The sequence below is a fragment of the Vidua macroura genome, chromosome 13 (assembly GCF_024509145.1).
Source record: "Vidua macroura isolate BioBank_ID:100142 chromosome 13, ASM2450914v1, whole genome shotgun sequence".
Taxonomy (NCBI): Eukaryota; Metazoa; Chordata; class Aves; order Passeriformes; family Viduidae; genus Vidua; species Vidua macroura.
The window spans coordinates 4048121-4119492 of NC_071583.1; the positions used below are offsets into that span (position 1 = coordinate 4048121).

Here is a 71372-nt window from a genome sequence, read left to right on the forward strand (position 1 = left end):
CGCCGGAGGTTCAGGAGACACCTGGCATTGTTGACAGAGCGCTGAACTTGAACGCCTCTCACTGTGACAGGGCAAGCCCAAATATTTTGGGAAGAGTCCTTGTTATGTTACGACAGGGGTTGGTAGCACTGATGCTGGGGACAGGTTTTGCTTTAATACAGAGCTGATTATGCTTCATTATTCGGGGAACAGCGTGAACTTGGGCAGGCAGGCTGCTGGGAGAAGGAGGATTGCACTTGGGCACTTCTTATTTGTAGGATGTACTGAAGGTCTTCCAAGAGATGCTGTCTCTCAGAAGAGATCAGGATAGGAGGCCCTGAAAGATCTTTTTCTGTGGGTGAGAAAGTGGAAGAAATAAAGCTTTTTTTCAAAATAATATAAATGTTTAATGTAGTCCCTACATGTAGACAAATACCTGGGGAAGAACTTGTATTAAAATACCTTTTTAATCATATTTTCTATCCCTCAAGGTGGTGTTTGCATCCTACAGTGTACATCTTCCCTCTTTGATTGGTTTCCTCTCCTGAAGTCAAGCTGCATCTTGGCAGTGCTTTGTGCATCTCCAGTGCTGCACGAGTGTCCAGCACGCGGTGTTTCATCGGTCATGGACTTTCAGCAAGATTGGATGTGTCGTGGAGTTTGCCAATTCACGTACGGCACGTAATTATATTCAGGAAGCAATAGGAATTAAATGACATTAATTCCCATGAATATTCATTTAAGAATCTCGACCAAATTCAGGCAGATTAATAGTCTAACGAAAATACAATGGCTATTCATTGCCCTCACAGGAAAAGGAAATATGTATTGGCTGGCAGCTCAGGCCAAATGGAAATGTGCTATAGAAAAGTTATCTCTGGGTGGCTTCTGGTAGAGTGGCGGCTGGAGGGACACCTCGAGGAGCAGAGAGGATTAGTGTGGGTACGGACATGGGGAGCTTTTCCCAACCATTAGGAACCCAGAGGAGTCTGGGGTGAATCCAAGACTCGTGTCTCTGCACTGCCCATGCAAATCCAAACCAACTCCGACTGCAGTGGAGCTTCTCTGGACTCACAGCAGAGCAAAATGTCATTTATTCTGTGCCTGACTCCCGCTGCCCTGTGCGTGGAGCCAGGCTGCAGCCTGCTCTGCCTGGATCGTGGTGCTGCGGGGCAGCACAGCCATTTCTTTCCCTTACAAGCAGCACCAAGCTGGCTGTGCTGCTGGCTGCCTGCTCTGCCACAGCTCAGCACCAGCACCAGCCCTCGGGGTGGCTGTGGGGCAGCCCTGTCCTGCCAGGCACCTCCTGGCACATGGAAGCTCAGATCTGTTCCAGCTTGTCCTCCCGGCACAGGCCAGGGCATGGCTTCTACTGTGGCCAGGGAAACTGGGGAAGTATAATAGCAAAAGCAGATGAAGGATGCAAATGCATTTGCAACTGAGGGATCAGAATTTGGTATGCTGGAAACCCCCCTCCCCAACAACAGTATTTCACTTAATTTCATTTCATTAAAAAAAAAAAATCTAGGTTTGGTTATAGCTCTCATTTGGGATAACTTTTCATTTAGTAAGACAAGCCAACTTGAGACCTTAGCTGTGTCCCATTATCTCTTTGTGGGACTTCCCCATTTGGAGAACAGATCCAGCTTCCACAAAAGCTGGTGTAAGTGCTGCCAGAGTATAGGATTTAGTGTCTAAGCTGAGGTTTGCACCTTTTAAAATTCCCCCTCATAGGCAAATTGACCTTTCCTGCCCTTGAAGTTCTCTGAGCAAAAGAAAAGTCCAGTTATTTTACCTTGCACGTGTGTACCATGTGATGAGTGGAGCTGCATTTTCTACTTTTTTGAAGGTTGTTTGTTGCCAGACTGATCTGACTTGCCCTGACTACACTGAAAACAAGGAAATGTGGAAAGCAGCAACCACCATCTTGCCAAGAAGGGGTTTTGCCTCAAGTTGCAGTATGAGCATACTCACAGGGCTGCTTCTGCTTGTGCTTATTTGAAACAAAAGTCAGATAATCATAAAACTAGGCTGTAAATCCAATGTACATTTCTCTTTATGTCCACCAACTTTTTGGGGCAGTACATGGTGTGTATCTCATCTTTTCATGTCTGATGTAAAAGGTAAAATAACAGCTGAGTACCCACATGGGCTTTGCACCTACGCAGGAGTGCCAAGTGGGCCAGGAACCCGCTGTGCAGCCTGGTGATGTGCTCTGCAAAGCCTCATAAACCAGTGACTAAGGCAGAAAGGACTCCAAGGCCTGGCTCCTGGGACATTGGAGGTGTGGCATTACAGTAGCTTGGAAAACATTCTGACTTTATAACAAGTAACACCTATAATTACAGAGGCGTCATCACCTTCATATTTTTATTTTTTTTTTTTTAGCTAACAAGCTGTACTTGTAGCCTGTGTACATCCCTGCCAAAATCTGCGAAGCATTTGCTCTTGGGATGGTTCTGCCGGTGGTGGGAATATCAAGCATCTTTCTCCAGGCACTTGTAAAACAATACAGCAGTAAACAATTCAAGCACAATTAGCAGCTACATAGGCAGAGGGGGAGGGAGAAGTCCCACCGCTGGTACTGTCTGTGGAATTAATCATGTTTTACAGAGTTGATATACTGGTTTGGATGTGTGAAGTTAAAAACAGGAGATGAAGAAGCAGCCAGTAAGTGTTTATTCGAGGATGAAATGTAAAATAAGTATTGTTTTGTAGCTGTAGAGAGGAAAGTGTTTAAAAAATGCTCTTTTTACAGGTTTAGCTCTGTTTTCTTCCTACTGAAGAAACAGATGAACTAAAAAATATAACAAGATTATGTTCACTTTTAAAGCTGGTGGTCCTGCCAGGTCACACAAACCCCGGTGTATCCTGCGGTACCGGGGCTGCAGAAGCGGGATGCTGAACGCTCCGCTCCCGGCTCTCGCCCGTCCCCGGTCCCGAGCGCTCCCCGCCGGTCTGAGCGCACCGCTCCGGCAGCGGCGCGAGGAGCATCACCTCCGCAAATATTTATTTGCAGCGATTTTCCGCTCTTAATTATTTAAAATATAATGAATTACGCATAAGTACCTCGCTATTAGGGTAATTCCAGGTCTTAATTGCTGCCAGAGCGGCTCCCGCCGTTGCGCCGGGAGGTGGCGCCGCGGGCCCGGCGCTGCTGCCGGAGCCGCCGGGGCCGGGCGGGGGACGGGGACCGGGCTCCGGGACTAGGGGAGAGGCTGGGCGCAGCGCGGAGCTCCCGCGGCCGCGGTTCGCCCCGCGGTAGCGCTCCTGACAGTGTGTGAAACCATCGCCCCCGGCCCCGGGTCCGTCCCGCGGGCAGCCACACGCGATCGCCCAAAAAACAGGGAGGGAAGAAAGGCGGGCGGGTCAAGGAAAAGAGTTTTTTCCCTGAACGAGTCGGTCGCTCGGTAACTTCGCGGCCGCCCGCTGGCTCCCGCCCGCAGCGCCGGGCAGGTCGCGCTCCATCCCCGCGGGGCGCCCGACGACCGACCCCCGTCCCGCCGGCGCCGCGGTGCTGCCGGCAGCGGGCCGGGGTCCCGGGCAGGGCAAGGGGCTGCCCGGCGGGGCCGCTCCCCTCGCCTGCTCCGGCCGCCGTCAAGGGAGCCCCCGCGCCGCCGGAGGTTCCAAATCCGCGAAGGCCGTCGGTGCTGCTAAAATTCGCGGTGCACGAGTGCCGGAGCCGCAGGGCTGGGGCAGCCGGGTGGTCCCGGCTCTGCCCCCTCTCGCGCTCTCCCCTCTCCTCGGTAACCCCGACGGCGCGGCCGGAGCGCTGCCGCTCCGCGCACCCGCCGAGATGCGGACCCACTTCCGCGGAGCGGCTCCGGGCGGGCACCCAGCCCGGTCCCCGGGACGGTCAGTCCCGCTCAGCGGCCGGTGCGCGCCGCTGCGCACCCGCGCAGTGTGTCTAAGCGGTGTTTGCGCCTACGGCGGCGGGCGCTGCGGGGGGAACGCAGGCAGCGCCCGCTTCGCCGCTCCGCGCAGGTAAGGCGGCTCCGCGGGTACCTGCGGAGGGCACTCCGGGGTCCCCCGCATGCCTCAGCTCCGCTGGCCTGATGCCCCGCTGCCTCCCGCGCGGCTGCGGAAAAGTTGGTAGGGGTGCGCAGCGCTGCGCCCCCGCCGACGGGGCGGCCCCGGCCCGGGCGCTGAGCTGTCCCTCGGGGTGCTGAGGGGTGCGCAGGGATGCGCAGCGCTGCGCACCGCGCTCCACCGCCACTTTCTCTTCCCCGTGGGGCCGCCCCGCCTCCCCCGGCCCGGCCCCCCCCGCCCCCCCGGCCGTCCTCCGCGGAGCTCCGCGCCTGCGGGGCTCTCGCCCTTCACCCCCTGCGCGCTTCACCCCCCGCTTGTATTATTTTATTTTTTTTTTTTATTATTATTTTTCCCTTGCGCCGAGCCTTGTTTACCCAGCAGGTGGATGTGACGTCAGAGACTGACAACAGCAAAAAATAACAACATCTCCCTCCGCGGGGGTGTCGTGGGCCGCCCCCGGCCCGCCCGCGCGGGGCTGCGCGGGGCGGGGAGGGGGCGCGGGGCGGCGCGGGGCGGGGGCGCGGCGGGGCGGCGTGCGGGGCCCGCGGGCGCGGCGCCGGGCGGAGGGCTCTATTGTTATTTACCGAGCGGCGGAGCACGCCGCCGCGCCGCCCGGGCTCGGCGTGCCGGAGGGACGGGAGGGAGGGACGGGACGGAGGCAGCCCCGCGCCGCTCCGCGCCGCCGCCCGCCCGCGCCGCGGCCGCGCCGTGCTGGGCAGCGGCAGGGCCGAGTCCTGCGGGTGAGTCCGGCGCCCCCCGACACTTTCCCCGCTCCTCCGGGGCTGTTGCACTTTTCCCCCCGCCGGCCCCACGTGCCCGGCCGCCCCTCCCCGACCGCCGCCGCGGTACCGGGGGGGGGGGGTGGAGGGATGTGGGGCGGCGTTGCGCGGATGCGGAGCCCCCTCCCCGCGCTGCGGGGCCGCCCGCACCCCCTCCCCGCCCACTTTGGAAACTTCCCCCCCGCCCCGCGCTGCGCGCACTCCCCGCCGTGGTGGGATGCGGCGCGTCCCGCCCCCCTCCCATCCCTATTCGTGCTTTCCGCGTGTTTTCCGCCGGGTCCTTCCGCGCCGCCGCGCAAGGGGCGCGTACGCCCCAACTTCGGCACTCGGAGCAAGAAGTTGCGGTGGGGCCGCGCCCCCCCCAGCCCCCCGCGCTGTGCCCGGCTGCCCGTTCCCCCCTTCCCGGGCACCTGTTGCGGCTTTACGCCCGCGCAGCCCCTTCCGCAGACGCGGAGCCCCGCGCCGCGCATCCGCCCCCACCGCGGGTCCCTGGGACGCGTTGCGCCCATCCCCCCCCATTTCTTGTTCTTCTTCTTTTTTTTTTTTTTTTTTTTTTTTTTTGAAACGAAGTGTTTGAATAAACACCCGCGCCTCCTCAGCTCAGCCCGGCGCAACTTCTCACTGCGCGGGTGCGGACCGCGCATCCTTCACGCGCGTGTGTGTGCGCACGTCCCCCTCCCGCGCAGCCCCGCGGTGCGGAGCCTCGGGACGGAGCCGCGGCTCGCTGCGCGCCGCGGAGCCGCCGCCGGTGCCCGGTAAGTAGGGCCGCCCCGCGCACCTGCCGGCCCGCGCTGCGCGGCCGCGTCCCCGGGCAGCGGAGGGGTGCGCGCTGCAGGCGGCCGAGCGGCGTGTCCGCGCCTCCCTCCTCCCCACCCCCGCCCCGCCGGTTTGTGGGTTTCTTTCTTTCCTGGAAAAAAAAAAAAAAAAAAGCAAAAAAAAAAAAAAAAAAACCAAAACAACAGAACCCCAAGCCAACCCAACGAGCGGGGCGCGGGCAGCTGCGCGGGCAGGGCTCCGCGGGGCGCAGCGCAGCCCCCTCCGCACAGCCCGGCAGCTATTAATGACCGGGCGGCCGCGGCGCGGAGAGCATCGCCGGGCGGGCTGCGGAGCGCCGCGCTTTCAGCGACTCTTCTGCTGCCACTTCGCTGTAATGATTTTAATTGCGTGTTTTTGCTTTGAGTGAACCAAGCCGAGCGAGATTACTTTTTTTTTGTTTTTCTTTTTCCCCCCGTCCTTTTCCCCCCTGGTTCCCTCTGAGCCTGGCAGCGGCGGCAGCGCGCAGCCCTCCCGTCCCTACCCGAGGCATCTGCCGCCTGCGAGCGCTCTCTGAGCCGCTTCTGTAGAGAAGCTGGAGCCCAACTTCTGTGCTCAGAAGTTCAAGGTTTCATTTTTAGTAACTGTTCTCGGAGTGAGTAATGGATGTGTACTGCTCGTAGCATGTCGTCTACACCATATAGCCTGCTGATTTCTGGGGTGCTGGATGGTTCTTAATATTAAAACAGTTCTCTAAACTGTGTTTCCTTTCCATACAGTTTTTCTAAACTTGGATTTTACCTGATTTGACCAAATGTTGGTCGCTAGTGACAGATGCTTAATCAGACAAAGTTGCAAGCATGTCATTGAAGAAACTTTTTTACCTGTGCTGTTGATCCACGGCTTACTTTAATATTTTGGAAAACAGGCATTTTGCTTGGTTTAGTATTATTTTTACAGTTTTTGTCACTGCTGAGAAGCTCTTACGTTTTGTAAGTTTGAGAGAGCCTGAAATAACGCAAGTTCCCAGAGAAGCGAGTGTGGGCAAGGAGGTACCGTGCATCTCGGCAGCTAGATTTGGGGGAAGACAGGGAAATCGGGGCTACTCGTTTCAGCTTCTCTCCTCTAAAGCTTTTCCCCTGCACATTTTGTTTGAGCTATCTCCCAACCATATTGAATGGACCAGGGCACTGGGGGAGGAAGCTCTCCACTAGTTACCATTCAAAAGGTGTCGGCTAAAATCTCATTGCAAAAAGGTATTGTAGCTTTAACATCTTGCATTGGCAGCATTCTTCCCCCTTAGTCTTTGGATTAGTCATTGTATGAGAGACAGGAAAAAAAAAAATCACTTTTTTTTTTTTTTTCTGGAAAAAGTAAAGTAAACAGCCTCCAACAAGTGAACCTTGACAACCCAGATTAAGGAAGGCAGGAGAGATCAAACAAAGCTGCTGCTGGGCTGTTGTCAGGAGCTGCCTCACTGAAAGCTCTGGACTATTCGATCAGGCAGCAAGGCTATATGTTCACTTATGCAGAAATGGACCATTACAAATGCTGATCTTTGTTGTGAAACCAAAGGATAACTCTGAGAAAAATAACTATTATTTCAAACAAGGCTTTCTGTTGCTTACGGTTCTGATTGCAAACTTAGTTTTCTGTGCATGGGCTGGGGTTTGGGGTTTGTTTGGTTTTTTTTTAAAGTGATGATGATTTGAAGTGCATTTTTATACTTTCAGAGTGACTTAGGATTTGATTATGTTTATGCTGTCTAGAGCTGCAGAGAAGAAGACATTAAAGTAGTGCAATGCAGAAAAAACAGAGTTCTGTGGAATTCAGCTTTTATTTCTGGATCGCTGAATTGTAAGGAAACGTGGATTTGTTTTTTTTCTCTCTGTGTGTAAGTTCTGTGTTGGTGTATAATAGAGGAGTTTGGTTCTGATTAAGCACTGTATATTGGATGACTGCATTCCTAGAGTTTGGAAAACTTGTAATACCTTTCCTTCAAACGTTTTGCCAAGAAGTCAGGATGGACCTTGGTTTAGATACGCCGGGATTTTTATAAGATTATATGTAATGTGTCTTCATGGCTGTATCACAGAGACTGTTACTGTGTAGTTTTTTAGTGGAAATACCAGTAAAGAGTATTAATAGACACTTGATTTTACTTCAGTAAGCAGTTAGCATTTAGGTACCAATTGAAATGAACCAGGGGAGTGAGGTTAGTTTTGTTGTGTGACAGTTTCACGTTTGTATTCAAACACTTGAACTCAAACTTTAAATATGTGTCCCTTTCATTCCTTTAAAGTATTCTAAAACAATGGAAATATTTATTAAAAAAAAATCGAAGTAAGAGGCTGTTACCTTAATGTATATTAATCAGGAGGCAGACCAAGTGCACATCTGCTGAAGAATTAAGAAATCCTAAATCTTTTTGCATAAGCATTTTTTTAATTAGCAGTGCAGATCTCACAATAAGGACTTTATACTTTCTGTAAGGTAAGGTTTCATAACTGTCCTGCATAACTTACTCTAAAGCCTGTAGATTTTTTTATGGTATATATTTTAAATAGACAATAAAAAGTATGTGCATTAAACATGCACATGTATGCTATTAAGCCATTTTGCGTAATGTGTAATGTGTTTTAACATCTATAAACATTTTCTGCTTAAATCAGTTCCACCAGTAACCGTAACACAGCTGGGTTTTGCCCTGGTAGGAGAAGGAGCAGGGAAGTTGAGCAGGGAATTGTGCATTGGACATTAGCGTGCAGCATACGCCGCAGTATGCGTTTCTCTTGGAGTGGATCACCTTTTTCCAGAGCTAAAATTCGCATTATCATCCTTGATGTGATATACTGTTAATATTTGTAGCTCCTGAATTACTCATGTTTCATAGCACTGTAAAAATTATGAAAAGGCTGGTAGTAAAAGGGCAAATACATGGAATGTATCTAGTGTTTAGTATTCGTACCTCTTGTGGTCATTTATATCGAGAGTTTGAACTGGATAACACAATTCCCTTTGTGAAATATCTGATGAGCATGTGTTTGTGTATCAAATGAAATAACATAATGCGCACACATATGTAGGATATGTATGTAAAATACAGTTATTTCGGCAAGGCTGTCCAGTTATTTATGGGCATAATGATACTTCTGTCATCTTAAATTTTCTCCAAGAAGCTTTAATAAATTTAAATAGATTATACGCTGTCAGAAAATAGTATAAATTTTGTTTACGATTCACTTGCTTTAAGGTACTTATACTAAAGAAGCTCATTTAACCCCAAGACTGAGGAGCATTAAGTGGTGAGAGGAGTCTGCTGAAGAGCTGCTGCTGCCCTTTGCTCTTGTGATAATCTTAAATTACTACAATTTAATTGCAACTTCAAGGCACTGAGCTGAAATATTTTTATGCAGCTGAGCCAGGGCTGAAGAAGGCTCGGTGGGGTTTTTGCAGGTAGCTGGGTGTCTTTTGGAAGTGCAGCGTTTGTTCAGGCCTCTCCTGCCCTTCCCAGCACATCCAGCATCGTGTGTGCAGGGACAGGGCGCCTGGGAGGGAGCTTTCCTGGGGGTTCCCACTGCTGAGGGAGCGGGATCAGGCCCTGCAGGGCTCGGGTGCACGAGGGTTTTGTTTGCTGTCTGTACTTAAGCTGAATTAAATAGCGCATTTTAATTATCCCTCAGATGAGCCTTGCTCTCAGGTTGCTTCCCAGAGCTTCTCCCTGCGAGCCTCTGCTGGGGAAGCAGGTGGGAAGGGGCTGCTGGCTGGAGGGGAAGCCCGGGGGTGGTCAGCAGTGTGGGGACACGGTGGCACCCTGCTCTGAACATGGCCCGTGGGCATGGTGTGGTCCCTGTGTCCCCAGGGGTGAGCTCAGGGTGCAGTTGGCTGCGCTGGGCCTGATCCAGAGTGTGCTGGCATCAGCTGGGGCTTCTGCTGATGTCGCTGCCTTTGGCTTTTGGTCTGTGCCACTAACTCCTATCACTGAAACTTTTTCTCCCCCTCCCTCCACGTCTAGTAGCGTGTTTTCACACCCGGCGAGCGCTTCGGCAGAGATGTGATACGCAGGAGAAGCCAGAAAGCATTTGCTAGGTGTAATTTAGAGACGCTGTGCACTAGGGATCAGCAGCATCTTTGAGACCGTTCTTAGAGGTCCTGGCAAGCAAACTTTATTCCAGTGCTTCGAAAGGTATGGCCAGACTGGGAGCCCTTAACGTTGTGCCACCGAGGACGCGCGTCAGCGCCGGCCGTGCTGAGGCACAGCTGTGTTCAAATCGTGAGTCTGATTGTTTTCCTGTTGGCCAGATCCTTGTGAAGCGTCTCGTTGCAAGAAGAGACGGAGAAGATCTTGTGGTTGCTAGAAGTGGTTGGTTTTGTGCTGACAGAAGTGCTGCTCGCAGCCTGCTCGCTGCGCGGTTCGATTCCCACAGCTCGCTGTGCTGGGAATTGCAGCTCCTGCAGGTAACAAGGTGATGCCAGTGTAGAGAGAGGGGGGGGAAAAAGCCAGCATGGAATAAACCATGCAGTCATTAGAGGAGAAACTTAATTGTGAGATAGCTGTAGTCTTTTACTTTAAAAATATATATTTTGTGCCGTAGAGGAATCGGTTGTACTGTTTTGCGGAGATCAGTTATTTGTTGATTGGGATTTCTGGAGTGGTTTAACATGTGCTCTTTTTCCTTACTCCAGCACTGGAGCTCCCAAGTCAGAAAAGCTGCTGGCTCTGCTCATGTGCAGCCTTCTCTGCAAATGTGCTCTAGGGTTTTGTCTTTCTGTACTTCTGGCACGGGTCTCTTCCATGCATGCAAGTGAGCAGGCTTATGTCTAATGGCTGTTTGGATGTGGCAAGTATCCAGAATAATCTTGATGACTTTTTGTTCCGCGTCATTCTGCAAACGAAGACGGGATTCTATGGAAAATGGGCAAGGAGAAGAGCATGGGCAAAATCAGTTTCTCTCTAAGAGGCACCTGAGGAGGACTAAATAATTTTTCTCCTCTCATTGACCCTCCTGGTGCTGTTTTTAAAGCATCTCCATTTTAGTGCCTTGAAATTGCAATTAAGTTGTAGTAATTTAAGATTATTGCAAGAGTGCAAAGGGCAGTAGAAGCTCTTTAGAAGTCTCATCTCAACACTTAATGCTCCTCAGTCAGGGGGTTAAATGAGTTTCCTCAATGTGAGTACTTAAAGTAACTAAATCGTAAACAAAATTTATACTATATTCTGACAACTAATAATCTATTTAAATTACATTAAAGTATGTGTGTGAAAATTTAATTAAAGGCAGAAATACTGTCAAGCCCTGTAAATATCTTGACAGATCTACTGAAATGGAACCCATATTGTAAAATATTTACATAGATCTGATAGGCTACAGTGTTTTTGGGAGTGCTATTCTGAAACGAATTGTGGGCTTTTTTTCCCTTCCAGTTTTCCGTTCAGTTGCAATGGTCTCGGGAAGCAAGATAAATAAATACCCAGAATGTTTTATTCGGATGATTCTCCCGTGTATCGTTTACTGCTAATGGTGCTGTCTGGACAATGCTTGTCGCTGGGGAGTGTTTTTATTAGGAGAACCTGTTCCTCAATAATTAATTTAATTCAGAGGCACTGAATTAAAAAAATGGGCACTGAAATGAAAAAAACTGGCACTGAAAACTGGGGCTCCGCAGCGTTCGCGGTGTGTCTGCGCTGGACATGCCGTCTGTGAATCAACTTTCTCCTGGGTGTGTGTCCCAGAGCATGGTGCTGCAGCATCTCCTGCACTGCTGTGACTCTCAGTTGAATTGATTTTTCAGGTAGAAAGAGCTTACAACCGTTTTTCCAAGGGTTTGAACTCTATATGGACGTGTTCCCCAAAGTGCACATGGGGCACAGCACCCTCTTGCTGGTGCATTTGCAGGCATATATGCTGTGGTATGTGGTCCAGGCTGTTTCTGAGATGAAGAATGTTTTGCCCCAGGTAAAACTAGGTCTGTCTGAAGCTTCAGCCAGACTTTGGCCCTTCTTAAAACCCACTGGCTGGAATTCTGCAGGTGGTTTTGCTGGGAAGGTGCAGCGTGAGCCACGCTTTCTCATCACCCCGTCATGGGTTGGAGCAAACTCCAGTTTATCCTGGCTGGAGTGTACACCCTGGAGCTGCAGGGTCGCAGGAGGAGGATTTGGGCATGGAGAGAGGGATGTGATGGGAGCGTGGTGCTGAGGAGCCCAGGCCAGGTGCTGGGCACTGAGCGCTGACAGCCCGACAGAAGGTGGCACAGTGTGGCAGGTTGGCTGCAGCCTCCAATGGCATCGTTAGTTTTCCCCTCTTCGCCAGACATTTCCTTTCATGTTGGATCTGAGTTTTAGCTGTACTTCCCGATCAGTCTTGTCATCTTGTTGCTAACAATTAGGGTCAAGTGTCTTTCCTTGGGCTCTCCGCAGTCTTCGTGTTGGTGTCCCTCCCCCAGCTCCCTGGCTAAGCTGTTTGTTCATTAATTAGTGGATGGGGCATATTAACACATCAGTAAACCGGAGTAGTCAGAGTTCCCGAGGCATCTTGGGAAGCCCTCTCCGGTTTTATGTGACCGGACATGCACTATTGCTGATTTAGATAGCGGAGCCGATGATGCCAAAGTGTTGTTAAGAGAGAGATAAATAGAGAGAGCCCAGCAGTAAGCAGAATGTCATGTCTCTATTAAAAAGCTTGTGATAAAGGAAGATAAAACGGTGAGGGGGGATTGCTGGAGTGTTCAGAGCAGCCACTAAACATCTGATCACAAAAATCGATGCTGAATTCCCTTTCCTGTACAACACTTGCCTGAAGAATTCTGTCTGAGCCTGGGTCTGGTTGCAGCGAGCAGTGGAGCCCTGAAAGGACTTTTGTTCTTGCCAGAACGATGGCTGGGGGTTCTCAGGGATTCAGGAGCTGTCTGAGCTGAGATTCAAACATCCCTCCCCGGTTCCTTTTGAAGTGGTGTTCCTGGGATGCTGATGAAGTTGTTCCAGGCTCACGCTGGGGCTTGTTGCTCTGTGCTGTCTCGTACCTGGATTTCCTGGGTGCCCAGGCCACCTGCCTTTCTGTCACTCTGGACGTCAGGCCTTGGCAGAATAACACGGAGGCAGATTTTTGTCTATTGGTTTTTTCCCTTGCCTGGGTGCAGGGGCTGCTCTGCGGAAGTGAATAAATGGAACTGATTCTAAAGAAACCAGCGGTCGCAGCAGACGGGAGAGGAGCGGGGTTAATTCTCCCAGTGCAGTAAAACGTTAAATCATCACAGCCTTGTTTGCTGAAAGGATGTTGATCATTCCATTAAGGAGGATTAAGTAATTAACTGATATTTCTTTAGGAACCCATGTCAGTTTTAAAAAGCATCTTCCTGGTGTCGCACAGTGAATGTGAAGTGTATGTTTTTCTGCTGCTGGAAAGCTGGGAGATGAGCATGAGTGAGACACCTCTTCCTAAGGATCTTCTGGGAATTCCAAGGGAGCAGAAATAGGGAGAGGGGTTTTCAACTAAAATGTGCTGTTCCAATAGATTTTTGATAGCAAGGTTGTATTTTATGGATTTTGTCCGGTGGGCCTGCTGTGAACTCATTTCAAGGGTATTCTGTTTGGGATTAAGAAGTTAAAATCTTCTTGAAGTGTTCCTTTTGGAGCTTGCATTTTTATTTTAATAATAGTTTTTATGTTGTAATAGTGAGCTCACTGACAGTGAGTCATGAACTCTGTCTTCCATGAACCTCATGACAAATCTCTGTTAGCCGCTCGGGCAGCTCGTCCAGCCCAGTTCCCACGTTTTATACTTGGGCTGGAAAGAAAAAATCCATTAAAATCAGTCTTGTAGATCCTCCTTTTCCTCCTGTGGAAGAAATCCCCTTAAAAGCAGTGCAGTGCAGGGGGCTGTGGGGCATCATGGAGTGTCCCCAGACACTGGGCTTGGAGCACATTGAAGCTGGGTCTGGCTGGGAAAGGCTGGCAGTGCAGTGGAGCATGTGCCTGGCCAGGGTTTTGATGTTGGCTGGTGCTCAGTCAGGTCAGAATTGTGTTTTGGGGACGATGCACAGGCATGTAGAGCAGCAGGCGGGCAGAGGAGGACAATGACAGTATTTTTTCACTGTTTCATTTTTGAAGGATCAGATTGAAGCCCCTGGATGAGAGGAGCAGGGGGCTGTGTGAGCGCTCCTGCATCCCGTGCTCCCAAGCTCACTGCCAGGGTTCGATCCATTTTTTGCCTCAGCAAATCACAGAATTTGGGATTAACCTCATCACATCGCTGCTGTTTCTTATATAATGGTCCCAACCTCTAATACTGCAGTTAGTGATACTGAAACTACACCCAAACTGAAATTTTCTGTGCAAGAGATGGATTCTGGCTGGCAAATAGCATAACCCAGTGGCACCAATTGTGTTAGTATTGATGCTTTCTGCTTTCATAGCAGCTCTCCTTCTCAAGCAGGGCTCCTTCAGACAGTACCATGCAAACTGTTGATCAGTCCACTGTAAATTATTCCTCCCCCTCGGGTCAATTTCATAAATAGTTGTATTTCCATAACACAGGCAGATTCAGTTTCAGTTATGTGGCCTGGGCTCTAAATACCCCTGTTGAAAGCATGGGAGCTCCCTTGGATGGACTTAGTTAAAACAAACAAACAAAACCCAAAATTAAAATAAAATCAGTTTGGTATATAATAAAGTCTTAGAATGTTCATGTGTGTAACACATAAGAAACTCTCTGGATGTTTGTGCAGAACATCATGGCCTGTACCTGCATTAGCAGATTTAGAAGAGAGATTTTTCTCAGTAAGTTTTGCAATAGTAATAATGTCTTAACAGCTTTAGTAATTAATTTTAATCGGAGAGTTGTCAGGGGCCCTATCCTGCTGTCATTGAATTAAATGAGTACTGGGAGAAGGTGGCTCTGAAATCGCTCGTAATAAATTGGTTTTGTTAGTTTTTAATGATATGCCTGTGCATGTGTGTTCAGATAATATATATTAAAGTTTGTAAAGCTCCTGAGTTGTAGGTTTGGAAAAGAGAAATTGTATTTTTCAGTGAAGAATTACGTGATACATAAAAGGCTTTGAAAGAGGAATGTCAGAAATATGCAGCAAAATTATTGTTTGTACAAGTATTTTAAAGTTTTTCTCCGGAGTTTTCTGAAGTCCAGCAGTGTGAAGAATGATGATCTTGCTCAGGAAACCTTTCTAATCCATCATTTTATTTACAGGATTTAACTGAGAATGGGAGAAACCCATCTTGGTATATTTCAGCTGATTTTTACCATGTTATCTGTTCTGATTTTTTTTTTCTTCACTTCTATAAAACCGGTATCTGCAGCATTCAAAAATACTATTTCATAGAAGTTAAAATGGAGCATTGCCTGTGAATTAAACTAAAATATCTTAAGCCTATCCAGTGTATTCCTGGCATTAAACAGTCAGAGAACGCTAAATATTTCCTATTTATTTTTCAGATTGGCTGGAGTATAGTCTTTCAGGAAAAGGGTCCTCAGCCAGTTGAAGGGGAAATCTGATTTTTCAGCAAGTGCTTTATATTTACTGAGGGATTCTGAGTGTGCAGAAGCATGCTGCATGGAAATGGAAATTTACTGTCTAGGACTTTTAGGGATTTTAATCGATGCCATTAGATAGAGGCACGCTCATGGAGAGGTAAACTAGTAAATCTGAACAAACTGAAAAATGGTAGCTATAGGTGTCTGGCTCTGTTATCAAACTTGCTGCCTAAGCCAGAGTTTATGCACTGTGATAATGCTAATGACCAGCAGGGCCAATGATGCATGACTGGAGGAAATCAGTGGTATAATCAGAAAAAGTTATCAGGTTTTTGTCATTAAATATTACTGATAAATAATACACTTCATTTTGAGTAGATAGGATGTGTTTAATTCTGATGTGGAGAGTTTCAATTTAATAAGGAGCATTGCTGAGTAAAATGATAATCTTTTCTAATTTAAAGGGGAAAATAAAAATGCATTTGTTTCAGCATAACCTCTTGGCAGCCACCATCCACTGCTGTTGTCTTCACTGGGGTCTGATAGTGAGGAATATTCACTTTGAGGAGGCTGCTTATAGCAAGATGTTTTATCTAAGTTACTACTTTGTGCAGAATTAATTACATGAGGCCAGAACCAAAGGGGTTCTGTTTAGTATAAACTAGGTAAAATCTTTCATTTTCTGCTTAAAAATGTGAGTGTTGCAGCAAATATAAACTCTGTGCTCCATGCAGTGATTCCCTACAGAGCAGTCTGCCTGTCCAGGCAGTAACAGGAGGGAAGGGATGAGGACAAAAGATAGAGATAAATTAGATCTCGTTTTGCAACTTATCTTTTAAGTCAGTGGGAGAACAAGGAAGAGAAGTAGAGCTTAAACTGAAGGAAGAGGGATATTAATAGTCTCTATAAAGGACAGTTTGCACCAGGAAAAAAGAAAAAAAATGTGCTTGGCTTTTTTTAGCAAAACAGGCTAACACCCAGAGTAAATCTGTGTCATTAACTGAAGCAGTGCGTGATTTTTAGAGCATCTCTGCTCCTCGTGTGCGCCAGTGCCTGCGGAGGCTCGTCCCTGGGCTGGAGGCAGATGTGGTGCAGCCTCTGCCCTGAGAAGGCTTCTCTTGCCAGCTGCAGAACCTCTGTCTGGGTCAGCCCATGGCCCTGTTTGAGCAGATACCACCAGTTTAGCCCAACGAGTGGCTTTGTAACAGGGCCAGGATCTTCCCACCGCCCCTTGGAGTCGTGCTCGAGCGCTGAATCTCAGCTCGAGTTTCCAGAATTAGATGGCACAGTGAGTAAACACAGCGTACTTGCCAGTTCTCACATCCTCTTTTGCAGCGAGTATTGCAGCAAATCCTGCAGGTTTGACTCATCTCTGAAGTTCTTCACTGATATGAAACAGATCTCGTCTGCCTCTCTCAAAAGAGCTGGGAATGTGGCCTCAGCTCCTGAGCTCACAGTCCTTCTGGACATGAACAGTTTGCTTGAGTTGGCCTCTCAGAAACTTGGGCAGTTCTGAGTAACTTTAGCTGGAGTTACGAGCCTGTATCTACTGGTAAAATTTGGCCTGCAGTTAATCCTTTATTGAAAGCTTCATGGAAATACTTCATTCTTGCTATGCACAAATATTTACATTCTGGTAGGAAGATTTCTTTTTCCCCTTCCATTTCTTTGTGTTTTTTTTTTTTTTTTTTTTTTTTGTGCTGGTTGATGCCGTAAGCACAAGGAAAGTATAACGCTTTGTTAGCTGACAAGTAATATTCAAGTTTCCATCTTACATTTATCATAGGTCCGAAAGAAAAAAAAAAGTCTGCCCGTATTGGAAGTATTTGTTGGATTGTAGTGAGCCATCCAGGGTGGGATGGAGATTCTGCTTAACACGTGGGTAAATCGGCAGGGGAAGGTCATACAGGGCAGAAAACTTTCCTGGGTAAATAGAAGAGGTGTCAGGTACAGCCCCTGTGTTAAGAACAGCACGTCTCAGTGTTTCTGTTCATCGGCGTTGAATCACCTCCGCATGTTTCAACCTCTGCCTGGTGGCTGCTCTCGGCAGATTGAGGAGGAGGACACATCGCTCACAATGGTCCACACGTGTGCCGTGACTCAGGCGCGCTCACAACTTCATGACACGCGTCAAATGAGAATTGTTTCCTTGCAGAGCCTTTGCCTCCTTTGTTTTTTCTCAGATGAAAGCTACTTTCAGTTTGACTGTTTGACAGCGCGCTTGGTGCCACAGAGAGCGAAGGCTTGGTTTGCTTTGCAGTTGAGTAGATTCAGACATCTCAGCTTCTCCCTGGGTGTGCTTCCCATTGCATCCCCTGTGCTTCAGCTGACCAGAGGTGAGGCTGCACAGGAAGCTGGACCAGTGGAAAACTAGCTTAAGCGGGAAAGAAATGTTTTCTGCCAGTTGAACATCCTCATTGGATTCTGGAGATCAGAGGAGGGTCTGAAGGGGTCAGGACCACCCCCTTGGCCACTTGATTGTGTTTGCTGTAACGTGAGACCTCTGCCAGAGGCTTTGTGTCTGGATGTGCTCTTCTCAGTCTGGACAGAGGATCTGCTGGTAGGACCACCCTGCCAAAGCTGTCAAGTGTGGGTTTCCTCTAATTGTTAATGTGATGCTGCTCCCTTAGTGCCAGGTACTGGAGTTGTTACTGTTCATGTCCTGGCATCATGTATTCTTTGGGTTTCCTTCTTCCCTGTGAGCTGTGGATGATGAGCTGGTCCAGAGGGTGGGAATTTGTGATGAGGGCACTGAGATACCCTGGTTACTGGCTGCTGTTGTTTCTTCTTGTTTTTATAATAACTTATCTGTGTGATAAGCAAACACAGCTGCACATAAAACTCAGATAAAGCTGTGCCCAGCCTGCCGTGCGCCTGTGGAGTCAGAGAGCCAGGCTGATAAGGAAAGAGGTGGCCAGAGCTCAGGAACAAGTTGACCCCAGAAAGGGTCTGTCCCATGCCCTGTGCTCACTGGGTGCTGTGCAGGATGGGTGTGTGTGGCATGGGGGTGTCTGGGGAGCGCGGGTGGCCGTGGTGGCTCTGGTGCAGGGACAGCCACAGGCAGTGTCACTGGCCGGGCTGCTGGTGAGCCCAGGTGTTGGTGTGCACTGGCATCCACTCAGGCTTCCAGTGGGGCTTTGAGTAAAGCTTTGAATACAGTTTATGTTTTTCCTGCTTTTGATATGGGTGCAGGTGCACATTAATAGGAAGTGGAAGTGGAGGAGCCCTGAGGGAGCCTTGCTCGAGCCATGCCGAGCAGGTACAGCCCACGAGTCTTATCACCTTGTGATAACCTGGCATGGTGGTGGCATGCCCGTGTCACGGGATTATGGGGCTGAGGTATGCTGCAGTTTGGCAGGGGCCTGGTCCCTCTGCCCTGCTGTGTGCTCAGGGTTGGTCTCCCTCCCCCTGTGGAGGCACCTTCTTGTCCCTGAGAGCTTCTCTTCCCTTGCTGTCCCTATGCTCCGATGCAGGTGGATCAGCAGAGTGTTTTGGGAGGGGTTGGCACCACAGAGCAGCACTGCAGGGTGTCCCTGACTGCCCCCAAGCCTTGCTGTGTGACCAGTGTCTGGTGATGAGGTGAGGTGGGCATTCTCCATGCCCCATCAGAGCCAATGGATAATTTTGGGGGAGGCTGGAGCGAGGAGAGTCCTCAGTGGTGCGAGGAGAGGCCGGGTGCCCACTGGCCAGGGCTGAGCCTGGGGCTTTCATTGTCAGTGGGGTCCTTGGGCACTGGTGGAGACTGGCTGTGCTGTGTCCAGGGAAGTGAGACCCAGCCCAGCCCGCAGCTGCCTGCCCTGGGGCCTCCCTGGTGTTGCACAAAGTCATTTGCCTTCTCCAGCTGACTTCAGCCTGTTCACTGCCTGTTTTGGCATTGCCTTGTTGAGGAATTGGAATGTGCAGTCTGTGAAGTGAGGCAGCAAAGTGTTAACCCTCACTTTTAATTATTATCTTTGTTTTTGGAAAGGAGTAGCAGCCAGAATAAAATATTTAGTAGGAATAAAATTATTTTGTTCCTGCTTGGCTTGTAGAGCAGGATATCCCCGGGATATCCCCGGGAGTGGCTCATGTGCAGGTCAGCAGAGCTGTGGTCCTGAACCCCTCCTGTCCTCACCCCCTCTCTTCACCGCGTGCTGAGGTTCCATATTCTTCATGAGCAATTACTGTGTGCTCCTAAATTACCCTCACCTTGCATTGGGGTTATTCACTGTTCATTCTTACGTGTCAACACCTCATCTGATTGGAACCTTAATTGCTCTGTGTGCTCCTGTATCTTCCCCTCACCTCCTGGACCAGAGGGAGGGTTTGTTGCAGGGAGAGTCCAAGCCAGTGTTCTCAGGGTATGGGCTCTGCCACTTCCCAGGCTGCACGTGCAATGAGTGCCTGGAAAAATGCCCCTCCAAGTCATGACAAATTAAGCGTTGCAGACAGATGCAGGGATGAAGCTCTGTGAGGAGATGTGCGACTTGGATCCAAGAGTTGTGAGATGTGCAAAGATGGAAAGGAAAGCAAACTACTCATCCAACACATGGAGGCTGTGGTGCTTGTGCCCCGGGGTGCTCCAGTGCAGCCATCCAAAGGCTGCTGAGATCTCTGTTGTCCCACCCATGTCCCTGTCACCATAGTGCTGCAGGAGCTAGGTGTGCCATTTTTGTTATTATCAAGGTAAGTAAGGTAAACCCCATTTTTCTCTAGCGTGGCAGAACTCTGTTTCTAAGTGAGCTCAGTTTAATTCAATTTTTCAAAGCAATGATAGTTAATTCGTAGATTTAGGATCACTAAAGCTGGAAAAGACCTCTAAGATCGTTGAGTCCAACCATTCATGGTACCCCATCAATAAATAAAGGGCTGCTTGGAAGCCCTGAGCATCCTGTGTGTGCCCCACTGTCCCTGTCAGGGCCTCCACGTGTGCTGCGTGCACTGAATCACATCTACTGCGTGAGTGGGAGTGTGCAGGAGGAGACCAAGACTTCTGAATGGCAGAAATTAGTCTGAGGAGGAGAAATTAATAGAAGGCAAATGAAGAATTCCTGCATTCACACAGCTCGTTATGCAGACCCATCATCATGGCAAAGAAATGGGAGGAACCTCTGTGGCCAATCGGGGTGTCCAACAGCAATAGTGTAGGATATGTCTTCCAGCCTGAATTGAAAAAAAGAAAAAAAATTAGGTAGTGGTTGATTGCCTCTTGGTTTTAAATAAGTGTAGTATTGAGTGCAAATTAAAAACAACCTTGAAACTGCACAGATTCATAAAACTGTACATTGGGATTTTAAAAATTACCTCCATTGGAAACCTGGAAGCATCTGTTACATAATTAATGCACTTAAAAATATATTCTATTTATGATTAATCCAGCACTGTAGTGTGTGCTAGTTAAATGCCTGGATCCCAGCGTGCAGTGCGAGGAAAGAAATGCAGTTGTAATCTATTTGATGGTTATGGGAAAGGACATTTGCTACAAATAAATACATTTTCCTTAGTCTTTTTATTTGTCAGGGCCAAGCTTATGTCTGTTGTGCTGAGTTGGTTGACTGGTAAATGTTTTTGAGATTTATGCTGATAATTTTGTAGATCTACTGGAAAAAATAACTCAAGAATAATTAGGGAGATTGACCATACAGTAATGTACTACATGGGTGACAACGTTGATGATCTTGGGTATGGTCTATACAATTAACAGTGCTAAGGCTTAGTACTGCAGAGCTCTTCAAACACTCTTGGAGTTACACAAATGCTGTAGGGGATGCACGTCTCTCCTTGCCAAAGTTACTGGATGCCTTGGGTCTCCTCTCCAGAGAAGTACTCCAAGCTGAGACCTCTGGGTGAGAGTGATGGAGCAGGCACAGCAAGCACAAGTATGACTTGACAAACCTCAGCCTGCACAGATTTTTTAATCAGAAAGGTTTTAGGGGCTCTGTAGACTTATTTTTTTTTTGGAGACTTTGAGTTGGCATCCAGCCATGGGGTCCTGGAGCAGTTTCTGGCATCTCACTTCCTCTGACAGATTTTTCTCTCTACCCTCAGTTTCTGTTCCCTTTTTTACTCTCACCCTTCATTGGACACTGTCTTGTCAGGTTGGTGCCAACTAAAATCCTTTTCTTCCATCTTACTTTCATTCCTGTCTGTAAAGCCTGCAAGCTGTTACAATGGCCCTTAGGTCTGCTGTATTCCAGAGTGGTGGTCCCACCTTGTGGAGTGCTGTGGGTGGCCATGGGTCCTGTGTTTCCCTGCCTGCCTCGGGCTGGCTGAGCATCCCAGGTGGAGCAGCAAGAGCTGCACGGTGCTGTGGAAGTCTGTTAAAAGCTGCTTTTCCAAATTTTTTTTTTTTTTTTTTTTTTTAAAGTGAACAATTGTGTGTGTTAGCTTAGGAAGGATTTTGAGATTGAGTGCTGAAGGTCCTGTGCTGTATGGCTGCTGGATTGTGAAGAGGGTCACCTGTGTTGAATCCACACGTGCCCTTGGGCGTCCCTGCCATCAGCAGCGTGGCACGGTGTGGATGGACATTGGCACCTCTACCTGTTGGGCTCTGCCCTCGTGCCCCAGCCCTGCGTGGAGACGAGGTAGTAGTGATGGGGAGGGGAGGACAGCTGTCTCCCATCTGCCTTTGGTGTCGCCGTGCCCAGCTGTGTGGTGTTTCTGTGCCATACCCAGTGTGGGTGCTGGAGGCTGCAGGGATGTGAGGGGTGTGCAGCTGCCTGGCTCTGCTCCGCCGCCCTCTTCTCCATCGCTGACACTGGCAGCCGGTTCCTAATGAACTCAGCTTTCCACTTACTGTTGGTTGTCTTGTTTCTGCACTTCAGAGTCCCTGATGCCCCTTCAAAATGTAACGAGGGAGGAGCGAGCCTGGTTTTGTGGGAGGCGGAGATGCTGAGAAGCCTTTACCTGTGGTCTGTGCCCTGGGCTCGTCCTCGCCATTAATCCCGATGGAAACGTTTCTTCTGACTTTTCCCACTGTATAATGCAAAGCCTTGTTATCTCTGCAGTACAAAAATGCACTCAGCATGGGCTTTTCCTTTAGTCCTGAGGAGAGATGGATGTTGAGATACGTGTGCATAGGCCGTATTTCAAGCAAATTAGGGCAAAAAAAAAAAAAAATTGATTACTATTGGTAACTTAATTTTCTGCAAACCAAAGAGCCCCAAAGAGAAACCCACTTCAAAAGCTCTTTGTTTCCTCCTTTTTTGTTGTTTTAACAAAGGCTACGTTCTAGCTGTATTTCAGTGGTCTCTGGTTTCAGCCACTTTCTTTGATACCAATTTGTGTGAAAGCAGTTGTCAGACAGAAGGAAATGATAAAATCTACGAATTAAGGCAAAGGATGAGAAGGGCAGTGGGTAGCATGAAATGGATAAGTGTTGGGATCTAACGAGCATTCCTGCAAGCAAACCTCAGTTCCTGTGCTTGTAATGGGCCAGGTTGGTGATGTTTGGCAAATTTAATGGATTGGGGTGGGTGGCTGATAAAAACAAAGAAGATTTTAGGGAAAAGAATCTGGTGACTACAATAGTGCATATTTATTTTTAGAGCTTGATTGCTTTTGAGTTGCTAGCATTAGAAAAACTTCTTAGCTCGCATTATACTGCAAATTTCTTTAATTTATTTTTAAAGTGGAAATTTTGCAAGCTGACGTTTTGCAGCATGCGTAGTACGCTTTTGGCTGACAGCATTGTCTGGCAAAAGAAATAACCAAATTATTATTCAGTCATGGGTTTTTAACAGCCGCAAAGCAAGTGGATGTTAACTAAATGATGCAATTTATTCCCTTCCTGCTTATTGCCAGCTTGCCTATTACAGAGAGACTGCCAGCTTTAAATAAGTGGTACCCAGATGGTAGTCGCATGACGCCCACTTGGTTACGGAGCCTAAGCAGGGAATAACTCGGCAGCCACTACAAGCTGTGGGTCAATTGAGGGGGAATGCCTGTTGCTTCACAGTTTTGCATATGTAAATCTGTTAATGTTATGTCAGTATTGTGCGGTCTAAACACAAGCATTGCCTTTCTCTGGGGCCCAGATGAACTTGGATCGCCGCCCAGTTAATGAGGAGCGGGCGTGCGGAGCGGCGCTCGGAGGCAGCGGCTGCCGCTCCCCGCTCGCCGTGAACCCGGGATGCTCCGCTCCAGCAGCGCTGCCCGGCCCGGAGCAAACAAACACCTCCTCTATTTTTAGCCCCGGCACGGAAGAGGGCTGGCTCGGCTTGGCTTGGCTTGGCCCGGCCTCCGCTGCTCGCTCTGTCTGCCGCGCTCCTGCGCTCGCCCTGCTCGGCTGCAGATGTGGCGCAGCCGCCTCCGAGGAGTCATGAACTGTGTCGTCTGCGCCCTTTAACAGCCAACATCTGCTGCGGCTGCCTGCTGCAAGCGGCGTGGAAACAATCCTGGGGAGAGCGCTCAAGTTTGGCCGCGCAGACGATTGCTTTATATTAATTGCAGCGAGATAGTTACTGTACGAGTCAGGTTTGAAGCCAATCCTTCTCCCCCCCCCGTCCCAACCCCGCCTTTTTTATTATTGTTTTAAAAGCAGTAGTTAAAATTGTTTGACATGGGAATGCTTTTTATTGTTGATCATTTCTGGTTCTGAAAAGTTTATTACAATGGGTGAAAACAACAACCAAAAAAACCCATAAAAAGCTGGGGCTGTAATATGCTTATAGGCTGAAAAAGTACCAATAGTGTTGATTTAACCAAAGAAAATGTTCCTGGAGGTATTGTAAATTTTATGTGCCAGATGAAAAGCATTAAGTGTGTTATTTTTCACGAAGGAAAAACATTCTGATTTTTAACCATTTTGTAAATTATATTAATGCTGTAATATGGGCCTGTTCCAGGAGTGCTCGCCCCATGAGCAGGTCTCATGGGGCATGGGTTGGGGGCCCTGCTTGGAGCAGGGCTGGCTACAGGGACTGGCCAGGCAGAAATCTTGTGTTTTCAGGCAAAACACTCTGTCTTTGTTTGCTTTTTGGGTTTTTTCCCCCCTCTCTTCTTTTTTTGGAAGTTGCAGACGAGACTTTTAAATGCAGCAAGAGTAAAATTTAGGGAGAAAATAAGCCGCTTTGGAATGTAGCGGAAAGCTGAGATGCTTCAGTATTTTATCTTTATTTTGCTAATTATTTGTCATGGAGATCGGAGTTGATTCCCTGAGATTTCTTTTAAGCCTCTTAAGATTAATTTTTTTTTTTGGCTAATGGTAATTTTCCTCCGCTTGATGCTCCCCAGCTAGAGCGTTACTGCTTAGCAGCACGGCTGGGGGAATAAGCTCAAGGTTCGGAACATGGACTAGCAAAGGGAAAAAGTGATGAGGAAAACCAGAGGGTCTGGAAGTGCTGTAGGGATTGCGTGCAGGGTTTATAATTTGGGGCGAGTCCGTCATCCCCATCGCTTGGGCTGGAATGGGAATTTGTACAGCAATTGTGCTTTTTGATGGAAAATTAGTTAGCAGTTGTTGAAGAGCCCGTAGCAAATCCTTACACAATAAAGGTAAATCAAGCTCAGCATTGGTTTATATGCGATTTTTTTCAGTTCCCTATATTAATGTGAGAGCTATAGCTTCCCCTACTGAAAACTTAATTAGGCAAACAGAATGCTATGTTAGCAGACACTTACAAACCCAATGTGCTCACAACTAGATTCAGATAAGTTAATAAGAGTTATATTAGGTGTTTCTAATGGTACTCTCCATTTTTTAAAATAAATGCTGGCTTTGGTAATAAGCCACCCACACCTTTTTGGGTAATAGTTTAATTGAAAGGCTTGATTGCGTCCATTGAGTCGCAGAGGATCCCTTCTGCTGTGTGCTGTGGTAATGCAGGTCTCTTTGAACCCTTTTTATTTGGGTGCCTGATGTAAAGCCCCCTTAGGAAAAAACTGGGATGAGGGAAGGAAACAATCTGTTGTGGAGTACACGCAGAAGAGCCAGCAGACAGGAGCAGAACAAATCTGCAGAGTTAGTGTGGGTGTAGGGGTGCGTGCGTGTTTGTGTGTAATGTATTTAAAATGCCAATAGCTTATGCCTTTTGAAGGCTCCAAATCATAGCTGTCATATTAGCTATACCATTTCCAAAATTAATGCCAGGAACAGACTGATACTGATGGTTCAAAAAAAGCATCATTATTCTGTGACACTTTTTTTTGGGCTTTTGACATCCTCAGTTAAAACAGGTGTGGTTTCCATGCAATGTTCCTCAAAAATTGTTTGCTGAAAGGATTTTGATTCCAAATTGAAGGTATTTTCTTAATTCTTTTTCCCTCCAAGAACCCAGACTAGCAAGGGGAGAGGGGGGGAGCCTTCTTACTTTCCTACTGATTTCAGCAAAAAGATTTTTTGACAAAGATCATTAATGTGAAGCCTGCAAATTTAAATTTGCTGTCAGAAATTTGAGACTTTGTTATTTCATAACTATTGCTACACCATGCCCTCCATGTCTTTGTGCTTCTGTCTACAGAGTGGGAATGGGAAAAGGTTGCCATGCTAAGAGACTGCTGGAGGATTTAAATATAATGCTTGTGAAATGCTGAGGTCATCTAATGTAGGGCGTTTTGCTAATAAAAAGGATCAATGTCTTCAGTCTGCTTCAACTTGACCTCTCAGTTGGTGTGATGCAGTGGGACTGAGGTGTTTCTTAGCAATGTTTTTTTTCCATTGTAGCAGAAGATGCCTGGTTTTGAGCCACCTAGCAGAATTGCCCATGGTTGCTGACTTAAAAACATTTATTGAGCATCAGTAAAGCAGCTTTTTTTTTTTTGTCACTGTGTTCCTACAGATCACGTCCACCTTAAAATTAATTTATGCTGATATTAACATGTGGCCAGTAAAAGTGTGTGTCTGTGTGGAGTATGTCAGCCTTTAAGAGAGCAGAGCCTGGTTGTCTGGTAAGGATAATCTTGCCAGAACAAAAAAAAATAACCTACAAAAAAAGGTGACAGTGAACGAAAGTGCTGTTAGTTTGTCAGCATTTTACACAAACCTTCCCTGCTAAGAAGTGCTCAGAGCACAGCTTGAGAGGTCCTTTCTGAAGCCGAGATGGTTTGGGGGATTCCCTCAGAGAAGATCAGATAAGATAGTAAGTGGAGGATTTGGGCAGAAAAGTGGTTTGGAATTGCAAATCAGTGGTTTGCCCATAAGTGCTTTGGGTTGGCTGTGGTGTCTTCTGATCATATATATATATATATATATATTTTTTTTTTTTTTCCCCCTCCAAAGATCTTGAGTATTTTTTCACCCATCTTTAAACTCTCTCAAAAGGGTCCCGATTTTCAAAGGCTGAAGATGGCTGCTCACTCCAGAGCTCTGCGGGCTGATGTGAAATCACTGCTTGTTCTCTCAAGGCTCCTGATCTCGGTCTCTGATAGAGCTCTTCACTTTCAACTGCTTCAGCACAATTCAGTGCTTTCTTGAACATTGTAGGAGGTTGAATAAATATGATTTCTACAGTATGTATGTATACATAGCTCTATGTATGTATATATAAAGCGATGAAACTTGGACATGCTGGGTGTTAAGCAACACGCCAAAAGCAACAGGAGGAAGCAATGTCAGAACAGGACTGAAATTTATCTGTTGCTCACTGGTGATCCCACAGCTGGGCGGGATCCAGCTGAGCAAACTGTGATGTGGTGACTCTTCTCTCTCATCCCACACAATGTACTTATATTGTAAAATATATATTCAAATATTTAGGAAGTTGGACATTCTTCCTGTAAGGACTGGAGGATGGTAGCTCTTGGCTCAAGCTCTCTAGGCCATGGCTATTTCTTTACTGATATGAACGTAAAGCCTTCATCTAGGAGGAAAAAAAAAAGATTTTACAAGTGTAGCAACTCTACCAACACCTGGCTGCACAGAGAGGTAAGTGGGGATGAGAGCTTTGTTGTTCTTACCTTTTTGCTCATCTTGGAAGAAGCAGGAGCAGAGGGGCTGGGTGGCACTGGGCTGTGTCCATCCCCCACTGATGGCACAGACAGGTCCCAGCTGCCTGGCACCTGCCTGGGCTCCAAGGGACTGGCTGTCCTGGGGGACACAGCAGGTCCCCACAGCAAAGGTGTTGAAGCTGCATAAAATGCTTTGTTTTGCTCAGATCTATGAGAGCCTGGTCTGATCACGCTGTCATCTTCATCTTGTCTTGGACTTGTGGCCCTTGGTGTGGTCTGCTGTGTCCTTCACCTTCACTGCTCTGCCTTCATGGAAGGCATTGTTTGAGCAGAGTTTGGGCTATGCTTTCTGCCTCAGGTAGCAGCAGGGTGGTTTTGCACCAGCATCCAGCTGCTCTGCTTGTCCTGCATCCCCAAAACACCTTCCACACCTACTGTCCTTTTTCTAGTGGCTTAAAACCCATGGCTTTGTTTCATCCGTGAGGCAGTCAAGTTATCTCCAATCTCAAGACTGAAGATACTGTTGGCATAACACAAGTATAATTACTGTGAGTATAATCAACAAGGATTACTGGATTGATTTCTCTCTCTTCTTTTTTTCTTCAGGTGTTTAAAAAACCCCAAACTTGCATAAGAGTGTGTAACTTGGTAGAGTTCCCCATTGCTGGAGGCACTTTCTGGGCTGGATCTCAGCTTCCCCTGGAAGATGTAGGAGCTTGCATGCCATCAGTCTGGATTGTGGGCACGGTGTTGCCAGACCATGGGCTCAACTAGAAGGGAAATTTGGCATGGATCAGGGTGTCTTGTCCACCAAGATGCTGCCCCAGCTGTGTGTGGTGTGCTGGTTGGGAGCTGCTGCTTCCCTTGGCACAGGGAGCAGAGGGAGCATTGACAGCTGGGAGGACACTGTGGAGCAGTGATAGTGATCTGGGGCTTGGGAGAGGGTTCTCTTCAATCCTCCCTCAGTTCTGACTTCAGTGCAGTTAAAAGCTGAAGAAGGTTTGGTCTCCTTGGTGATTTGGGTGAGGGTGGAAATGGCTTTTAATCTTTTTGGCTGGAGTCTCAAATGAAGGTACAACCTTCTCAGTGCACCTGGCAAAGAAACTTGTTTCTTACAGGTGTAGCTTTGGTTTCTGTCCTGCCTTCTCTTGCAAATGAGCATCCCTTTTTTCTTTTCTTTTACCATTCATAAGCCTCCTTTTGGAAATCCTCGTTGCCATCCAGGCACCTGCATTTCAAGTCTCTATCATGCAGATTCATTTTTCTCTTTAGCCATGTGCCATGCTGACAGGCCTCAGGCTAGAACATGCTTTTTATCTGTGAATACTTTCTCTTGTGCTTTCACTTGGAGTAGGTGAACTTTGAGGTGAAGGTGGGGGGCTGTGTCGTGCTGTTGGGAGCCAAGACCTGGGCTGCTGCCCCGCTTTGGAAGTCAGATTGTTCCAGACTTGTGACTTGGATTCAGGAGTACTAGAAGGTTCACAGGCCGTGAATGAAAGGAAGAGAGGCGTGGAGTCAGAAAAGGCCTGCTTGAAGAGTTCTGAGCTTAATTCCTATGTTTGCTTTCATTTATTGAAATGTCCAAATCTCAAGAGAAAGATTGAATTTTGGGGGTGGTGTCCTCATAAATCTGACTTACTTTTTTTTATGCTGGACAGAGGACCTGAACATCACAGGAATCCAGATGAGGAGCCTAAAAATCACAAGTTATGCACGCAGGGAGGTTGTATTAGAAGGATTTTTTTTGGAAATGCAGTCTTTTTGTTGAATCGTTTTGGCACAGGCTGTAATTCTTGCCATCTCCTGGACTGCCCCAGGAGCATGTTCATTAACTCCCACCATCTTCTACATTAGCATTGGCTTCTGTGCTTCATTTAGGTTTTCTTTAGAGCATTACATAAACAACTATCATGTAAATACAGGCGTTTGTAATGGTGGTTTTAAATTAAAAAGACTTTTGGATTCATGCAAGTAGACACATGCTTGCACAAAATAACTTTTGGCTTTCCCCTAACACTTTTCAGAATAATTTAAAGGAAGAAAAGATTTGCAAACAGTTGTAAAAGAGCCATAAAAAACTGTCAAATACCAGACCTTCAGCTAATTGTAAACTGTTTTGCTCTTGGAAGTCATACAACATTGATCTCATAGTTGCTTCATTAAGAAGGTGCTTCTCTGTAGCACAGGAGCTGCTTGCCTAGGTAGCCATGAGCAAAAATAGCAAGAGATGTTGGGCTTCTGCTATGAATGCCCAGTATAAACTAGAATAGCTCCAGGCAACTGAAGGATTCTGTACCAAAAAGGAAGGCAAGTGTTGCAGGGAGCTGAACAGGAAAAAAGCTGCAGAGCTGAAAGCTGCTTTTCTCTGCTCCCAACTGCTTCACCCTAGAAAAGGCACAGCATCTGCAGCCCTTTGCGGGCAGGATGGCAGTGAGGAGGGGTGTGTTTTGGAAGGATCCACTGGCACAAGAGGATGCAGCTCTGGGTGATGAGTGTCGTAGCACTTGCAGGCTTCCTCTCTCACTGACTGTCCTTATGGAGTATGGTTTAATTTTCAAAGGAAGATGTGAAAAAAAAAAATCTTTTCCTGGACAGAGAATTGGCTGACATCCCCAGCCAGCTGGTTAGTTGTATATATATATATTTTTTTTCAGTATACCAGGGAAGACAAGCATTCATGGTCACCCTTTTCTGTTTGGGATTAAAAAAAAAAGAAAAGTCAATAGTCCATTTGACTAGATTGGTGAAAAAACTTTTTTCTGAACTCAGCTCTAATTCTGCAGCTGGGCAGTGTTTTGCTTGAAGAACGTGCCTAGCTGTTGGAACTGTGTCCTTCCAGTGCTGCAAACTGGAGTGTCTGCTTCAGGGAAATATTAATAGCAACCCACTGGGTCTCATCCCCAGTGTGTTCACTCTCAGTCTCTCGCCTTTAACCAGTTTCTAAAGCTCTATCATTAAATCTCTTTAAAAAGGGAAATTCTTGCCTTTGTGTGTTGGCTGAGCTGATGAATGGTCGCCTGTTATCTGCTTGGTCCATGACTGAGTCAGGCTGTCAGAGACACAGAGCTGAAGTCAAAGGGACTTTATTTCAGGCTCCTCTAACTCCTCTGGCTTAGCCATGGAGTGGATTCTCTTCCCATCTGTTCCTGAAGCAGAAACCTCCTGTTTGACAAGGGGGAGGACTGGGGATTTTATCTGGCCCAGCCATTTCCTTCTTGATTTCCTTCCCCTGCAGCAATCCTGTGCTGATCCTTCACCTCCAGCCATGGGTTCAGGACATGGCCTCCTTTGCAATGATTTTTCCAGTTGCTAAACAAGGGGAGGGAACAAATGTGTCATTGCTCACCCCTAGTGGATTTGGGCATCACCCATTTGTTACCCCTATTGTGCCCAGTTGCTGGAGTTCCAGGCCTGCACTGGCAGGTGAATGTCTTGGTTTGCAGGTGTTGATCTGCTACTTGGAGGTTAAAATCATGTGGGTTCTTCTACAGAAGTGTCAACTTCCTCTGAAAAACTGACATGTGGGTTACCTGATAGTAAGGGCTGTGCTTACAGCGTCCAGCTTGGGTGCAGTCCTTAGCACAGGGTGTGTGGACTGTTCAGACCAGTTTCAGTACATGATATTTATTGGGCAGTGCAGCTGAAGCATGCAGGCAGGGTGGTGTTCTCCCCTACCCCAGAAGTAACTCCACGTAGGGAGTGGGTTTCCAAACTTTAATCAGGGTTGTTCTGCTGATTGTTTCATTTTTACTAGGTGCTGAATTCCTGGCCAAGAGATGGTGCAGGGGAGAGGATGGGGTGGACAGGAGGCAGCCTACAGCATGCAGAAAAAGATCAGGGAATAACCCAGTACTTAATAATTCAAGAAGAAATCCCTGGACATACAAATGAAACAACAGCAAAGAGAAAAAAAAAAATTGAACCCTGAAAATCATCTTTGTGTCCAGATCCATACCCCGTACCAGCCCCTGTGCGATGGTCTGGAGCTCTGAGGCACCGGTGTCCTTGCGTGCTTAGGTGTGACTTCTCCAATTCATTCATCCTCCTCCTCAGAAGCATGTCAGAGAGTCACTGAACCACCCCACAGATTTTGGCCTGGCTGACTGCAATAACTCTCAGCTTTGTGTTTTATGTATGGTATGCTTAAGTGGTTTGGAGAGCATTAGGAAGTAGGAAGGCACTACACACTGCACAGCACGGCCAGGGAAGCTCTGGGGAGTGATTCCCCCATGACTCCGAGGTGGTGAGACCAGTTGGTGTTCCCTGCTTAATGTCTCACAATCCTGCCCTTCTCTGACTCAGCTGCTGCTCACCCTGAGTTCTCTTGTATCTTCTTGCCTCATCTTTTTTTTTTTTTTTCCAAATGTGTATCTTTATTTCCAAAGCTTTCTCCATCATGAGAATCACTGCATTTGTGGCTGCGAAGCACCACTCTGACTTCAGTCTGCTTTTGCATCCCTTCATGGCTTTGTTCTGCCTTGCAGAGACCAAGTTTTTCCCAGCTCTCCTCAGGTTTGCTCCATTTTAACCACCTTCCTGTATCCCAGAGTCATTATTACCTCTTCAGTGCATCAGTGCCACAAAGCTCAAATACTCCCTGTCTACTGGCAGCACTTTTGTTTCCCAGTTACAGGCCTGTTGGGTATGAAGGGGCCTGACTTGGAGAATACGTCTTATTTTTGGAATCTCATTTGCAATGTGCTTTTATAGCACCCAGCAGCACTGTCTGCCAGTGGAACAGGGCACTGGGGTCTGTCACACATTGTGCCCTGTTGGGTAGGAGGAGAATATGAGATCCTTGTCCTAGAGCCAGCAAGCAGAGGTGCAGAGGATTTGCAACTGGGCAGAAAGTTCATGGAAAGGAGGAAAACCAAGCGTGGACCTCCTGATGGAGTCTCCAGCTGGTGGCTGAACCCCAGGGCTGTTTTTTCCCCACAGTGACCGCTTCAGTTCGTCTCCAGAAACTGCCACAATATGAATATTCAGTGCCAATGAAATATGTACAGTATGGTAAACCAGGGTGAGGGATTTGAGGGTTTGATGAAATTTGTGACAGCATTACTCTGTTGTAGGGCCACGACTGATGCAGGAATTGATTTCTCAGCTCAGGCTTCACCGTTTGAGCAGAGTTCATCCCTGTTTGCTTTTCATAATAGCATTATTACACCTCGCTGGCAGCAGGACAAGGGAGAAGCAGCCACGCAGCTTTTCATTCCTCGTGTGCTCCTGTGCAATAATCAACGGTGGTGAACACCAGCCTGACAGGCTTGGATTTTGTGTATCTGAAATGTTATCAGCTGACTATCACGGTATTAACACTAATGTAAAAGACTCCTGGTTTAACTCAGAATTTTCCAACAGCTGCAGGACGAAGACCCAAAGAGTTTCAATATTAAAGAAAAGGGGGCATAGAGAGCAAAGCCATGCTGCAGTAGCAAGAATACAAAAAGATGCATCTTTAAACTTTTCTTTTTCTCCTGATCTACTTTCTGCATGACTCATGAGCTGGGCTCTAAAATGGCCTCCAAACATGCATGCATAATTTTGCACATCCGAGTGTCTGCATATGCAGTGCTCTTAAATATCCCGAGGTGTTGGCTTTGCTGCTGGGGCGGAGCAGGGAAGGGGCAAAGGAGCTCATCCCCAGAAGGGCCCAAATTTGTGTTAGTATCCCTTCCCTGTTGGCCTTACCCAGCCTTCTACATGCTCTGGTCAACCACCAGCATCTGTGCGACCTGTTCCTCTCCACAGGTTTGTGCTGGGCTTGTTAGCTTGGAAAATGTGTCTTATTTTTAGTGTTTTTTTTTTTTTTTTTTTTTTTTGTTTGTTTTTTTTTTGTTTGTTTGTTTGTTTGTTTTTTGGTTTTTTTTTTCTCTTTTGGGGTTTTTTAGTCCTCTTCTCCTATGAAAGGCATAGCCATAGCAAGAAGACAGGGGATTTATGAGTACATTCTGAGTATATTCCAAGAATTAGCTGGACAAGGGAGGACTGAGGGAGAGCCAAGCTTTGAAAAAAGTCACATATGAAGCTTCAGAAATGAGGCTGTGAGCACCTTTGGGTGATGGCATTGCTTTTTTTGCTTTTTACCAATATGGCAGTGGGTCCTGCCACCTCTGCTCGTGGTATTCGTAAATAAATAGGTTAAAAATGAAATCCACTTACCTTTTTTTCTTTCAATGATTCCTGATGGAAACCCTTTTAAAGCAGCTGTCTTATCTGTGCTGTTCATTTTTGTAAAATAATTAGGAGCTCTTAAATGGCTCTAGGTGTAGGAACAGGGTTTTCACCCTCAGGAGGGGATGTACAAACTGTTTACAGCTGAGGCAATAGAGGCCAGTTACCAGTCAGTCAAGGGTGGCTCTTTCAACAGTTCATGGTAATAAGCCCCAATTTTAGGGGCTGTGTGCAGGTGACATCCCCATTTCTGAAGGTGGCCTGTGTGTGCAGTGATTCTCGACATGTGTTTCAGTGCTACTGTTGGCTGGGGTAGGGTGAGCATACCTGACATAGCAGAAAGGTGTTGATTTGATTAAAATCTGCCTCTATTGTCTGGCAGAAGCCCTGAAGACCCCTTTTACCCTTTCTTCTTGCAGAAAGAAGTGCAATTTTCATTCAGCATAGATGTTTCCCTTTCATCCCTGAAGCTAATTTTTTTTTTTTTCCTGCAGCAGTTTTGGTGAAATTATGTATCACTTGTGATAATTCATTTTAAAAATTCCTGAGCTGTGTGGCGTACTTTCATGAAAATTCATTTAGATAAAATTAGATATTATTGTTTAATGAGGTGGCATTTCAATTTAGACCTTGCATCATGCATATACCAAGAGTTTTTTATGGAATAGTTAGGTTCATTTGAGTAATAAAGGCTGAATCATGGGGGCTTTAATTCTTAATCGCTGTGAGGATTGTTATCTGTGGGATGTGAGCTGTCTTAGTGGTATTCAATCAAGTGTCCACTTAGCCGTGACCAGAAGTAATTGCTCCCAAGTGGGTTGCACAATGACCTGTTAATACTTGCTTTGACCCTCTGACCTTGTCTGCCCCATTGTTTAGGATTTTATAGCAAGCGAGTCTGCATTTCTGTGGGGTCAAGTAGATATCTGAGGTCAAACATTTTCTGATTACTCCATAGTGTACACTGTAAGTCTGTGGAGTTGTTGCATAGCAATAGTCACCGCTCCAGAGCAGGACGCGCAGGGTTGGGAAATTGCCTTCCTGAATGCATGTAAACAGTTTAATATTTTACTGAAAGAAGTTCATCTTGTAAATTAGGTATGAATAATACATTTGTAATTACTACTCATGTCTTTAAACACTTGTGTCTTAATTGGCTTGGGTATTTTTTTTAATGTATTTGCGTTTTGTCTGGGAAGTTAATTGTAACTTGCAGGGATGGCAGGCGAGTTGCGTAGACGGGGAATGGCTTCGTCCTGCATCCCTTTGGCACCTGGGCTTGTGTCAGTGCTTTTGGATGAGTTGAAGTGGGGATTGCTTCATCCTTGCCTCGAACTGCTGCCACAGACTATTTTATGTGCCTCTCACAGCCTTCCAGAATTAGTTTGACCTACTTGTTGATGACTGCGACCCGTGGCCAGTTGGGATGTCCTGCATTAATTTATTGCCATATTTAAATGTTGCTGGAAGTGTGGTGATATTGTGCAGTCATTTGCAGGGGGACTGGCCGTGTTGTGTAGCTGAAATGTGGTATTTTCTTAGCAGTGTATCTGGCACAAACAAAGCCTTGGTATTGTTTGTAGCACTACTCCCTCTTTTCATGTCGTGTTTCCTGAACTCAGTAGCCAAAACACTTCTGCACACCCTTCAGCCTTGTGGGTCAGCTTTGCTCCGAAATAGCTTACATGCCCATCTCTCTGCATTGCATGCTAGTGCAAATATTTTGATCATCACTCCCTGAGCAGGGCTGGTGGGATGACACAAAGCAGTTGGATCAGGATACAGTTTGGGGACAAACACAGCTAGCGTTCCTCTGAGAGAGGCAGACTATAGGCAACTGAGTAAGCAAGAAGCGAGTGCTAGAGACAAAATTATATAGCATATGTGGGGGAGAAAAACAAAACAGTGACTCTGTTTCCACTGCCAGAATATTTCAAAACAAACAAACAAGAGCGCACAGCAAAGCATGCCTTGCAGCGATGGGAACCTGTGGGTTTTCCTCACTGTGCCTGAAGCTGTGAGTGGATCTGCTCCTGCCAGAACGCTCCAGAGAGTTTGGACTGTCCCTGCTCCAATTCTCACTTAATGTTGCTTCACTGGATGGAGCCATCTCTTGTCGTGGGGCCTGCAAAGATCCCTGGTAAGCAGGACCAGGAGTGGGGAGCTTTGGGCTCCTTCCCTCCGAGCCAGGAGGGTGGGGAGGCTGTGGGGTCAGTGCTGGAAAGGCAGCAGTTCTTACAAGGTGCATGTTTTAGGGTGGATAGTTATAAGAAAAATGTATCAGGACAAGAGCAAATGGCACCAGGTTGTGCCAGGGAAGCAAAGTTTGGATATTACAAAAAGTTTCTTCCCTGAAAGGATGGTCAGGCACTGAACAGTCTGCCTGGAGAGGTGGTAGAATCACCATCCCTGGAAGTTTTCAGAAAATGTGTGGATGTAGTGCTAAGGGACATGGTTTAGTGGTGAACGTGGCAGAGCTGGGTTAATTGTTGGATGCTGGATCCCACACTGGGAGAGAGATCCGGTGCCCAATCCAGAATAAACAGAATATTTCTTAACTTTCAAAAGGAATGCAAGCAGATGGTGTGGAAATGAAAGATACCATTTAACACCGATACTGCAACCTTGATCTTGCTGCTTTTTTTTTTTTTTTTTTTTTTTTTTTTTTTAAATGTGGGAAAACATCTGAGATGTTACAGAGGGTTTTGGGCAAGCCTGCATTTCCCACACGCTTGGGTCTGTGCAATGCCTTTGTAGGTGGTGTGTGGTTTGTGTCAATCGTCAGTCAGGTGCTAATGGTGATAGAGCTGCATTCAGCCTCTGAACCCAACGCTGAGCACACTGATCTCTGCAAGCACATTTACACAAGCTGGGGGAGCTGCAGGATTGTAGCCACAGTTTTCAGCCATCTCTAGAGTTCCTTCTGTAGCTCAGGCGAAGGCAGAATTCCAGTTCAGCCTCAGACATTGCTGTGATGAGCCCTTCCTTTGCCGTGATATCAATTTAGCTATTTCATCTTTTCTCCTGCAGACTAAGCAGCAGCACAGATTGGCCGTTATAATTAATTTCGTGCAGGAAGCAAGAGCTGAATGTTCCAGCATCTCTGATTTTCATTTCAGTTGAAGAGGGCATTCCTCATACCTGCTATTCTTCCAGTTACAATCCTTTCAAGAAAAATATGACACTTCTGATGGGACTGGGTCTGGGTTTGGAGACGAAGGTTTAGGGGATTAGTGTAGCATCCTTGTTGGATGCAGATTGGAGCACCTGAGCTCCAAGTGAGCAAAAGGATTAAAAAACCCTATGACAGTTGTTGGGGCATTTTGTGGTACTTTGAGCTTTTCCTGTTACAACTGATTGCATCTTGTTGTTTTTCTGAATCCACTATCAAGACTGGATCACAAGAAAGTGAAACTCCTGTGTCAGCCCAGCCATGTCCTCACGTGATAACAGTGCCGTGTGTCTCCTTCCCTTAGTCTGTGTTTTGAAAAGGTTTTTTTATTAATGCTATGTACCTGTTAGCATGGTCCTAGGATGCCATGCAGAGCTGCTCCTAACAGCACTGAACAGCCCTAAGAGTTGTCAAAACTTTAAATGAGAAGCAGCGGCGCTCGGCACCTTCCAGGATAGAGCAGTTTAAAAAAGAAAAAAAAAAAGAAAAACCACAACAACCCCGCACAACAAAAAACATGAGATGTAATTATGCAAATTGTGACCTTTAAATGCATTTTATATTTGGATTGAAGTTGCTAATGCATTCTTTCCAAGTTCTGTCTTTTCAGTGCAATTCTGTTTCAGGTGCTTCTCCTTTGTATTGGTGGAGCCAGTGCTGCGGAGGGAGCGCAGGACACGATGACTGGGGAAAGCAGCCACCGTGCTCTGGGATGGGTAGTGCTCAGTGAGAGAGGAGCCTGAATAGGTGGATTTTAATTTCTCTGGAGGGCCTGAGCACGTTAACTAGATGGCAGATTCCTCATTAGCTAGATGGATTAAAATTGGTATCATGGCTGATGCCTATCCTGACTAATACGTGTAAGTAACAGCTCGCTCTACTAGAGCTATTGGATGTGGCTTGGGTGGAGGAGAGGAATTGGCTTCTGCGGAGGATATTTGCAAAAAGTCACATTTCCACCATATGTTAGCAGGAGTCTCTTTGGATGCAGGTTTTGGATGGAGTCCTCTGTTGCTGTAATCTGGTTTGTCCTTTTTCTACCACTAGTTCTGAATCATACCAACTACTTGGACTCTTCTCTGTTTCCTGAAGGACAGTGGGAACATTTCTGCTGGCTCAGCTGCCTTTCACCTCTTACTTCATCTTGATGAAGAAGTAAGGTCTGGAGCACTGAAGGAGAAATTTTGTGTCAGTAAGGAGTGAGAAGGGCTGCAAAAAAAAAAAAAAAAAAAATCAGGAAATTCTGCCAAATTAAAAAAAAAAAAGAAGAAGGAAGGCACCATGAACCTCATCAATCCTGATTTAGGTCTGGCTTGTGACAAATCATTATGTAGGAAGGGAGATATCCTTTTAATTTTTAATAGCTTTGCCGTGAAGTTTTATTAGGCAATAATCTGGATCCTGAGTGGATAAAAGATAAGTGTGAGGGCCAAGTAATTCTTTCCCCTCCTGTGCAGCTGGGAGAGGGAGAGAGGGGTCATGGCGAGCCGGCTGCCTCCTGAAGCTCAGAGCAGCATCCTTTTGTGTGCCACAGGCTCACCGAGGCTTCCAAATGGATGTTTACAACATAAATATGTTCAGGATGTGGGTAGCGAGAGAAGTGTGGGAATAGACGCGAAGGTGCATGGGAGTGGGGATGCGAAGGGGGAGGTGTGAAGAGAGCCAGGAGAGTGTGATGCACATTTTGCAGATAACTTCTCTTCGGGTACCTCCTTCCAGAGCCTGGGTGTGGACTTGCTGCTCCTACCAGCGTGTCCTGGGGCTTTCTGTTCGCTGCAGAGATGTTCTCTCCCCATCTCCCCCGTCTCTGCTCACGTCACCGGCCCCTTGCTTCCAGAGCGGTTTATTTCCAGGGACCAGCGGCTGATAACGAGCGCACATTGGTCAAGTAGCTTAATTTGTAGTTTGGTGGTTGGTGGTTGACGTTTCTCACCGTATTTCCCAGGCACTGAATGCAATAGACACTTCACTGGCACTTAATAAAGCAGTGCAGGGCACTCCTCGATAATACAATCCTTATGCCAGCCCGGCTGCTAAACCCAGGAGTCCCTCAGGCAGTAGCAGACAACTCCACTTGGCGTTGCTGCTTGTTTTACTCCTGTCTCAGATGACTAGGCAGCATTTCAGAGATTTTTAAGGCAGTGTGTTATTGCAGTATCTGGGATGAAATTACCACTTACAGATGTAGAGGTGACAATCTGACTCCCTTTGGCTGTTGAGCTCCGGTGTCTTGGCCAGGCTGGTGGTGTGGGGTACCTTCATTGCACTCTGATAACCAGCAGAAAAGAGCATCTGGCCCTCTCTTGCCATTTTCCCCCCTTCTTTTTTTGAACATCTGCTCGCCTGATTGTTTTCTGGTTTTGTTATTTTTTCTTCTTGGTTTTTTTTTTTTTTTTTCCTTTTCTGCGGCTCTTTTAATTTGTGGTGAATGTGTATTTAATGTAAGTAAGATGTTAGCTTCTGTCTAGTTTTTCAGCGAGCATTCCAGTAATTACTGAAGTACCTTTGAATGCTACAGCTGCTATTTCTAAGTTAGGGAATCACATTTTTCTGAGCGTTTATAACTGTACTCACATGGGTAAAACTTGGCATTCAGATTGCCGTCCCACATATCTTATTTGGTCTTGATCCTTTAAGTTAGTGTATCAGCTTTGTATTTGATTGAAATGGTAAAAATGGCTTCTTGCTGCTTTGGGTGGGCTTGTAGTAGTTTGTTTTATGAAATTGTTTTATTTTTTTAAAAAATTCCGTTGGTTTGGGCCCTGGAATTACTTTTTTTTGACCACTGCTGTAGGCTGGTGGGCCTTTGTTTTTTTTCTTCCCCCCCCCCCATCTTTCTGAGCCCTTATTAGTGTGAATCAGTCACTATTATTTTAATATTACTTAGGTTTTTTATATTGTGTCTCTAAGAAACTTCTCAGAGCGTGGTTTGATCCTTTCTGCTGATGTCAGGCAATCTCTTCATGCCAAAGGATGTTGGCTAAGGCCAGGCTTCCCCCCGTGCCCTCAGTGCTGTGAACTCAATTTTTCCAAGTGCTGCTGGAGAGCTGCGCGCCAAGTTCCTGTTGATTTTAGAAGATTTTAAAAACAACCACCACGGCTTTAAATTCAGCTTTTCTCTTCATCACAAATAGATGCATTCTGTCCATAGGGGTGGGATGCCCCTGGGTTGGCTGCACTGGTGGCAGTGCTTTGCTTTGCATTATTGGAATGCTGCTGGGTGGATTTGAGGATGTCCCAGCGCTGTCGTCACAGCGGCTGCTCTGCAGCATGAACTGGCTTGCTCTCTTTTTCTCTTCCTTTCTCCCTTTTCAAGCTGCGATGTCTGGTCCAGAGGAAATATGATTTTTGCAATTTTTTTCCTGCTCAGAAAGTGTTGGTTTTGGGTTTTTATTTTTTCCATTTTTGAAACCGTTTTCTGGCGCTTAAAAGTTGAAATGTAACAAGGGGGGAAAAAAACAGCCCAGAGGAAGAGATCTAAAGTTTGACCTCTAAACATATTTAGTAGATGTGCTGGAAATTACAGAGCTTTTCTATGGAGGAAATAAGGTACAATATGTGGTTTGTTTCTGTGGGCAGGTGTGCCAAATGTGGGGCAGATGAGTTAACAATAAAACCTAAAGTGATTGATCTGGTAGAGCTAAGGACTTAAATTATATTATTTAGTAATACAAATGTAGTGAAAAAGTCTCAGTCTTAGAACAAAAGTCTGAGACTACAGCTGGACTTAATAAACTGCTAGTATTAATTTATACCATTGATACCAGCAATAGTTTTATTCCCATTTTAATATTTGAGCTGCTTAACTCTTATTTGTGATAAATGTCCCTTTTATTGGACAAGTAAAATGATGTTTCATGTGTAGTTATGCTTTGATGACATGCATTCAGGAGAGAAACATAAACTTGGAGGATAGATGGTGGAGTTTGACTTGAACTCTGGTTTTATTTGCATGTTACTGGAAGTTGGTATTTATAGGCCCTGCAGTACTTGGTGCTCCCTGCTTCTGCCATGGGAGGTAGATTCAGATGCATCAGCCTGGAGGAACACCCATTTCTTTCCCAGGATCAATGAGGTCAGGAAAAGTTGTGCAAACTGTTTTTAAGTGGCTGTTCTAAATGAGAATAAATCTCTGTTCCACCAATTAAGCTTTGAATGCACAGCTGATACTGCTCACTATTTTAAACATGCAGCATAATAAACACAAAAAAATCAGATATTTCAGAGAAAATACTTGGAGGGTTGAGACGTTAATTTAGACATTAATTTTGCCATATACAATCTGTTTCACAGGGATTTAAAAAGCATTATTGCCACCCTGGGTACACTGGAATAAAGATGAAACAGCACAAGGGAATGACTGTCCTGTGAGCTGTCTGCAGGATGCTCACGGGCAGAAAATGACCCAAAATGCTCAGCCCATGGGGCCTGTGGGTGCGTGGTGGGGTGGCTTTCCCTGCCCCAGGACCTGTGGGAAGAGCATCCCGACAGGACTGTGGATTTTGGCTCAGGGGCGTTTTCAGAATCGCTTAAATCGGGGAATTCATAACTTTGGAATTCAGCAGATTTGCACAACCCCGTGCATCTGTGCCTCCGCCAGCGCACGCCGGCTTCCTGCCTTCCTCACCCTGAGCATCGCGGGCTAAAAACCTCGTGATTACCAGACCCTCTCGTGGGTTTGAGCTCCCGAGCATCTTATCAGCAGCCCTGGGAAGGTGAAGTCGGTCACTGGAGGGAATGGCAGCGCTGGGGGAGCCCAGGCTGGGCTGGGGCGGCTGCTCTGTGGTTTGTTGTGTCTGGTTTGGTTCCTACTTTTCAAGTTGCAGTTGCATTTGGTCATTCAAAGCTTATTTTCCTAGTCTGGCCAAGCCAGCAGGATCCCCATGCGCTGCAGGGGAACATAAAACATCAGCCTTTAAGCTGGAGTGCTCAGTAGATAAGGATTTTAAGACTCTTGCATCATGCGCTGTGTCTTATGGGCTTACTTAGTATACTCCATTTGATTTAATTTAGATATTGAATAAGGAGAAACACTTTAAAAGCCAGAAAAAGTACTGCACGTTGTAGCGCCTCTTCTTTCCCCATTGCCTTAAAGACAGATGGCCGGGAGGGCCAGCTTAGGCTGTGATTACATTTATTTAATTGTAGGCAGTAACAGGGTGTTTTCAAACTGCTTAAAAATGATGTTACGCCTTATCTGTGGAGTGTTTCAAAAAGCCAGCAAGAATTCTTTGGGTTTTTGTTTTCTTTCTTCCTTTCCGTGACTAAAGGTAAAGAGTAAGTTTTCAACCTTTTCAAGGATTAGGAAATGTGCAAAATTAGTGGATTATTTCAATCGTGTGCATGGGGGAGGGCATGAAAGTCAGTGTGTGGCTCTGCCAGTGGTCTTCCCCTTCGTTTCCCATCCCATAAATAGAAATACAAACTGTAACCGAGTTGCTGTAAATGTAGCTTGAGCACTGCTGGGTAGCCATTTGTCCTGCTAGAAGGTTTGGTTTGCTCTGTGTTTGTGTTGGCAGGATTGGGGAAGGCTGGGGAGCACGAGGTGCTGTTGGATGGCGTTCCCAGGAAATTGGGTGCCCCTCTGGATGGGGTTTGCTTGGTGTGGGGTGGCAGTGCTGCCTGAGGGGTTGGACGTGGTGGCCGTGCTGGTGTCACCACCCTGCAGGAAGCTGTGACAAGGGGCTGCTGTCTGTGCACAATATATTGGTAGAACAGCAGACCTGCCACAGAACATTTTAGTGCAGCAGTGAGCGGGGAGCTGGCAAGAGAAGTGAAATACTTGCAAGTCGTAAAGGAAGCGGGTTCGGGAGTTCTGAGGTGGGACTGGGGTTGTTTGCAAAGATCCCCTTGGCTGGCCAAGATGCTTGTGCTGGATTTCATCACTGTAACAGGCTTGCGTGCCTTTCACTAAACACCACAAAAAGTGCCTTTGGATTATAACAGATTTGCATTTATTATTTTATGTAGCATATATTTATATAATGCGTTCTTGAATTCATTTATATATATGGATAACTTTGCATTTGAGACTATTAGTTGTTGCATGAATCTGCAGCACCCTGCAGTAATCACGGCTGCACGTTCTCTCTCAGTCAGCGAGAGCCTGGAGGATCTTCAGAGTGGGTGAAAATTATCCCAGACATAGGTTTAAAAAAAGAAAGGGGGAAGGGAAAAAAGGGCAAAAGAAAAGCAGGCCTCCCAAAAGCTGTGGTGGAACCTGGTATTAGCAAATGCTTCTAGGAAGTTTGACTGAGAGCCATATGGCAATGTGGGGAGTATTATCCATCGCTCCAGAAGTTGGTCTCTGAATCAGCCTATTGACTTCAACAGCACTTAATCATGTGTTTTAGTTCTTCTTTGAAAAGGCTTGCATTCCTGAATCATGTCCTCCGATTTAACCACTAGACGGTACTTTGTTGTGTGGTAGCAGACAAGTTCAGTCATATTTCTGTGACTAAGTTTGCAAGTTGTGACTGCATCACTTGTGAAGTATGCTGATGAATATTCCCCTTCTTATCAGAATCCAAACATTTGCTGCTGTTCCTGAATTTTAGGGTGAGACTCAGTCACTTCTGGGAAGGAGTTGGTGGGATGCTGTGGGATACTCTTAAATGTTCTGTGTTCATCTCTAGCGTTGTGGATGCTGTGGTGGAAACAAACAGAGGCAAAACCAGTGATCTCAAATTACTGCCTTGAATTCTGATTTAAAAAATCCCTGAGTGTTGGTGGTGATCAAGCCCATAAAATAAGCCAAGGACTAGTCATGTGGGTCCAAATTTGGATTGTACTTGGATGCTGGAGGGACTGCGGAGCCTCAGATGTGGCTCTGCTGTGTCAGGGGTGATTTGGATTCTGGTGGAAGAAAAGGTGGGTTTGTATGTCTTTTTGGGATGTACTAATTTGTGTCCATGGCATCCACAAGTGCCCCCTGCCCTGGTGTTGCTGCACAGGTGGAGTTGCCAGGTGCCACCCGTGGGCTGCAGGGAGCCAGGTCTGGGTGCCAGGAGGTCCCGTGCAGAACTGCAGGAGAAGTTTGTTCCCCTTTCTGCTGCAGGAGTACCCGGGGATTCCTGCTCTACTCTGTCCATTATTAAAAGGAAACTCAGGGCAAATCCCTGTGCCACTACCTGGCTTGGCACACAAAGTGCAAAAATCCCTGTCCCAGCCCTCTCCTGGTGAGGGGGTGCGTGGGCTTCGCTTTCATCCGTAAGATTCATTATATTTCAGCAGAATTTTTTGTCTCACCTTTCTGTGTTTTTACAGCTAAAGCAGTTTTTACTTCCCAACTTTCAACATCTGGAATTCGGTTTCAGTTTATTAAAAAAAAAAAAAAAATTCATAATCCGCAGTCTGGATGAAACACCAATGCCTTTGTATTTGTCCGCAATTTTTAGTTTCAATTTTGTATCCTTGGTAAATGCCAGTAGTCCCAAGTTGTTGCATGTTCAGTAGCTGCCGTTCCTTAGGCTTAAACAATTTTTTTTTTTAATTGATTTTTTTTCCTGTTAGACACTTTTCTAATTGGGGATAATACCAAAATGATTAATCAAATTAAGCATGAGAGCGAAGTGGCTGGTGCACAAAGCTGTGTATTGCTGCTGGGTTCAGCGAGGTTCTCTCCCTGTAGCTGTAGTTCCTTAATGGGCCTCTTAGGCTCTGTTGTTTTTTTTTTTTTAATAAGGTTCTGTGTAGATCCCATTGACTTCAGTTGTTGATTGGGATGCCTGACAGCCGGGAAATTAAGCCCCTTCTTTGTGACCGAGTTGAAGGCCAGATTTTCAAGGATTTTCGAATGCTTAGCACCCATAATTGGTGTTAGATTTTTTTTCTTTTTTTTTTTTTTTTTGGAAAAAGTTCACTTCTCATTTGGACATATAAATAAGGGTGAGAGATTATGCTACTTGTAGCGACTGGTGCTGCTGGGATATAATGAAGTGTCTTAAGCACACCCTGACTAATGAGCTGGTTACTTTACTGTCCCAGTAAGTTTTGTTCTTCTGCATTTCTGCCTTGTTTGCGGATGCTGATCATTCCTGTATATTCCGCTCCTGGAGGAAAAACTTCCTCGCTTCAGCTGCATTTTTCTCTTGTTTTCTATAGTGATTGTGAGGGGCAAGGAGGGGGCAGAATGAGTTGAGTAAATTAGACGACTGTTGGGAAAAAAAGGGGGACATGCAAAATCAAGTGTTCTACTTGCGTAATCTGTTTAACACCGGCGAGCCTCGGAGCCTTGTGGGACACGGGAATAAAAGGAACATCTGTGCAGACCACATGGCATGCTCCAGAGGAGCCCTCCATCCCAGGCAGCTCTGCTCTATTTGCAAATAAAAGCTCCAGCCAACATCAAAAAGTTGAGGTGGATCCCAGCTGAAAGGGGAGGACAAATGTTACCACTCGGTGCAATGAGGTTCCCCTTGCAAGCAGACTTTGTGGTCTTTTTAGGGATGCTTTGGACATGTGTTTCTAATGCGGTTTATTTAAAGGGGGCGGGGGGGAAGAGGAAAAAAAGGGGGGAAAGGAAAAAGGTTAATTATTTTTGAGAAAAAATTGTCTGTATTGAAACATTTTAGCTGATCATCTCAAGCTGCAGTCAAAATATATTAGGTAGAAATAAGAATAAGGATGTTAGGAGGTTTTTTTGGGGGGGATATATTTTGTTTGATTGGTTTTTGTTAGTTTTTTTTTTTTTTGTTTCTTTTATCTTTTTTTTTTTTCCCCACCTGGATGTAGACATCAAGGTTTTCCTGTCTCTTACTCCCTTTATTTTGCTGCTGGTTCTGGTGGCTGGTAAACAGCTCCATGGTTAGGCAGAGCCCTGGGGAGCTCCTCTGGCCTCCCTCCCCCAGGACACTCGCCAGAGGGGAGGATAAACAAGCCAGCAGTACATTTTATTTCCATTTGGAACCTGTTAGAGTGCAAGGACACTTCTAGTTTGGGGTTTTGGGTTTTTTAGACAGGCTGTGTTGTTTTTAACAGAGTCATGTATCAGCAAGCCTGGTAATCTGTATCAAGAAGGCACGTATTTTTTAATATGTAAATAGGAAAGGATGGTGTTTCATCTTTTTTCCAATGTACCCAGGGTGGCAATAAAGCTTTTTAAATCCCTGTGAAACAGATTGTATATGGCAAAATTAATGTCTCAACTCTCCAAGTATTTTCTCTAAAATATTTGAATTTTTGCGTTTATTATGCCGCTTGTTTAAAATAGCGAGCGATATCAGCCGTGCATTCAAAGCTTAATTGGTGGAACACAGATTTATTCTAATTTAAAACAGTCACTTAAAAACAGTTTTGTATATATGTATACATGGGCACAACTTTTCATACAGTTGTCTGTTTTGGAGCAGTCTCTTAGGCACTGATGTACAAGTTGAACCTGTTTTCTTTTGTGCAACATGGCTTTGAGAAATCATTAGCTAAAACAGGGTTCTGTGGTTCCAGTGCAGTCAGTAAACAGCCTGACATGAGTCGTGTGTGAGATGATTGAAATTCTGCCTTTGATCAGGCCTGGATTGTGCCAGATACAGTCCCGAGGTGTGTGTCGATGCATGTGTGGATGTATTCATGTGTTGGTGAAAGCTGCTTTAATGAAAATTTGGCCAAGTAGCAAAACAACCTGTTCATCAGTGATTGCCACAGCAGGATGGTGATGGAAGAGCAGCAAAAGGAACTGCAGCTATGTGCTCATCCATGTCACCCTCCTCAGGCAGGGCATGGCTATCTGGAGATGCTCGGGGTGGTTCTCCTCCTTTTCCAGTCACATTTGTCGTTCCTCTTTATTTCCTCAGCCCCTTTCTGACTTGTCCCGCTCCTTGCCATCATTTTGTAAGGGCCTTTCCTCTGCCACCTGTTTTCTCCTTTAAGCTGGGCTGTGTTCTGATGGCCCGTGTGGTGCTGGGGGGATGTTTTGCAGCTTTGCTGGGGTTGGTTCAGGTCACCTGGCCAGATCTGTGTAGCAGTCCCTGACTCGCTCCGGTGGAGCACGGGAATTTCAGATACTCTCTTGTTTTGCAGCCGCTTGCTGTTTTCTCCCACTGCACCTCTGCCCATTCCCCTGTGCACGCAGGGATGCCTCTGCTGCCTCTCAGGTGTGTCCTGCCCTTTGCAGAGCTCCCTCACACCCAGGCAGCCCTTGGCGTGGGTGGCACTTCCAGCCTGTGCCACCCAGGCACTGCTGGCTGTGCTGCTGCTCCTTTATAACATAAACTCTTCAGTGCATCAGGAACTTCAGTGCAGCCAGTTTTGCAGTTTAATGTAGGAATGATGCTCTGGGTTCTTCAAAAGCCCCAGGAGCAACTGGACCCCAGGGTGGAGGTGCACAGAGAGGGAAAGGTGAGTGGCCTCATGCTGATGAGATGAAGTCCACAGTGATCTGCCTGACTGTCTGAGCTGTGTGCCTCCACCTTTGAGATTTAAATAGTGAAATATTAAAACTTGTCTTTCAAATCTGCTCAATATTACAAAGATTAATTTTTGTTGGGGGCAGATTAATAGGTTTCCTATTCTGATTAATACAGTGATAATAAAAACGTTGTGATTGCTGGAATTAATGAAGCCCAGATTCCTGTTTCAAGGTTTGATTGACTTTGTACTTCAGTTATGCTAAAGCTGCTGCATCTCATTGCCCCTTATCGAGCTGGTGCCTTCGAAGAATCCGTATGGGAGCAGGGCAGTGCAGAAGGTTTGTGTTAGAGGGCTGTATTGGAGGCCCCGTCAAAAAATCTTTTGGGGAATGTTTGCCAAAAATTGATCAAGGGTTTTGCTCATGTTGCAGCAGTATTAGAGTTTCTGTGTGTTTAACCCAGCATGCTATTTTTGTGAAAGTTGTGGAAGAGGAGTGGCCAACTCAAATGTGTGGGCACATCATTAAAAGCTTCAATTTGTCAATGCCAGATCGAACTCGAGTGTGTGGGTAGATCATTAAAGGCTTGAGTTTATCAGAACCGATCTATAATCTGTTCCTCTCACTCCTCCACCCTTCCCCCCAGCAGTACGGGATGTTTCTCCAGGTTCTCCAGCACTGAGGTCCGTGGAAGTGCCTGAGCTGGCTGCGTGCCCCTGGGCTGTGCTGGGCTCCCTCCTGGCAGGCAGCTGCTGTGCTGGGCTCAGCCTGGAGCTGTGCCTGGAGCCAGCTGGCTCTTGGAGACAGCCGACCCAGTGGGTTTGGAGGCCACCAGTGGGGCAAGCCCTGGAGTTAATGCCGTGAGAAGTTGTGTCTTTGGGAGCTCTCTGCTCCCATTAATCCAAGGGATTCAAAAGATGCAGGTGGGGCTGGGTGCAGAAAGTACATGGTGATCATGTAGGCTTTGTTCCCTTGGGAAACCTGGCTGAAGAAATGTTTTGTGGAGTGAGGTCAGTTTTTGATGGCATAAGAAGCATCAGTTTTTCCAGGTGCACTGTCAGAGTTCAGGGCAAGCCGGATGGAATGTCTTTGCCTCCTCCCTGTACTGCTTCTTATTCCTCAGGTAGGAGCTCTCTCAGCTTCCAAATCTGCTTGTTGGCACAAGGGTGCCAAGATATTCCTTATGCTGAGAAGGGATGTGAGGAATCATCTGCAGGTGAGGACAGTGCTTCTGTACACTGTAGCCCTCATCCTCTGCACACCACATATATTATTTAGACAATAATTTTGCTTCAAAAGTCTGGAACATTAATTTTTTTGAGCAAGCATTAGCTAAAATGAGCCTCAATTCCTCATCTTCTAAAGAGGGCTAATGATACTTTCCTGCCCTACAGATGTATCATGGATAAAGATCAGTTGGATTCTGCGGTGCAGCAGGTCAGCTGAACAAATCTTGTCCCAGCATATGTAGATGCAGCTCTCTGCTCAGCTACAAACCCATCTGCATATCTGTCATCAGGCACAGCAATAAAGCAAGGCTCAGATGTGTGCTTCTGACACGACTCTGTTGCTTCTCTCAAGTGCTCTGCCCCTCATGAATAAAATACAACCAGTGCAAGATGCAGGTCACTTTTGGTTTGCAGGTATTTCAGAGTCTCCGAGAAAGAAGTCATTTTTAGCATAAATGCTGTTTAAAAACCCCTTTTGGATCTATTTTTATTGTGTAGCACAGTTTTGTAATAGGGTCACATAGGCCCTATATTTAGATTTCTGAACCCTTGTGATCTTTGAGCCGTTGCGCATTCAGCAAAGAACGGGAGAAAGCCCCAGGGCCAGAGAAGTACCTGGGTTTTGTCTTACAAAATTTCATGCAGTTGTTGCTAAGACAGAAGCTTCCAAATGTTCCTCAGGAAGGCTGCAGTCGACTGCCAAAACAATTAACTCCATGAGATTAATTTGGGGATGGCAGTACTTGCCCCTGTCGGAGCACTGGTGGATGTGCTTAGGCTGGGAGCAGCCGCTGCCTTGGGGACACTGTTGAGGATGAGGATTGGGCAATGAAGGGCTCAGAAGCACCACAGGTGATTTTTGCTTTCCTACGTTTTCTTCTTCGAGTTTTTCAGGATGTTTTTCTCCATTGCAAGGTTTGCTTTGTCCCCTGGGGTTTATGCTGCAGGTCCCTGTCGTGCAGAGGTCCTGGGAGCAGAGGCTCTCCCAGGTGTTGGTGCATTCATTAGGGCAAAGTGTGCCCTTCCCCAGTTTGGGCAGGCACCAGAGCTGCTGTTTAAATCCCTTGTGGTTTCATAGGTGTGATGCAGAACAGCCCTGGGAACACCTCTGGTTGTATTTCTGAGTATTCTGAGTTGTTACTCAGTGCAGATACTGTATCAGTGAAGATGTTATGCATCTTATTTTAAAATACCCTTATTGGTAAAATGGGTGTTTCATTTGTACAGGGAGCAGCTTCCTCTGAGCTAAGCTTAAGCTCAATCTGTGTTACTAATAGCTGGGGAAAAAAAAAAACATACTAATTGGTATTTCTTAACTGATGTTTGCAAATTTTGCCTTTCCACCCTGAACATCAAATAGTTTTTATATGTGTTTTTCCTTATCTCAGAGGAAAGATTAATGCTAACAAGAGGTTCTACATTTTATTAAGGTTTAATCAGGATGCAGTGAGTGAAGACAGAGAGTAAATAGTTCAGAAATTCAGAGAGTGTTATATTTTGATAATGCAAAGTAGGTTAAAGTATCTGGATTTTGTGCTCAGTACAATGTTTTCAGGCAGAATGTGGATTTGGATGGTGACACATTTTGGTATTTAGAAGGAACATAAGCTCTCCTGTCAGAGGAGCACGTTGCAAATGTGAAATAAGCATTTGTCTCTAAAAACCTTTCTTAATATTGTAAGTTTTTGTTTTATTTAAAGCCAAATAAAGTCTGCTGTGTGATAGTTTGATACATAGACATGCTTCTGTAATGCTCCCCCCAGCTCCAGCATTTATAAACACCTTTTACTTTCAAAGGAAAATGATAAGGTTTGATATGATTCTAACTGAGTGAAGTTTTAAAACATGTTTTTGTCTTTCAGTCTCCTGAGAACATTTTTTCTGAGTGACTCCGGCTTCCAGACACATTTGCCATGAGAAGGGTTCCAATCCTTTCCTGTATTTGCCCTGAGTCATGAATGGATATGTGTGATGCCTGCAAGTAAAACTGGTGAGTTGTCAAGCCTGAGTTTACAATAACTCTCACTTATCCTTTCTTAGCAATTATCTTTCCCTCATTTTTTTTCTCCCCTTTTTAATATGGTGGGAGGGAGTTGTACTGTCTGTGTTTACAGGCAAGTCACCACTATTCTTAAAAAAACCCAAAGCAACCGTCATTGTCATGAAATAGAAATATCAAATATTACCTATATAGAAAAAATACTCCTTTCCTTTCTTTCTTCTCTTCATTCCCCCAAATTCTATGAACTGTAAGGGCTTTGGTGGTGAAACTGGAGTTCAATCATGCAGGCAAAGCTACTGCCCAAAACTGAAGCCTTGCAGACAGACAGGATCTAAACCAAGCTTATGTGGGCAACTCGTGCTGTGATGAAATACGGATATGGAGGGGTCTCCTTGCCATCATGTGTCACATGGTAGATTCTCAAAGGAGCCATTGCCAACAGATAATTAGCTCCAGCATTTGCTGCACTTGCATCCCAGTGACAAAATGGTGTCACTGGTACACAGGAGAGCTGTCCTGCGGCGTGTGCTTCACCTTGGTGCTGCTGCCCAGCCTGGGGGACACGGGGACAAAGCCTTCAACAGCCTGTTTGGATCAAGCTCAAGAGGATGCTGGAGTGAGACCCCTTCTCTGTTAAGGGCCAGTTGCCTTTCCTGGTGGGGTTATCCCCCGAGAAGCCCCCGTGTCCCTTTTGTGCCACGCAAGGGGTGGTCGTGCCTTTTCCAGCTGTCCCCATCTCCCAGGAACCTGGCATGGGGAGCTTTCCATGCCCACTCCTCTGACCTGCCTCCTCCTGATTGCCTCTCTTCATAACTGGGGGGAGAGGAGGGGCAATATTAGTTTGGGAAAACAAGAATCATCTCATTCTGCAGCAAAACTGTGAAGTCTGCGTAAGAAATCTTTCAAACGCAGGAAATCTGCATAATTAAATTGTGTAGGAATTGGGAGCACAAATTGTTTTTTTAAATAAATTCAGGTTTCTATTATATATTTAATATCCCTCTGTGTGTTGGAAAGTGCATTTCAATTCAAAGATTATAAAACCCGAGAAATTCGTACATCAGTGAATTGTGATTTTTTTTTTTTCAAGTTTCCTTTTTTTTTTTTTTTTCCAGAGGTAGCATAATTACCATGTCATTTAGCAAAGATTATAATAGCTGTTCAGTTTTTACCGACTGGTATAGTAAACAGTTGAATAAACCCATATGGCAGCTCGAAGTGTGCATAGAGGAGAGGGATTCTTACCATTTCCTTCATCTCTGAATTACCAGCCTCACTGAGATCCCCAAACGGGGACCAATTCCAGACTTCTCCAGTCATGCAAAAATTTCTCACTGCTCTGTCGCATAGGAATCAATTGATTTTAATCACGGTGGTTAGGCAATTAATTACTTCTTTGTGCCTATAAAGTATGCATGGGAAACGTGAGGTTATATGCAAGGTACCTGCCTCGATTTAAAGCACTCTGTGCATTTGCTTAATGCCTCTTTAGTAAATGTAAATAATGCCTGGGGTCAGAATCTCAATATCCAGGTATTGTCAAAGATAGAGGCCCTTCTAAGGCTGGCATGGGTGAAGTGTGCCATCTCTGGGTGCAGTGACAGCCCCGTGGCACTGCTTGTAATGGCACTTTGTGTCTGGTCTCAGGGTGGCAAACGGAAGGACCTGAGTGTTTCAAAGCATCCACTTGAACTACCAGGTTGAATTATGGAGGTGTGGAGCTGTGGCCAGCCAGCATCTGGAGTAAAGACAAAGTGTTGAAGTATCGTGCCCTCTGGATACCTTCACTATTAAAAAATAAAAGCACTGAGAAGAAGGATTGTTAACTCCCTCCAAATGCTGGCTTGAACAAAGAAAAAGACTCGCGCTACTCCTCCTAAAATTCACTTACTTCCAGTTATCTTAAAATTTTCATGTCACATAATAGCTTTAAAATACCTTCTGAATGCATTAGACTCTCTAGGTGCCTAGGAAATATTGCAGAATAATAATAGGAAATGACCAAGCATTGAGCATTCCCACTGGAAAGGAGCAGTTGGCCCAAACTGGTGCTTGTGTTCATCTTAACCCTGATGTACGACCAGCCCTCCACCATAATTCTATCAAGAGATGGTAAGTTGCCTAGCAATGTGCTGACTGCAGAGGGTACGTGTCGAGCTAATTCAGTTTTTGTTCTCGTTTTCCTTGAGAGTTCAGCTTAAAGGAGTGATCCGTTCTCCAGCTGCAGCAAGAGCCACTTCTCGGCCGTCTCTCTTGTTCCCCACTCGAGTGTCCCTGGTGATGTCAGGAATTCATTCACCGCCGTACGCGCCTTGAAGGTTTCCAGCCTATTGAGTAGCCAAATGTGGTTTCTGCTGATTGTGTTGACTGAATACGTAGGGCCTTTCGAAGAGGCAAGGGTTTTATTTAAAGCAGGGAGTTTAGTTGTATACCATTTTATGGCAGGCAAAGGTCATCTGGGGTAAGCAGCCAGAACAGCGAATTGCCTCATTGCCAGCACCTCGGAAAATGAGAAAGATACAGTAAAAGGTTTTAACAAATTGCTCGTAGTTATGAATTTTTAAAGTCGAGGAGCTGGTGCTGTGTACGTTTTTAAATTGGAGATAACCATGCTTGTAGGATAAATTGAGTTAAGAACGGAACAAATCAAAATAATGGGGTGGTACTAAAAGCCTGGTGGTGCTGCCGGCGGCGCTGAACACCGAGCAGACGGCGCGTCAGGGACCTGCTGTGTCCCTGCCCTTCCCACATGGATTGTGGGGACCTTTCCTAACGGTGCCCCTCTCCTCCCTCAGTCCTCCCTTCTGCCTCCTGGTTACAAAAAAGGGCTGGATTTGCCCTGTGGTGCTTCTTGCGATACCCAGGGAGCAGGAGCCGGAGGGGTTTGTCCGTGGAGCAGGAGTGGGTTCCCCCAGATTGTGCTAACCCAGATGGGTGTCAGTGGGGTGGGGGGAGCTCCAGGAGCCCAGCCTGGCATCCCCTGGCAGAGTTGCTCAGAGGGAGAGGTGGCAGCAGCCCGGAGGTGTCACCTGTGTCCTTGCAGGATCTCCCTTGCTCTTTGTGGCATCGGTGGCTCCAGAAAGATTTTGTTTTTCTGAAACTTTTCTGTCTGTGGAACTTTCTCTGTGGCAGGGGGAGGAGAGAAGAAGTAATTTTAACAATTTAATAAAGTACATAATGTAAGTTTTATAAGCTGGTGTGAATGCTCCTAAGTATTTTGGTCTTTTTTCATAACACAATGAACCTAATATTGGTAAAAATACAGATCTTAGCTGCCACCATAAAGAGAGGCTAGATTTAATAAACAGTTATGAATGTTGGCAGCTGCCTATCAGATTGTATAACATCGGCTATAGCACATGAAGACAGTGTCAACTTACATTTTATCTCAGAAGTATTTTCAAAGCATTTATTTTGCTTTCTCTTGAGTCCTTAACCTAATTCAAGTTATATAATTGGCGGAATATTTTTCCACACCGCTAATTGGCTGGGTGCCAGCGTGGAAACCATTGTATGACTTGATGATGATCAGGAATTAACATGACATTTGCGTGGTGGTAATGGAATACATTAGTAATGTAATTCATGACTGTAAGAAAGAGACCATCATCTCCCACCTCTGATCAGCAGGAGGGGCTGGGAGGATGATGAAATGCTCCCAGCAGGCACCTCACAGCAGTGGCTGGCCAATCTCGATGTCAAATTTAGTTTTAAATTCTTCAGACAAAGCTGTAATGCTTACCAATTAATTACTACAAATGTCAATTAAAAATCTACCAAATAATGCAGTAAGATTAAATTTCAATTAAAAAAATTACATTTAACAAGGAAGATACAACATTATTTTAATGAATTCTGCTGAAGGTGACAGTTTATCTAGATATATTTATACCGTGTAGGTGGATCTAAATTCATTGGATGATGTTAACCATGTTACTCAGTGTACATATTAGTTTTGAAAATTATTTCGACTTTGGCTATGTCCTGGAGGAGCTGGGGCATCGGGGCATTTCTCATCACCAGGAGAAGGGGGAATTTCACGCCTTCTCACTAAAAAAATCTCACACCTAAAATGAGGGCTTTAGTGCAGAATTCTATCCTGACCAAATTTGTGGTATTTTTAATTGCTTTATATTTAGAAAAACAAATAGAGGATTTTTGTTGTGGCAATAGAGCAAGCCCTGACTTTTCTACATCTATAATGATTTCTTGGGACAGTTTTTCAAGTAATCTGTTTTATCATACAAACAATACCTATTATTCCAATAAATCACATAACTGGAAAAGATTTTGCTTTGGGAAGGTGGTGAACTTAAAGTCCTGAGCAGAGCTTTTTATCTGCAAGGCTTCGCCCTGGCTCGGCAGAGGTTGTGAATGCATGATTAAAATCACCTTGTTGATACTTGAGATGCTTGAAGGGATATTTTGAACCAGGAATGGCACAGCAGAGACGTTGTGGGGCGTGTGAAGTTGTGAGTTTGCAGGTGTGTGTACCACAAACTCTTGAAAAGCACCTGTACCTCTCTGGATGCAGAGTGCTGCCAGAGCAAAGTGGGGCTTGAAGCTGGAGTTTTGTGTGGCAGCAGCTTTGTTTTTATTGCTCAGGGCAGTTTTTAGGCTGTTGGAGATTGAGGTGCTTTGGGAAGGCGTGAGTGCCTGCAGTCACCAACATGGCACGGGGGCAGAGCTGGGCTGTGCAAGTGGCTATCGTGGTATTAAAGTATTTATGAGGTCTGAAAAATACTTTATCAGCTTCCTTGAACTTCTTTTCTGAGAGCTTTTATTATGCTTTCACACCGTCACGTCTAGGTAAGAGGGAAGGCATAATTGAAGAAGCAGATTTTATGTGTCAAGCCAGCATGGAAAGAAGTCCCTCTCAGGGACCAGAGGCTCCTTTTCCTTGGCACTGTTGTGTCTGGAGCTATCAAATTTCAGCAGGTTTTAACTTAAAATAAAATACAGAAAAATACAATGTGCATGCAGAAAATCAGAGAAGCCAAACAACTGCTCATGGCAGGTTAAAGCAGTGATATTCTTTTTAGATATTCTCTGTAGATAGGTCCCTTAGATGCTGCTCAGGCTTTGCCCATTGGTGGGTGGATGCAGCGGGCATGATCTGTCTCTCTGCTGCAATTCAGATACCTCTGGGTATTGGTAACAGCTTCACAGGATCATAACTGCTTTGTGCTATTATCTGATAAAACTATCACCAGCAGGAGATGGGAGACAGCCTTTTTTTTTTCCTACAAGGGCCTCAGAAATGGATGATGTGGAAGTGTAAGAGCAGTGGAAACATTCTCTCACCAGTCCTCACAGACAGAAAGGTGATGGAGAGGAAGTTAGAGCAAGGCAGAATCATTTCCTCGCCAGCAGCCAGAAAGCCTTAAACAAGGAGGCAGAGAGGGAAGAGTGGGGGCACGTAACACCTTTCTGCCAGGAGATAATGGTGTGAGGAGCTTGTGGGTTTGGGGCACCCACTGGTCAGACAATTAGGTGGCAGCTGGAGCTCCTGCTCTTAAAAGCCCATCTTTCCAGGGGCTTTCAGCTCTGCACAGGACCAGTCATTTTCTGATTTGAGTCCCTGGAGGAAGCTCTTGCTCTGGCTGTTGTTTGAGAAGAGGTGTACGTGTACAGCAGGAAGTGAGCACCTTCTGTATCCCAGGTTCTGCTGCTCCCATGAGGAGCTTGTGCCCATCCCAAGCACTCTTGGTACCTGGGCTCCTCCTTGGGCTGTCCCACAATGAACCCTGTGTCCATCCTGAGCACGGGAGGTGGTGTCTGATCTCCTCTGGATTTCCTCCAGGTGAAAATTTTGCCTTTGGTAGGGAAATACTTCTCTATTTCTGTAAGGAAGGAAGATCTTGAAGGAAGAGTCTTTGACTTCGGAGAAAATATTTATATCTCTTTGGGTTTTTCCTTTTTTTCCCTTAGTGTAGGGTTATGTCAGCTATATTGCATTGAGGGAACACTGAGCTGGGGGAGGAAACTTAAATGAGCTGCCCTCATATTGCCAGTTTATTCCCAGCTTTCATCCACTGATTCACATGCCATCTGAAATAAAAATACCCAGACTTCAGTCGTTTGTTTACCTTTGCTGGTTTCACTGTGGGGCGACCCGAGGAGATGTAGAAACTGTTCTGGCTCTGACATTTGCATGAGCTGTGAGATTGGGTGAGAGGAGACAGACACTGTGCAAAGGGAAAAGGCAACAGGGTTTATTAAGTCTTCATCTTACCCTGGTTTATAATATTTAGACAAAAGCAAATATCTCCAGGGAGGCCTTGTGAAATGAGAGAGCAGAGGAAGCTCTACGAGCTGATGGCAGATTCTGTCCTCGTCAGGTGGGGTTGGGTGGTGGGATGCTGAGGAGGGGGCTGCAAGGGTCAGGCACACAGGGGGGTCCTGCATTGCTGCGTGGGGAGGAGGATGTGGACTTAAAAGTACTGATGTAGGACAAAGTCTTCATACTGTCATCATGATAATGCTCCAGTGGGGAACAGCCTGAAATGCTCTTTGTCTTCATTAATACTTCTTCCCAGCAGAGCCTTAAGAGATCGTTCTCACGTTCAGATATACAAGGAAACCGAATATAGAGTTGTTTGTCATGAAAATCCCATTTATACACAGCGGCTGTAAAATCCCAGATGCTGAGCGTAGAGGGAGGCTGCTCTGTCATCAGCCAGTCGAGGGGAGAGTTGACTATAAAACTGAGCTGTAATTCCCTCTTGACAGGGGCGTGGTGGTTGTGTCTTCAAACAACTTCAAGAGCCTGCCCTGCCAAGCCTTTATGGATTTTGTTCTCACAAGCCAGGTAATAGATAAGTCTGAGCAAGGAGATAGATACAGATATAGATATATATGAAAGGAAGACCTTTGCTCTTGGAAAATATCCATCATTGCTTTTTAAAGTCTGGTTCAGGGTTTCAGTGCAGAGCATCTGAAGTGTTTGGGGTCCTTTTGTTGCAAAGGAGGTGCCGTGGGCCTGGGGCTGCTCTTGACAGCTCCCAAGCATTCAATATCCCCTTGATTCCAGGGCAGCAGGATGTGACCCTCACAGAAAGACAGATGGCACTGGGGAGCTTGATGCTTATTGTTTTCAGCAGAGCTCTACTGGAACCAATAAAGTCGCCGCCACCACTGCTCGGAGCAAAAGTGGCTACAGCTGAACAAGAGACACAAAATTATCAATTAAAAAAGACATCGCCAAGCCCATTATTTTACTGTTGAAAAAACATCCTCCTTCCCAGACTTGTTTTTTCCCCACATGGAGTGAATCTTTGGGATATTAATGATCCACTGTCATGTTTGTTTAACATATTTTTTTGGCAATGCCTTTTTAGGGTCGAAGCCTGAAGTTTTTCTCCATGTGTTTCAGCTAGGGAAAACTCCCAGTGTCTCAATGGGGCCTCTTCTGAAACAAATGAAGACTAATTTTTCTCAACTTAATTGGGAATTTCATCTGAATAAACAGAGAAAGGCCCAGGCTTTGTTTATATAAAATATCATGAAATGCTGTTCTGCTGAGCAGCTGAATTACTGCTGGCAGGCTGGTTCTCACCCATGAGATTTCTCATGAAATTGGTGGCCAGAGCCCTCCACAATTCTCACATGGACCATCACAACCCCAGGATCTCCTGCCTTCCTGCCTCATCCCTTGCTTTTCCTGGATCACTGCAGGCACTTGGGCACAGCTTGGGAGCTAAAGACAGTGTCATTTTGGGAGATTTGGCCATAACCTGAAATTTCCATGTTTTGTGGGTTTAAGTCAAACCTTAATACTACTTCAGCATAATGTTTTTGTGGTTTAATGTTCTTACAGTTTTTTACAGTGTTTCTTTTAAATTCTGTCACTGAAGTGTATGAGAGTTGACAAGTGTAAATATGTAGTTAGACAATTTCAAAAGTGTATTATTTACTGATCGACCATAATGGCTCCAAAGGAACCATTATACTCAATCATATCATGTCACTCTGTGGCACTTATTATGATGGTAATATGGATATGCATATTATTTTTTTTTTTTTAAGCATGAGAAGCGTTATTGTGCATGTGTAAAAGCTGTTTTTAATTGTCAGTAATGCTCTGAGCTTTTTTTAATACCAAGAATTTAAACCACCTATGGCTACCAGCTTGCAAATTGTGGAAGCAAAAATCCATGTCTTTAGGAGGATGGAAAAAGCCACGCTTGATATTTACAGCAATGCAACTGTGCATCTCCTTAATATGGCTCTTTTATAGCTTTGTTAGATCCGAGGGCAACCTAGAACCCTAACCCGAGAGCTTGGCAGGTAAAAGCTTTCCATTTTATCTCTGCAGCTTTCATCTGCTCCTGTAAGCTCTTTCCCTGACTTCCTAATTGTGTTTGCAACATTAGCAAATGGGCGGTCTGAAAATACCACGCAGTGCAAGTCACGTTAATTCAGGGACCTTTTTTCTTTAAGGTGTCACAGAAGATGTCTTTTTGTAGCACCGGAGCAAAGAAAGAAGGAGAGAAGGCAGAATGAGAGCAGAATGTGAACACTGAACCATGTAAAATAAAAGAAAGAGACAAGCAGAGAGCTGGGAGGGCTAAATATGCTCCAGCCTTTCCGAAGAGCTGGTTTCAGGAGAGAGAGAGAGAGAGAGAGAGAGAGAGAGAGAGAGAGAGAGGGAGGCAAGAGAGCGTAAGCAGGAGCTTGCTTGCTAGAAAATGTCTTTTGTGGAGAAGATGGGAGGAGAGTTTGAGTTTTACTGACTAGAGGTGAGGAGCTAAGGTGCGAATTTGGCATGGCGCACGGCAAATCGATCGCGGAGCAATAATTAGAGAGAGGAGGAGGAATCAGAAGTGTTTCTTAACTTAGAAACAAGGATGTGACTGGCTGCTGGCTGTTGCTACTTGGAAGCAGGTAAAAAAGAAAGGAATCTGTTGGGCAAAGTCCTCAGAAGACACAATGAGGGTGAAATCCAGCTTGTGGTTGTTGAAGAGAGACGTGGGAAAGGAAAACCCAATGTTGTCCAAGAGGTCTGCATTGTCCAGCAGGGCAGTGACCCCTCTGCAGGAGCTGTTCTGGTGCTGAGTCCTCCCTGGGTGTGTCCGTGGGAAAACCTCCTACTGGAAATGCATTTTGCTGCAAATATGGAAGATTAACCATAAGACGCTAGAATGAGCCAAATCTGAGTAGTTAAGGACAAGAAGGACATACAGTCTTGAACTGCAAACAGCCAAATTCCCTTGCAATAGTTTTAAAATGAATAAAAGTAACAATTTTTTTTTTTTGTGATTGGGTTTTTGTTGGGATGTTATTTTTTGGGGATTTTTTATTTGTTTTGTTTGGGTTTTTATTGTTGGGTTTTTTGCTAATTTTGAAGTAATTCTAACCTTGACTCTCTTTCTGAAATTGTATTAAAGTTGTTCTCTTTTGAACTACTGAGCAAGAAACATAAAAACAAATAAGTGTACTCTTAGTATTTCCGTCCTTGACCTACATAAACAGCTGTATACTCAGACTCAATCTTGTATTTGTGAAAAGTCTGGGGCAACATAATTTTTGAGTTGATTCTTGGTTAGAAAAGTTACTTGTTGAAGTTTCCTCACTCAAAACATGAAATATTGGTGTTTCTGCTGGGATAATTACTTTAATATTCTGAATAAATTGTATAACTAGCAATTTGTATAAGAGGGTGGAATTTATGAAGCTACAGTGCATTTGTACACACACATGCACTAGCACACAACACTTGTTGATGATTCAGAGAAGGAGTAGAGTAATTCAGCTCTTGGACTGCCTCACGTGTGATTGGCTTCCTTTCTAGGGGACTTATTTTAGGGAAAAATCAATGTCAACTGAAAAACATTCCATTCTGAAAAGACAAAAATTCCCCTACTTGTGAAAATGTGTCTTGGCAGCTGATTTAACTTATGATACAAGATTTAACACTTTTCACTAAACATGAATTTTTTACCATGGCAACAGCTACGTTACGGGCCACATGTTGGAGACTTGCATGTTGTTGCAGAAACTTGTAGCCCTCCACATTTAGCTGAGTCCTCGTTTCCACCAGCAGAAGGAGCCCACTCCTGCAGCTGTTTTTGGCACAGATCTCCTGGTGGGGCCTGTGGGCATCCCCCTAACCCCAGCGAGGTGATGTGTACTCTGGGTGATGTGTAGGCAAAGCACTTGATGACAGAATAACCCAGTAAAACTCATGTTTTTGCCTCCAATTTCTCTTTCCAGTGGCAGGGTGGGAAGAGCTTTCTAAGAATCTCACTTCTCCAGATTCTCTCTCTCTTCCCTGTACCCCTCCCCATCACCCCTCGGACACAGGCAGCTCAACCCCACGTGCAGTAGCAGTTCTGCCGTGTCCCCTGGCCCAGCTGCTCCTCCCTGTGTCCCCCTGCTCCTCTCTCAGCTCCTTGTCACCTCTCATTTGTGGTGGAGTGGCTTCTCGGGTGACGTTAATTGAATCATGCTCATCAGGGACTTCATAAAAGCGTGACGGGCGGGACGGAGCCCAGGCAGATGGCAGCCCTTGACGAGAGGGATGTGTGGCTGGGCTGTGCTGCTGATGGGCTGGAGCTTCTGCAGGAGCACTGAGTTCCTTCTTCTGGAGCTGTGGAAAGAGCAGGCCAACACGAGCAAAGGGATAGATGGCTTCAGGTGGTTGAGGCTAGGTTTTGTGCCTCAAACAGGTGATTGTTCAGTAAAACTGTAAACCCTAGCTACGAAGGACTAGGTGCAAAACAGTAAGAGAATTTAAGTTTATAGGTAATTGCAAACATCTGCAGGTACCTTGAGTAGGAGCAGTTTTTTTTAATCTTACAAGTTAGGAAGAGTATAAATTCTCTTGGTTTAGGACAAAGCTAACAAAGGGTTAGGCAGAAAGTCCTGTTTCCAGAGGTGAAAACTCTCAGTTCAGGTGTTTCTTGTACCTTTCTCTAAAGTGTCTGGTCTTGGCCATTGCTAAGCAATGACCAAGCACGTTAATGTGCCTTTCTGGGCACTGCTGGGACCTTTGCCCTTTTCCTTCCATGCAAAACAGCCCAATTTAAATGAAACCAGCTATGCAAAGCAGAAGCTTGACATGGTGGGGATGCTCGTCCCCATCAGTTCTGGGCTGTGGTGGCACAGTGAAGGGTGTCCTCTACACACCCAGTTCTGCTGGTCCAATGTCCCCAGAACAGCTCCTTCTCTTGGCTGTAAGACTGGTTTAAATCTGGCCTTTACTTGGTGTGAATTCTCCAAGCTGTGCTGGTCCAAAACTTAAATAATTTGTTCTCTTTTTAGCATCGTGTCTTTTAAAGGTGTTATATTTGTTTCCATTTAGCGTTAAATTAAAATTAAATGCCTCTGCTTTGTAGATGTAATAGTGTACAAATATATCTATTTTTAAATCCTTTTAGCCCATGTCTATGTGACTAAGAAAAAAGCAGCAGAGTAGGGGCCTCTGATTTTTGTTTTACTTGAATCAAACATCCTATTGGGATTTCAATTATAAGTGAATGTTACACTTGTTTGTTACTAAGGTGACTACAGTGTCAAGGTTATGTGGATGTTGTAGTATTATAAATGCAGAAATAATGCAAAAAAGAAAAACAGTTGTGTTGGCTAAAATCATCTTATTCCTATAGCATAAAGTTGCACACTGTCCTACATTTCAATTCTTGTTCTATTAAATTACCTGTTTAATAATTTGAATCCAGTGTTATTTTTATATTATATTGCAAATGTGTGACTGTGAGGTTATTTTTAAGATATATTTATTAAGGGAATGAATACAATAAGACAAGTCATTGCAGCCCACATACAGTTCCTTGACTTCTCATTTTATGATGTTTCAATTGCATATGATTACTGAATATAAGTTTTAACTTTTATGGGGGTTCATTAGAGATGCAGCTGTGTAGAGAGAAATTCAGTAGAATCTGATAATTTTTTTAAGCTCTGAAAGTGTAGTGAGATGGAGCAACTTGATGGAGCATAACTCAAACTTCTGACTTTGGGTGCACAAATTGTGAGGTCTTCAAGGGCTTAGCAGGGCTGCAGTGGAAATTTGCTGCTGATGGGGAGAGGTCTGTGTGTTTGGGCTGTGGTAGACCAGAGCATCTCAAATGAATGGCAATGGCCTTTTTTTCCTGGATAAGACAAAGAGAAGAGGTGATGTCCTTGCTTGGGGCCAGGACTAGCATGAGATGCTTTTTGCTCCTGTGGGAATCAACACGCTGGTGGAGAAATATGGTTTCAGTAAATCCATGGTGCTTTCTTCTTAACAGAGGATCTAAGTAAAATGAACTCCTCAAAAACTGATGTTCACAGCTATCTTAGTGAGCAAGTGCTGAGAAAACTTTTGGGGCACATTTAAAGGAATAGATGTAGTAAATGAATAAATTTACCCAGTGGTTAAATGCTGCAATGCTTTGTGTGAATACTAAACAGGAACATGTCCCATCAAGTACAGTTTTTCCATAATTTATTAGCATAATATGTTTGTTTTAAATGGATAGGAATGTAAACATTTATAATGGAATGATGATGTCTTTTAGCAGGAGGAACCCCTGTTCAAAACTATTAGTGCCATTAGCTGTTTGGGGAAAAGTTATTTCATGATACAGATGATTTCTCTCCAAACATCAACTCTCATAAGGTTGCAAATCCAGATCCAGAAAAAGGCATGGGAGAAAATATCACGGGTCACTTGAATGTAAGACTTCAAAAATCTCTTCTTTGTGATTAAAGCTGTGGCTGGGCCTCATGTCCTTGCTTTTAAGTATTTGCTGCTGATTGGCTTCTCCAAGTAGGGCCTTGTGGGGTGGAAAAGCTGGGTTTGCTTTACCTCAGAGCAGAAAATACCTCAGCTTTATTGGGAACCTGATTCTTGCCTGTGGGGAGAGAGAGGAGGGAAGGGCAGTGGCACTGGGGAGCACGGGTGCTGTGGTTTCATTCTGCCTGTAGAACATCATCCCCAGAAAAATGGTGTTCCTGGGCCATGCCTCCTCCCACGGCAAGGGAAAACAGATGAAAAGCAATGAAGCACACAATTACATAATGAAAAACAATAAAGTGCATTTTCTAATATGTACTACTCGTGACCAGATAACTTTATTAAAAAACTAAATGTGATTACATTTCCAAGTATTGTTCTGTGTGATAAACTCCAGGGAAAAACTGACTAACAGCTTAGAAGGAGAAGACTTCTTGTTTAATATAAACCTCGGACTTTGAAGTGACACATAGCAGGGAATAAATGTCCATCATCTATCAAATGAGGTTTGAACGGTTTAGGTCACACTAGACAAACACTTCTCACCCTAAAACCTTCTTTTCATCTTCATTCATCAACAACACCTTAAGCTCGTGCCCCTCTTTTTCTTTTCCACTCTCTCAAAAAACAATAATCTACTTGATGCCTACAAATCACTTCTGGCTGGCACTCGTTAGGCGAGTTATGAGCTGTGGCTGCTGCTGCTCCCTTCGGAGCTGCCTCCTGTGCAGGGAGGAGAGGGGGTTGGAGGTTTGGGGAGAGGCGGAGGAGGAGGGAGGAGAAGTGCTGCAGAAATGGTGGTTGTAGACAAGGGAGGCAGTGAGCAGAAAGAGCTGAGTGAGGTAAGAGACATAACTGGCACAGAGGATTCCTGTGTGGCAGGTCCCTTTCTTGAGCTGGAGATGGGAACCAGTGGCTCTGCTGATGTTTTTGCTACTCCAAAAGAGCCGGGTTTGGAGCCTTAAAACACAAAGGCAAAACCCCATGGGCAGGCTGGAGAGGTTTGTTCTCTTCTGAAGACTACTCAAGCTGCCCTGGTGGGTGCTTAGACCCAGAAGCTCATCTTCTATTTGCTTTCTTGGTCTCAGACTAACTTACATCGCTGTGCATTGTAATTTGTTCCTGTTGTCTCCTCTGAAGTCCTTGGCTGGGCTGTGCATGAGGCACTCAAATCACATTTCCTAGTAGGAAACTGCCTCACACTAATCCTTGTCCAATAACTCCCAATTTTGATTCTTTTCCAACTTATGGGACTCCTCTTGGGTTAGTTTCCCTATGGCACAGTTTCCCCCCTTGCACTGCTTGCTTGTTCCTTCCTCACTGGTTCTTTTTTATTTCCAACGTACTTTTCTGACTCCATCCCCAACTGGCTGGAAGTGATTTGTTGAGCAGCTCAGTCCTCTGGTTTTCAGAGGCCACAGAGTATTTTCTCTTGTTTTCTGCCTTCCTCCTTTTTTTTTCTGTGGTTCTGGGAAACAGCTTGGCAGACACAGCTTCCTCAGCCACTGGTTGACGTTACTCTGTGGGACTGCAGGGGATGTGAGCAGTACCAAAGATCTGCTGGAAGGCAGAATTTTGTGTGGAAATTTCAAGGAGAACTTGGGAAGGCACAGTCTAGGGGAGAGAAGTCAACATTTTGATTGCAAGATACGTTGATTTTTATCCCCCATCTCCATTTTAAACATTGCTTCATCTTATTCTAATGTGGGATTTGGATGGTGCCACCATCCGTGGTGTTGTGGCCCAGCATCAGGGACCATGGTGGGGAGGTCTGTCACCCACCCAGCGCATCTCTGGCATCTTGGAGTCGCTGTCCCATGCTCAGCACCCTCTGGCCTTATTCTCAGGGGAGTTTTGGGTATCACTGCTCTTTGAAATTTGTCACAGTGATGTAAAATCCTCAGGGTATGGCTGGTGGTGGGGTGGGGGAGCTCCAGGTGATGGGGGGGGGGACTGGGAAATCTGCAGCCTCATTAATGAGGAAAGGAGGATTCACTCATTTGTGGGAACTGGTCACACATCGTGGAGTATCATGAGGTAAGCCAATTTCCTACCCTAATACCTTCTTTTCCACTTCTCTCCTTTGCAGTTCGAAAACCATAAATCACCTATTTGAAATATATTTAAGGAGAAGAATATTTTCCCCTGCATTCCCACTTAATGCTTTGTAGCGAGTGCAGTTGGGATCATTCATGTGCTAAAGCAAGAGAAAAAAATCTTCTTTGATACTGCGTCTTCATTTTAGACAGTTTCCTCTTTTACTCAGTTCTTAGATGATAATTCTGAGTCCTTAGATGCTGCTCATTCTGTCACAAAAAGAAAATGCAAAACAGGATATTTTAATATTAGTAATAATGAATGTTTACATGATTAGCTCAATTACATTGTTCAGTTTGACATTTTGTCATTGTGGACCTGTCTTCCTCTCTTTTTTAAAGTGCATTAGTAGTGATGGGAAGTGCAGGGGTGGGGCTGTGATCTGGGTCTTGCTGAGCATCTCCCTGGAAGGAGCAGGGATCCTTACCCCTTACAGCACCTACCACCTCAGGCAGACTTGCCAACAAGCCTCCTTGCCCTGGACTGTTGGGGACACTTATTTTAACCTCATTAAAATACAAGTCTTTGAGAAGTTTTATCCTAAAATTATATATTTTGCCTAAAATGAAAAAAAAAGACATCTTCTATGTGGCCCTTTAAAGTGTGCATGAGACTGGGTCATTTGCTGGTCTGGAAATTCTCCTTTGTGAATCACCTCTGTGTTGTTAGGATGAGTTGTTCATCCAACCAGTAATTGCTGTTGTCTGACACATTTATTTTACAGATTTTGGGTGTACGTAGTTAGGAAAAATATTGTTCTGCAAAGATGGTTTCTGGCCAAAAAGAAAAAGAGAGTTGTGGAGGTTCTGGTGATATTGGAAGAAAAACACCTCGGTGGGTTTTGTTCTTGGTGTTTTTACTCAAAAGAAGCAGCAAGGATAACTGTGTTAGCAGCAGGGTGCCATTGAATGATCAAGAAGCTGAAGGAATGGCTCGTTTTCCTGTTATGTCACCGCTTTGGCTTTCTCATTCTTGTTCCTCTGTTTCTTCAGAAAGGCCCTGCAGCCTGCAGATAACAGAAATTAAATTAGTATTGATAAAACATTAGACACTCCTATTAATATTGACAGTCTGTCGATACTGTTGTGCTACTTTTGTAATACGGGATGTTAACGGATAATACTTTAAATAAAAACACACTAATCTCATAATCACTGAACATGTAGCGGGGTCTCAGCTCGGTTCACTGCTCCCCTGAACTCCCCCAGCCCTGCCTGCCAGCCCTGCCTGCCTCCAGCTCCCCTTGGAACCCCCGAGGGTCGGGAATGTTCTTCCCTCCGGGCTGGACCCCACAACTGGGGAGATGCGGTGGGGCAGAGGTGATGGTGTTCAGTTGTAAAGCAGGGGTAGGGGTGGGAATGGAGGTGGAACCCACCTCCCCACGGCTGTGAGGGGGCTGGGGTTGGTTTGAAGACCTGTGTGTCCTCTGCACTGAGCTCTGGGGGGCTGGGGGTGGGTGCAGCCCTGACTGTGGGGTTGGTCCCAGAACAATGGAGTTTTAGTGCTGTGGTTGCTCGTGGTGTTTGATGGGGCACTGCCCTCCCTGGTTGTGTGTGTCCACAAAGTTTGAGGCAGGAGGCAGCGCAAGGATGACTTCAGGTTCTGATGCAAGGCAGCAAACCACAATTCCCTGTTGGACTGTGCTGGCTGAGCGTGCAGGGGGTGAGAATACGTGAGGTCAAAGCAGTGCCCTTAATCTGTGGTTCTTGTCCTAATACTTAGCAGCTCCACGTTTCTTGTGAACTTTTTTTTTCCTTGTAAGTCTATCATGAAAATCACCATGTTCATCAGAGCTAAAGTTATTTGTTTAATGGCCTAAAAAATATGCATTAAACAATAATGATTACTTTGGTAAACACAGATGTCCTTGTGTTATGCAGTGGGTTTTGTACACGAATTTGTACATGTCTGTGAAACTGAATTTGCCATCTACCTTGAAAAATGGGAACCACAATCCGCGTTAATTGCTCCTCCCTGAGCCCCCCGCTCCACCTGCTGTGCTGCTGCAGTCTCCTGGTGCAGTGCTGAAATCCGTGGTGCGCGAGGACGGGCTCAGCCACGAGCACGTTGGCACTTGCAGATGTGTGCCCATCGTGGGAGGCAGCAGGCAACAGTCTTAACTTCTGCCTCTTTGTTTTCCAACTCCGAGGATATTTTTAAAAGGGGGAGGGAAAACCCTTTATGCTGCTGAAAACCATCTAGTGATGATCAGTTATTCACCACATTATTAATGCTTATTTGGACGTTGCTTGGACTGCTGGGTTTAGCAGCTTCCCCGTTATGTACTGAATAAAATGAAATACATGTCACAACAGCGGTGCTATGATGCTGACAACCGTCCTTGGCTGTGCATCTCATTAGAGAGAAATACATTTTTCTTTGTTGTGTGTCTGTGAATGACAGAAGTTGACAAACATCTTTTAAGAAGTTGCTGTTGGGAGAAAGTTACATTTATGGTGGCAAAACTAAGAAGAAACTGCTTGTTATGAAGGTAAATAATTATTTCCCCACACCTGTGTTTGATAAATCACCTTCCTCTGTCATAGTCAGGACTTTTTACTTTGTTACTGCATATATGTTGAAGGAGATCCTCCCCTGGATCACTTGCTCTTGGAAAGAAATCTTGGGGTGTTCAAAGCTCAGTTTGTATTGAAACTTGGACTTAAACCAGGATGAAAATCTTTGTATTTCACAGTTTTAAAGGCTGAATTGGTTCTCTTATTGTAACAATGTACATTAATTCCCAGGGGACAGTTGAATTTTTCAATAATGTTTTTGGGGACAAAGAGTATTAACTTGACAGAGGAAAGATACTCAGGAGAACTACCAGGTAGGGACCTGGTTGCTGTCAGCTGAACAGTGAAGCTGTACTTTAAAGCACCATTTTCCAGATGCATGATATATTTGCATAATTCATCTCAGCCTGCATTTCTGCAGGTTGTTGGCACTGTCCCCTTTCAGTGCCTGCCTGACTTCGTGGCAGGAGCAATGACTGCCTGCAGTGATGGTCTGCATGTGCTTAGGGATCTCTGGACCATCAGTGGGAGAGCTGAGGAGCAACAGGAAGTCAGGATGATTTTTTTTTTTTTTTAAAGAATACTTTCCAAAGTGAAGAATGGAGACGCTCACCATCCTGGTTAAAATGGCTCCTACCTATTCATAATGAATCAGAAGAGAAGGTGTTGCATATTCAGGTGTGTTTGCATGACTCCCTGGATTTCACAGGCGTTGTGTGAGTGCCAAGGCAGTGCCGTGTTGACCCACAGAAATCTGAGAACAGTTGAGAAACCAGTGGGAAGAGGCAAGTGTGGACTTGCAGAAGGGAGAAGAGGCAGGGAGGAAGCAGGCTGGAATCCCTTTTTCCTGCTGTCCCTCCACTTCCACAGTGTGATGGAGCAGTGGTCGTACAGCCCTCTCCCAAAAACATCTGTGCTGCTGCAAGGAAGCTCTGCTGCTTCTGGGGTCAGTCGGTGATGCATTGTCTAGTTGGATTTTTTTTTTTTTTTCTTTTTTCATCTAGCCCCATTCACCTTTCAGCATCCTGAAGCTGAGAACACATTCATTCTCTGCAAGAAATTGTCATTTAGGGAAAAGTCTCTATTCGAGGAGTTCTCAGCTTACACTCGCCCTTGTGTCTGAAATTGTTTTACTTCTGTTCCAAGTAACACCTAAAATTGCCACTTAACCTTGCAGGCACTTTGTTAAGTCTGTATTTTTGATTGCAGCAGCTGGGGTGGAGTTTCCTTTGGGAATTAAGGAGTAGGAAGTGTTGTTTGTAGTTTTTTGTTGGGGTTTTTGCTGACTGGTGCTAATGTGTAGGTGTGGATGTGCTGCTGTTTTTGTAATACTTTTATTGTTTATGGAATTGTTAGTTAATTGATGGTAACAATGCCTGGAGCCTGGGAGAGGTATTCTTTTATGTTTGCTCAGATCAGAACAAGTAAATAATTTTATTAAAAAGAGATTCGAGATTATTCTCCTCAGTTTATTTACCTTGCAGGTTTGCATCAAGTATTTCCACAGCTTGTTATCAAATTTCCCCAAATTAATGAGTACTGTTTCTAACAAAATAACTGGTGAGAAGTATGTCTTTTTTTTTTTTTTTTTTTAGGATTCATTAGGATGTAGGTGGGGCCCCCTAAGATGGACCCAGGAGCTCAGGAGCAGGTGCTGCACCTGAACTTGCTCTAACCTAGTTGGTGTGGACCTGATGAGGTCTCAAGTTGATTTGAAATAACTTCCATGTGAAAACTAGAAGGCAGTAGGGATTCTGATGGAAAATGCATTTTGGAACTCTGATAATTGCTTCACGGTTTACTCAGACTAAAACCTACTTGGTGACTTTGTCTTCCACATTTATCCAATGAAACAAAATTCAAACCAGCCCACAAGCCAGAGAATGTTTTTTATTTATGTGCAGTGTAGTTCCATCTGGTCCATGTTAAGGACCCCAAAAATATATGTGATTAGCTTTATAGTTCACTGCTAAAGGTAGCAAAGCTGGCTTTAAACATCTTTCCCATTTTCAGCTTGCATCTCAAAACATTTGTTGGCATTTCCTGACTATGATTACCAACCAAAGATTTTCCTGGTTGTCTTTTCACTTTTAAAAGTATGTTGCATAGTTTCCCTGCTTAAAATATCACTGAAGCCTCTGCTGTTCCCTTTATAACTCTTATGCTAAGTATCCATCTCTGTCAAGACTGGTCAGTCTCAAGCCCTGAAGCTCAGTGTTAGGAAATGTCAGATAACATATACTATTAAAATAGTAAAATTTATGACTATCACCAGCTCTGGGCTCATGCTCAATAAAACGAAATTCCAGGTATTAGAAATAATACAAAAGGTGAGCTGTTCTGCTTCACAACAGTTAAGGAGAGGATTTCACGTAATTGCCAAAAGCCACCTCAGAAATGCCCACAGAGTGCACAAAGAAGGCTTAACATCATCAGCTCACCCCACTTTACATTTTAGGTCTTGGCTAATCAAAGCCCTACTAATTCCCACTAAGTGGCTGAGACCTTGAAGAGAAAGAAGAAGAAATACCTTTATCTACTGCACTTAAGCCAAGTTGTCTTCTTTTGCACTGCTGCTGTAACCAATCCATGTTTGTATCTGGAGTTACTCCACACTGGAAAACATCACAGTTTTTGAGTGGCTTGATGCACCCCAAAAAAGGTCAAGAACCCCAAATTTGGGCACTTCCAAGGTTTTTCTGCCTGTGCCATATTTTGGAATGCTTGGAGCTGAAGTGGAGAGCTGCTGCTGGTTTTGCTGCAGCATGTCCCAAACACCACTGTGGCACAAGGTTCTGTGGCAGCCCATTTCTGAAACACAGTTTGAACAACAATTTGAGCAGCTGCAGGGCTCAGAGCTCATTCAGCAAACCCATGCTATCAGCTGGCTCTAAGGGCCCAGAAAACCACCCAGTTTTTTGCAGATACACAGCAGACCAGCAAGCTTAACCAGGTTTGCTTGACCTTGATGCTGCTAATGGAGACGAGACCTAAGCACGAGGTTGTGGACGTTACTCTCCATCCCCCTAATTAGCAGACAATACTCCAATACCTACCACACAGCTTGTGTAGCAGCCTGCAGAATATGTTCCATCTGCATTTATCTCTCTGCATGGTGGTAATTTGGGGAATTTTCCCTAAAAGTTCAGTATTTAGACCTTGAGGAGACAGGCTCTTAACCTCAAGAATGTCCAGAAGTGCCTAGCAAGAAGTGCCAAGGATTTTCAGGAGTTGAGCTGGAGGTGTTGTTTGAAGTTAACCATATTTTATTTTCTCAAACCCTTTCTTGGGACTTAATTTATATAGCACTGTGATGGGCATGTATAAACATTGTGATCAGGTTACAGTATGAGTGAAATAGGTAGACTCATTTTCTTTTTCTTTTCTCACTATAAAAATGTAAGAAATTCAATTGCTTACCCCATAAAATGCACATTTCTGCTACAGATTAGTCATATTTTAATGAGGCTGTTACTTATACAGTAGTACATTAGCAAAGTGTCCTTTGATTTTTATGTAGCCAGTGTTTATGCACTGGTCCAGAGAGGCCTGACTGTTATTCCTCCCTAACTCCTAAGATGGGATATTTGTGCTGAAAAGCTGTCGATACTGGACTGGGACATTTCTGGGTTACACATTTCAGGTGCCAATAATTTGTGCTCAGGACCCCAAAATCTGTGTCTGAGCTGCTCCACAGCAGCAAGGTGGGGGCTGTCCCCAAGCTGCTGGGTGCTGGGGCCAAATCCTGCACGGAGCCAGGGTGTAAAGAGATTTTCCAAGTTTGTGGCTCCCTTTTGTTGCACCTTCTGTGGAAGGATCGGCGGTGAAGCGGAGCAGAAAGCCCGGCGGCGGGATGAAGACATCCTCTGTCCATCTCTGCCTGTGAAGCTGAACTGAAGCCTTCCTGCGCCGCTTAAAATTGTGATTTTGGATAAAAGGCTGTGTAATAACTTGAGAAATGTGTGAGAAGATCTCGTGTTAATACTGTATAAACCTTCTTTAACTTCAGGAAGCTTAAAATCAAATTTGGCAGAGCTTACAAGGGCAGTGAATATGGAGCCACTTGACTCTGGTAACCGAGAGAATTGGCTGACAAACCTGCAGTATTTTGATTTTTTTTTTTTTTAATAATGCTCTCTGCATTTTTGAAAGTGTTTACTTGTGTGTAAAAATACATATTTGACTTTACCCATATGTTAAAATTT

The 71372-nt window shown here is 45.4% G+C and overlaps 1 long non-coding RNA gene across 1 annotated transcript; it reads left to right on the forward strand.

Annotated features, from left to right (window-relative positions):
• Positions 1 to 3928: 3928 nt before the first annotated feature.
• LOC128813970 (uncharacterized) lies at positions 3929 to 50782 on the forward strand. Its single transcript, XR_008439235.1, has 3 exons — positions 3929 to 3963; positions 49676 to 49803; positions 50068 to 50782. It is a non-coding gene; the product is annotated as an uncharacterized LOC128813970 (long non-coding RNA).
• The last annotated feature ends 20590 nt before the right edge of the window (positions 50783 to 71372 follow it).